Source organism: Cimex lectularius, unplaced genomic scaffold (genome assembly GCF_000648675.2).
Source record: "Cimex lectularius strain Harlan isolate CLEC.00 unplaced genomic scaffold, Clec_2.1 scaffold32, whole genome shotgun sequence".
NCBI classification, from domain to species: domain Eukaryota; kingdom Metazoa; phylum Arthropoda; class Insecta; order Hemiptera; family Cimicidae; genus Cimex; species Cimex lectularius.
Genome location: NW_019392689.1, coordinates 1,386,556 through 1,458,644, shown reverse-complemented (window position 1 = coordinate 1,458,644; position 72,089 = coordinate 1,386,556). Strand labels below are relative to the sequence as shown.

The following is a 72,089-nucleotide window of genomic DNA, read 5'->3' as shown; positions in this document are numbered from 1 at the left end:
CCGAAACGTTGGCACGATAAAGAAAATGTTTTTATAAAACTTACGTCATACCAGACCGCATCTCACGATCTCCAAATAATCATTAAATAAGAACTGTTTATGTTAGGTTTTATAAATATAAATTTGAAATTATTCTAGACAGACCTGTATTAACTTTTAATTTCTTACATTTCTTCAATTTATGTTGAATTGAATTTGTGTTATTAATTTGCACGTTTGCGTGGGGAGATCTTATATTATATTGCCACTTAAAAAAGCCATGCACCGGATAGGAGTACAGTCAGAAGAGGAGGAGACCGCATTTTATGTGTCTAAGATCTATGCAGGTTCAGTTTCTTGCAACTAGGATAAGAAAAACCGTATGCAAGTTCCTACACCAAGGAGCAGCTGGCAAAGCTATGGAGGCTAATTAACAACCTGAAGCTGCCAGTGAGTTATAAAAAACAGCGGAGCACAATAGATCTATTCAGGTCGAGGTGCATAAGGCCTTGTGGCCGCCTCTTTCATCCCTATCCCTATCCCTAGGGATATCTGATTTTTTGAGAAAGACCTGGAGATAAGCCTCGCCTGGGAGGATTGCACTTGATCGGGCACCTTTCCCTCAACCAGTGCCGACCTTGAGTGAAAGGCACCTAAAGTCTTGCTCAACGCTGTTTACTTTCGAAATGGTACAAATCGTATAACAACGTGAATTGAATAAACGAGGGGGCCAAGTTGGAAAAAGGAAATCAAGCTGCCAATGCTTAGCCAATTCAGCTATTTCACAATAAGACTTACTTGTGACAATAAGACATACTATAGTCATATTGAATTTATTGAGTGTGACATACTAACAATATAATATTTTTTCATATAATAAATTTTACTGTCGTTATAATGTTATCTGATTATTCTGAACATGTATTCAAACGTCAATACAATTTGTTTTATATATTGAAATAAATATTATTTTCGGTAAAATATTTCTATGATTATAGAAATTTTTAGATTATGTTTTTAATAATTTCTTTATGCTTTATAAAAAACATGTTGGTTTATTACAAGTTTTAACACAATGTTTACTAATTATATAATTAATATGATTTTCTTTATTATAATTATAATTTATTAATTATGTCTCTATTGAAATTGGCGTTGGCCATATTTCTTCTGTGGTTTTCAAGTATATCGTGAGATGGTTGTGTAAATAGTTATAGTGCAGAATTCCCTTGAATTTGTTTCAATGATCTCCTGGCCCTTGACTCTTCATCATGAAACAAACTGCAGGAAAAAAAATTGTTTGCACAAATCGGATTTCTTGATTGATTTCTATGATACTGGCAGGAATCAAACACAAGTTGGCTCATCAAAGATTTGTACGAAACCTTGTTAAAAGAAAACCGTTTAAAATCAAGATATTGTAACTATAGCATTTATTACTCACGGGTGATTAGAGAGCGGCTTTCTTCATGCCCCTACGTTTTGAGTTAAGTATAAAATTTGTCATTTGTATACCGAAATATCTGATCGCTCCAACTTAGTTCTGTTCTCTCTCTCTCTCTCTCTCTCTCTCTCTCTCTCTCTCTCTCTCTCTCTCTGGGTGCAAAGGAGGACATTTTGCCCATTTGGTTTAACTGTCCAGTTTATCAACCTCTCCGAATGGCTTTCTTAAACAATGATACTCATGTGGAGACTAATGAAATTCTGGTGAGTATGGAGTCGACCCAGGGTTAAAATATGTATGTTTATAACTAAAATTTTCACGCTATGCAAGTGAGATCTTTTATAATGGAGTGAGCAGCATTACATCGTTGAACTCCCTGCTAGTACATACTTATATTAATCATGCATGTAATAATAGATAAATAGTTTATTACTTTTTTATAAAAAAAATTGGTTCATTGTTTATGACATAACACAAGTTAGTTGACAAGTTAGTTTATTAACACAAATTAGTTGGTTAATGAACCATTACATATTTTATAAAAAAATATCTGTACATAGTTTATGATATTTCGTAAACACCAATTAGTTAATAGACCATTACATGTTTCATAAAAAATATCTGTTCATCGTTTATGACGTCACATAAAAATATCGGTTAATAGTATATTACATGTTTAATAACAACATGTCAGTTAATAGTTTAATACGTTTTTAATTTAAAAAAATATCTGTTCATAGTTTATGATATGTTTCATAAACTCACGTTAATTAAAGAACCTTCTAAATTTTATTTAAAAAACATTTATTACATGTTTTATAACACATATCGCGTAATAGTTTATTATATTTTATAAAAAACATGGGTTCATAAATTATGACATATTTCAGAAACGTATGTCCATTATTAGGCCATTACATATTTCATCAAAAATATCAGTTAATACATAGTTGGTTACATGTTTTATAAAAATCGTTAATAGTAAGTTTGTTCTTTTTTTTTATAAAACAAATTTCTCATAAGATATAATGATGAAAGATAAATAAGAAACATCATAATCGAAGAAGCCTTTTCTATCATTAGTGGTCCGCTTATTCTCGCTTTCATAGCGTACTTAAAAAAAAACTTTTTTAAATACTATTAAAAAAATGGTAGTTTAATTTCATGAGTGCGAAGCGTTTGAAGTAACATTGATTGTATTTTCGGTCTAGATTACTCAGCCTAAGGTCTTCGTCTGGCGCCGTGGTGTCCGAGTGGTTAAGACGTCAGACTCTCGGGTAATAGATCCCGCGGTCGTGAGTTCGATCCCCACCGTCGCCTTTGGACTTTTTCTGACTTTGATTGAAAGAAATTGACACGGCACTCATCAATGGAAGGAGCGGGATCAGATCTCAGCGACCCTGAATTTTGGTCCCAACCCCCTTCAAAAATGAGTTTCTTCGAGGGAAGCCACGGATAAAGTACAATAATCTGAACAGCTCCAGTGCTCAGGAGGGAAAGAAGAGAGAGAGAGAGAGAGAGAGAGAGAGAGAGAGAGAGAGAGAGAGAGAGAGAGAGAAAGAGAGAGAGAGAGAGTGAGAGAGAGAGTGCTCAATGTTTTAGATAGTTTTGTTTAAAGTATAACAATCTCATATTTGTTAAATGTTGCGTTTCATCATATAACATGCTGTTTCAAAAGAAAAATCCCCTATCTACTAATACGTTATTTAAATAGCAATCAAAGCCATAAAAATTTAATGGTTGGAAACTTAAAAAAACTTAAACTACCTCAATTACGACTCTACTACTGATGGATTTTAATTCTGACTAAAGTGTATGGTTGTTATATGTAATTTTAAGCTATTTAGATAAATTATAAACGACTCATAGAATTAAGCTTAGAGTTTCGATATTTTTCAAAGTCAGTAAAACACAAACATTTCACTATATTGCTATAAAGTCACTGCTGCTTTGGTTTTGATCTGAACTGCCCATTAGGATTCGCTTATGCTCGCATTTCTTCTTGTACAAGTTGTAAACGCAAATCATAATTTAAAATGTTCTGGAGGCATCAATGAATTAATGGCGCTATTTGAGAATTTTATAATAAAATAATGTGTTACAGCCAAGTAATTATTATTAGTTATTTAAATATTTTTATTAAATATAAAGAAATTTATGCATACTGAGAATCAAATGACAAATTATTATAAACTGATGTAGAAAGTTACATTGTATGTTAATTTATTTCAATTGTTTCACTTTAGTATTTCACTAAATACTTTCATATATGTATTTGTGTACATGCATTATTAATGTTAAATTACTTTTGTAAGGAAACATTTTTTTAATTTATGTGTATCTTGTATGGTTTGTAACGTATCACTATATTCCAATAAACGTGGACCGTGTGGTGTTGAAGCGAGCGGTTCTGGGTTCGAATCTCGTCATTCCCCATGGCTTTAATTGAGGATGAGTTTAATCAAAAATGTACATATTGTAAAGTGATTTGACCCTGTCCGCGACACCTAATGAACAGTTGGACGTTAAGCCCTCCTATACGAAAAGGCTTACTTGGTACTTTTACTTTTTTACGTATATGTTGTATTACTCATATACTTATATTTATGTACCATTTAAGAGTGTTAATTCTCAGGAAAAATGCGTTTTGGTAATTATTGTATGAACGAACTCTCGAAATTATTTTTAATACTTCATATCGCCCCCATTTATACCCACCAAAATTGCAAGCATGCCTTGTACATATTGACGAGCACTGGGATTTCGAATGACTCTCAATTCTGTTATGTAATATGTCAGACCGCTCCTATGAAATCCACGTTCAAGAATGTAAGCTTATAATTCTTATAAACGAAGAATAATTTCAATTCATTGCCCATACCGACTCCGTGAAGAAATAGCTCATTTTAAAGATGTTATATAAATATTACAATGCGTCGGAATTAGTCGATCTCTTTTCAGTCATTTTCGAAAAACTCGAGGGATATTTTTAAACCTTTTGTCTCGCCTCTTTCCCACAGGATATCTTGATACATTTTGACGGAGGCGGGAATGAAAAGAGTCTGTGTCGAAACGCGGTACGCCAGGGCTAAAAGGCTGCCGCAATTCTTATTCTCACACGTAAACACTTCGCAGGACATTCATACTTTTTACGCAACCCGGCTCGAGCCTCGGTTTAAACGTCGTTCCCCCGGTGGATGAGGGCCACTTTAAAAGTTGATTCCGTGACGAAAGGAAACCAGATTATATTACGGTCAACTAGCCGTGAAAATCCCTTACATGCGATCTCCACAATGATAAAAACCTTTCTTACAATGTGAATAGTGCACTATATTAAATTAACTATTCCATAACAGCATGACGGGGTAAGCAAGAGTGGTTTTTTTAGAACGTCTCTATTCTTAGAGATTTTCTATTATGTGTAATGTCTAGGAAGTTTTTACTAAAAGTATGTGATATGTTGATTCGGTTATCACAAACATTAACGGCCAAGATTTTTTTCCCAAAAGAGTTTTTATTATTGATTCTTTCATATATACACAAGAAAAACGGGATCACATTTGCTATTTTTTTTAAACTAAGCAAACAGAGATAGATTAAACTAATTGCAAAACGACAAGTTTCAACAGTTATATCAAAACATCACAACAAACTTGTTTAAAACGTCCAATATAAATTTAAATAATATAATTTTGCGGTTTTACCCACTTAAAAGAATTACATTCGCGCAATAAGGATTGTGAGATTTCTTCATGGGGTATTCAGGATAATGAACCTGGAGTTCAGTCGGTCTAAACGATGGGAAATTACGAAGCTTCATTTGCAAAACAACGAGAATAAACAAATCGAAATGATCTAGTACGGCATAATTAATATTGTCAACTATTGTCAAGAATTAAAAAATTAAGTAAAAAACCTAAAGAGACCACCGGAACTGTAGATTATTTTGATTGAAAGTTTAGATGAGGAATATGAAGATTTTAGCAGCTTTAAATTTAAAAATGTGGGGTTTAGTGACCGTTCGTCAATGATTATTTGGAGATGGTGAGATGCGGTCTGGTGTGACGTAGATTTTAGAAAAACATTTTCTTTATCGTGCCAACGTTTCGGTCTTTATTGAGATCAACTTCAGGGCTCAAAGTGTTTCTTTTCCATACGCACTCTCAACACGACACACAAGAATGACTCATCTACACGGAAAACAAAAACTTTGAGTTAATTACATATCAAGGATAAAAATGTATTTTGGATGCAATGCTCAGCAAAACGAAATCATAGATAAGTGTATCAATGTTCGTTTATTATCCTTTTTAGAAAAACATAAAATATTGTCAAATAGACAGTATGGTTTCTAGCATGGATTATCCACTTCGCATGCGCTCTTTGATCTCTCAAAACATATCTGTGAGACCCTTGGCAAAGGAAATTAGGTTATTGGTCTGTTCTTGGACATAAAAAAGGCTTCTGACTCTATAAGTCATAGAGTCATTAAAATCAATGACGTACTAAGTAAATCTATAAATGTTAATTGTGGTGTCCCTCAGGGTACGGCCCATTACTTTTTATCCTGTATATAAATAACATTTTTTTCGATGAAGTTTGATGGAACCCCTTACGGTTTTTATGATGATACGGTATTCCTTTTTCAATCTGAGTGTTTTGACAATCTTATGAATACTGTTTCAGAAAATCTCTTTCTAATTAAACAATGGCTAGATTGTAACTTCCTGTCAGTCAATATTAATAAATGTTCATTAGGATTCGTTACTAGAGTTAGTTAAAATTAGTTAAAAGAGAACATTCAACAAGTGTTAATATCTTTCAATTAATTACGGTTTTTAGTTGAGATAAAAAAGTCAGTGTTTTTCACAACATATAATGGATTTAATAAGCAAAACAAAGTATATCTCCACTAAAGCTCTCCGTGGCCATTTCATTTGTCGCCGAGAATCAAATAGATTACACGACATTTGAAAAATGAGGGAAAATTCAAAAAGGTGGGGATGAGATGAGAAATTAGTGTCCGAGTGGATCAAAGTCACGATAGCTCAAGTGGTAGAGCAATGGCCAATTTAGCCGAAGGTCGTGGGTTCGAATCCCGCTTGTGACATTGACTTTTTTATTTCAACTAAAAACCTTAATTTATTGAAAGGTATTTAATTGGTCAAGCGGACCACGAAAACTAGTGAATAAAACAATTACATATTTATATTATCTTCCTGTATTCATGTGTATAAATAAAATCTCTATAATTTTAATTACCATGAACATAATACTCGTTTTTCAAACAATACTAGTGCAATTTTACCCAAAATTAAAGCTGAATTATATGCAAGATATTCTTATATTGTTACTTTAAAATTTGTTATTACGCATCAAATTAACTTTAGTAATTTTTCTAATATCAATAAGTTTAAAAATTTGTATTAAATGTTATAAGTTAATTTGTTAACTTGTTAATACCTTACAGTTGCTTTTTGATAAATTCTTTAAATTAATGTACAGTAATAATAATAATTCTTGTTGTATTGTTTCTTTCATTTTTATTTGTGACCTTCTTTAGACTATATATATTTAATTCAATCTGACATTTAAATGAATGTATATTCAATTTTCTTATTTACATAGCGTTACATATAGCTCTCTAATAAATTGAATAAACTTCGCAACTCCAACTCTATTCAAGCTCTGCTTCCTGAGAGTTGGGGCTTCATAACTATAAGATAAGTAATAAATAATAATTATTTGCATTTTTATAAATTATTATTAACATTATACTAATTTTATTGTTATGTTTATTTATTATATGTAATATTTTGTATGAAGCATCTAATAAATAAATAAAATATAAAAGGAAAAAAAATTAGATTAATTTTTCATTAGAACAAAAACTATGAATTCTTTTAAACTTATTTTATTTGTAATCTATATAAATATATACATTTATATATTAGTACATATACAAACGTGATAACAAAACTGGTTTTACACGGTTATAATACTAACACTGATGCCAGCTCTACTCCTGGAGGATACATGCCATGAAAAACTGGCCAAAGCTGGCACTCACAAACAATTTAAGGGACAAGGAGGTTCTCGAGATCATCGTCGATCAAGCAACGTGGCGCGTTCTCGAGGTGGGAATGTGCTCAACCAGTAGGGTTCGGATGGATAGAGAGGGAGGTATGTAGCTTTTGGAAACCGGGAACAGATCAGTTCGTTGACAAAAGGAATGAGGATAGTGAAGCTAATGACGTAGTAAGGAGCTTTGACGGACTTTGAACGATTGGATGCACTAGACGTTGGATGGTTTAGCGGAAATCCAAAGTTCCATTCCGTATGCTAAAAGCGATTGAAGTAGTCTTGTTTTGGTCAAGTCGGTCTTCGGTCTTAGAAGTCTTCGCGGTTGTCTCTTAAGTCTTGTATGAGGATTCTACGTCATTCTGCTGTCTAGGTATAGCCCTAGGTATTTAACGACTGGAAATAGGTATCCCTTTGTTGTTGACCTACTCTGGAGTTGTAAGACATGCAACAAAATATATACACAGAACAATAAGATATAGAAAACATAGAAAGGACAATAACACTCCAAACGACTATAATTAAGCCTGAAATGTTGAAGAACATCTGGAACATTTCAACATATAAACATCATATAAAAATATCTTTTAGTTAATTAAATAACAAGGTTGTTAAAATTGCTTTTTGGCTAAATAGAAATTGAACTCTGGTTTGCAGAGGGTATCGCGGATTGCGTCAAGGACCAAGAGGGCGAGGCACATCCGATGTTGAGAAATATGGAGCTCAAGACCCTGCCTCGATCTATTGATTTAATATCATTAATCTTGTCCAATTGCGAATTTCCCCACCGTGACACGGCCTTGCACTTTACAAGTTGTTCTGCTGCAGATAGGGCGGCCTCTCTTTCATAGCTTCGTATCAAACGCTCCGTTAGCGAACAATGGATACAAGAGAGTAATTCATCCACTTTTCGTTACGCTTATTTTGTAATGAAAAACAGATGGGTGACCTTTCTCAAAAAACGGTCACAATCTAACTGATTCGTAATAAGATTTATCTAGAATAAAGGATCCACTCGATTAGGACTAAAACATGTGTATCTTAATTGTGAGTGAATATGAACTTCTTTTTTGGCTGTTTCTCTTCTGATAACTTAATACTATCAGGTTTGGTAAAATGTAGTGTTCTTACTATTTTTAAAGAAGTTAGTAACTGCCAAGTTCATAGAAATTCACAGAATATCTGAAACTACTAATTTCAATTAATCCTAATTATAAGTAAAATTTAAAAAAAAAATTCACATTGTACAGGGTGTTGGGCTACTCGTGTTACAAACTTTGCCCCTAGATTCTACATTTAAAATGGAACAAAAGTTCTCTATTAACTATGGTCCGAATCTCAGATGTTTCGGAGTTATTCCACTTTTCCTGATTTTTTAAAATTTCACGACCTTGCTTCAAATAAAAAAAGGTAACTCCAAAACGAAAAGTTTTGGTCAAATCCGTTGATACCAATGAAAACTACGTCAAATTTCCAATAAGATATGTTCAATATTAAACTTGTAAACCTTTAGTAGCGAACATTTTGCATTTTTTTTTTCAAAGTTGAAAAACATACTATGGAGATTCTAAACTACTATTTACAAACCTAGAGACCAGCAAATTTCAGAAAACGTACTCCATTTAATGTGCTTTTTAGTGGTGTAATTTCTTTTTTAATTACTTTTTTAAAGGTGAAGAAATTGATGGAGGAAAGGAAAAAAACCATGACTGACGGATTGGACTCAAAGAAATTTTGAATGAATTTTTTTTCAAAGTTGGGTTCGCAACCGAAATAGTGCAAGTGTTTACTTATTTACCAACACCACTGCAACTTTAATGAAATATTTCAATTAATTAATCTTTTCATGTGAGGTTTTGGTGAAATGAAAAAGTTAGTGACACGAGCGGAATTCGAACCCATGACCATGGGCTAAATACACCGCTGATCTACCACTTGAGCTATCATGGCAAGTGGTAGAGAAGCGGCGTATTTAGATGAAGTTCGTGGGTTCGAATCCCGCTCGTTGCACTAACTTTTTCATTTCAACCAAAATTTAACATAAAAAGATTAATTAATTGAATGAAGTAATTGGTCAATCGGACCACAAAATATAATGGATTTAATCAAAGAATTATTTTATTATTATTATTCTCCGGAATAAAAGAGTTTTAAGATTCAAAACGATTTTAGTTATGTATGTGATATCTTGTTAACACTATGGCTACCTTTTCTAATGGAGAATTCGCTGATATACATCTTATGCACATGTTTTGCGGGTTTAATGCAGACAGCAGCGCGTCGAAAATACATTGCGGAAGGTGAAGAGCATTTACGATCAAAATTCAAAAATGTTTAATAAATTGGTTCAAAAATTCCTTAAGTTTTTTATGTTTTTGTATTATTAATCTTTCCACTTTACTAATCCTTCAACCACGGTTTTTTCTTTTCCTCGTCAATTTCTTTTTCTTTGGAAAAAGTAATTGAAAAAGCAATTGCACCCCTAGAAAGGATATTAAATGGAGTACGTTTTCTAAAATTTGCTCGTCTCTAGGTATGGAAATAGTAGTTTAGAATGACCATAGTAAGTTTTTCAACTTTGAAAAAAAATATATTTTTCGATGTTCTCGCTACTAAAACGCTTATTTCGTGAAGGTTTGCAAGGTTTAGTATTGACTACAACTTATTGGAAATTTAATGTAGTTTGCAATTATGAACGGATTTGTTCAAAACCTTTGAGGTTTGGAGTTATCATTGTTTATTTGAAGGAAAGTCGTAAAATCATTAGAAGTCAGAAAAAGTGAAATAACTCCGAAACCGTTGAGATTCGGACCATGGTTTATTTGAAATTTTTAGTTCATTTTTAAATGTAGAATTTACTGATAAAGTTCGTAACAAGAGTAGCCGAACACCCTTTATTCCTAGAGAGAGTGTAAAGATACAGGTTTAAAGACTTCAATATTAGTTGAAAGACTAGCTATCAGTCTTTATAATTTTAGATGACTGACACTTTAGAAAACTGAAATTTTAGAAATTTGAGAGTACATATTTCTAAGAATATGTAAGACAAAGGATGGGAAGTGGATTTTTTTACAGTATTACAGTTCGCAAGCAGTTATAACGGGAAAGCATTAGTCTTCCTGGCTTGCTGGACCAGGTAGAGGAAGTATTATCAATTGGATTGCAACCTAATTGTTTCATAGTTACCTGTCATTTTGGTTATTCATTCTCGCACTTTTTTGTTGGTTCAGACACGCTTCGGCATTTCGCCATCTTCAGTGATTGGGTGATATCGTCGTGAATGGTGAGGGCTGTATAAAGTATCGCCTTCATGCTATATTAAGATTACAGCTGCAGATTCACAAATTGAATACCTGTCAAATAACGATGGGATAAGATATAAAACTATGTTTCCGTTGGTAGCACGTGAACGTTGGTTCAACAAAGAAATTAATATAACCGAGGCATTTTGCAAACTATCTCAACAGATTTAATATAATCCCGTCACCGAACTGTGAGGACTGCGGAACTTATGAGGATCTCGAACACAGCATCATGTACAGGAAGAAATATGCGCATCAACGCGGTTCGCTAGACTCTCAAATGCTAAAGCAATAAATCTTCAACCACCTAATGGATACAAAGCTGTAATATCGTCAACCGAATCTCCTGTGTACCGTGAATTGTATAGTTCTATTAGGAATATTAATGTAATTGTGTAAATAATGATGTATTAAGTATATATTAGAATTATAATATTTAGTTTTTAGGAAATAGTAATAAGTACGTAATAAGATGTAAAATGATGGTTGTGTAAATATTTTGGAGTTAAACAATTTTTTTTAAAATTTAAAAAAGTTATTAGTATGTGTGGTGTTTAGTGACAGTTAGCCAATGATTATTTGGAGATCGTGAGATGCGGTCTGTTGTGACGTAGGCTTTAGAAAAACATTTTCTTTATCGTGCCAACGTTTCGATCTTTATTGAGATCATCTTCAGGGCCTGGGATTTACAAACATTGTTTACATTTAACAAATACATGTAGAATGTGGAAAAAATGAATTTATATAATGCTAGAATTTTTAAATTCAAACAACGTATTTGTACTCACTCAAAGTGTTTGGTTTCTGTGTAGATGTGTCATTGTTGAGTGTCAAACACTTTGAGTGAGTACAAATCCTTTGATTGAATTTAAAAATTCTAGCATTGTATAAATTCATTTTTTCCACATGCTACATGCATTTTTAAACTTTAAACAATGTTTATAAATCCCAGGCCCTGAAGATGATCTCAGTAAAGACCGAAACGTTGGCGCGATAAAGAAAATATTTTTCTAAAGCCTACGTCATACCAGACCGCATCTCACCATCTTCAAATAATCCTTATTAGTATGGTTTGTGTGAACGATGGATTGGATGGGATCTTTTTGATTATTCTCGTCGGCCTTTCTGATCTTCGGTCCTTTTCTTTTTAACTTCTATAATGTTTTCAATGGTGTAAAGATGTTTGAGAGTTGTTAATTTGTGTATTTATGAGATTTTTTGTGTTTAACGTGTTAAGTCCTTATATTTCTAAACTTGGACTTTTGCCCATTTTTCAACATTTTTTATGTTGTGTAGTACTTTCATACTTGTTTGCATTGTCTATGTCCGTGGTTGTTTTTTTATTGGAAGTGTCCCGTAATGAGATTTTCCATCGCTGTCCCTAATGATTTGAAATGTTCTTTGTATGTGTTTTATTTGTGTCCTGTCGGTCTGATGTATTGTCCCCACATTCGCATCAGTGCGAATACTCTGTTTTTTTCCTTCTTGGTCCGCCTTGTCGATGTTTTGTCGTTGTAATTTTACTATTGTTTTGGAGGTTTTCAGTGCCGTTTTTATGGCTAATTTTTTTAATGAGTTAGTTCGTTTGGACATTACTTTTCCAATGTATGTGATAGTGATCTATTTTTGTAGTGATGTTTATTATTTTGTTGATTCTGTTTGTGTTATAACCGTTTTTCTGTGCTATGGTTTCTATTCGTGTTTAAGATGAGTTTTAGTCTTTCTGTGATGCATTTTAGTGCTGCTATTTTGTGTCTAAGTGGGTTATATGTCCAATTGTAGTTTGTCTTTTGTTTTTGTGATTGTTAAGTCTAGGATGTTTGTACTGATGTTTACTTATATTTCCGTGGCTAATTTTATGTTTTTGTGTAGTGAGTTCAGGTCAGTATTCTTGCTGTTATTGTTAATGGTTTCTAAGGCGAGTTTGACGTAGAGTTATATGCATGATATAATTTTGGGGAAGTATTTCTCTTCAAAATTTTGTAAAAATTCTTCTGCGATTGAATTTGGATTATTTATTCCTCGTCCATCTTTTAGTGTGTACTTCCCTGAGAACAATGATAATATTAAATATACCCACATCTTGGTAACTTCAGATATTCAGATTCGCAGACAGAATTTCGTCATCACCACAAATTTCATTGCTGACGGGGCAAACAATTGTTGCTTGGGCGGGTACGTCACTTACTACTATACAGGGTGTCCTTTTTTGATGGCCCGGCTGAATTTCTCTTGAACCAATGACGTTATCAACAAACAAAAAATTGTTTAATGTTTGTTAGTCTAGTTTCAAATTTTTACCTCTTTTTGGAAAAAAATTACACAGGGACCTCAGGCCTAGTTCAACTTGAAAATTTTAAATAGGACCCCCGATATCGTAACACATCATTTTAGAGGATTTTTTAAGCTGAAAACTATGGTGGAATCGGTTTCAGAATTGCTCAAAAAATGACAAAGTTATAACAAAAAGTTTGAATAAACGCATTTCGTTTATTTTGTTGTCAATTCCAAAAATTTGCTTCTTCTCTAAAGTAAACATTAATTGCCTTTATTGTCGACATTCTGTCATTGTTTGTCAAACTGGCATTACAACAGCAAATCGTAATGCTTAAGTAATATAACATTATGCTTTTTAGGTCAATGTAACAGGAAAAAATGAAACTGCATGGATTTAACCGTATAAATTCAAAAATCTTAGTACGCCAACAATAAAACATCATTTATTATTTATAGACCATTGTATACGAATAAATTATTATATAAACGGCATTGGTTCTTGACCGATAAAATCAAGGAATATATTGTTAATAAAATAACTGGTCGAGTGAATAAATATAAGTTTTATGAATCATTACTACTTTGTATTCTGTTGAGAAATCGGCTCGAAAATCTTACCTTTATTTTTTATAAAAGGCCAAGGACGGGGTGACGGAATGGATAAAAATCTGATTAAAATAAATATAAAAAAATATTCTTGACGAGTTTTCCAAAGAAATAAAAATAAATCGATTTGGTCTTTTAAAAAGATGCTTGTCATTATTTTTTCTAGTTCCACATTTTTTTAATTATAATTTTATATTTATTGTTCAAAATTTACTTTGCATTTTACTCACATATTTCGTTTATTTTAGTTTCTTTCTTAAATAAAACTAAATTCCATTTATTTGCATTATTGCCATATGCATAATAAATAAATAGTTTCAAAGCAAGAAACTATTTACATACATTATGATTTATTAAAACTTTATTTTATTAAACAACTTTCATTTAACAAAAAAAAATCTATTTGAATGTTAAAAACCAGTTCAGGGCAACGGGTGAAATATGCAATTTGTGATTGGAGCTCAAGGGTTTTTACAAAATTGTGACTGGTCAGCACATGAATACCGTTTGCGTTGTTTCCTTCTTATAAATTCAAGTTGGAATAATGACTGAAAAGAAGACATTTCTTCCCTTTAGCTGATTCTAGGACATGAGGGTAACAGGGCCAAAAACATAGCAAGCAAACCTTAAACTGTATCACCGCCGAAAATAAATTTTGTGAACCGACCATAATTTAATATTGATTCCAGACATGGAGTTCTGGTGGATAACGAAGGGTCGAGGCGTTGAGGTCCGAAAGACCAATTTTTTCTGGCGTTCCCCAAGGGGGTAATCTTTCTTCTCTCTTAGTTAATATTTTCATCGATGACCTTTCTTCTATTCTGAAATATTCAACTCCTCATCTCCCTGCTGATGACTTAAAATTTTTCGTGCCCATTACTAAAGAAAATCTAAAAAAAATTGCTGTCTGTCGTGTTGAGAGTGCGACACACAAGAATGACACATCTACTTTGAGCCCTGAAGATGATCTCAATAATGATCGAAACGTCGGCATGATAAAAACAATGTTTTTCTAAAACCTACGTCACACCAGACCACATATCACGATCTCCAAATAATCATTGGCTAAAGGTCAGTAAACACCACACATTTGTTTACTATTCATAAGAAAATCCGTTTTTGAGCAGTTTATGTTCATCAATATTAATATTTTAAAAAAACTCATAACGAAAAATAATGAATATTAACGTTAGACATTTCAGGGGGCAGGTAAATTTTAAAATACGGAGACAATTCTGCCACTTTTCTACTTTTCAAAACCGTCAACCGATTATATTCCTGACCTATTTAAAAGTCCCGGAACCATTTTTATTTAAGTAACAATTTATGAAGGCAAATAAACAAACAGTAATTCTAGCTATCAAAGTTTATATTTTAGAAATTCACATTTAAAGAATAAATGTACTGGCAGAAAAAATCGTAGGCAATAGGACAGTGAAAGTAATTTGAACGTGCGTGTGTCTGGGTGTTTGTGTTCAAATTAACAAGCTCCTTTGACGTCTACCTTGAAAATCATTTTATCTATTTCACCTACTGAATTTACACATAATACTTATTGTAACAATCCATTTTGCAGTTCATTAATAAACAGATACCCCGGACATTCTTCGCCCAATTGAACTGAGCGTGACTAGTAAAAATACTTCTCATGCTCTACAAGCTTGTTATCTCCGTGAACAATTAGATTCGGCAAAGTTTAGAACAAATGGCTTCTGTTTTTTAATTAAAATTGTGACTTGGCATTTCATTCTGATTTGAATGTACAATACAAAGGCGAATAAAAGGAAATCCGGATCGTGTTGATTCAAAGCTAAGCCCTTGTTCCAAATAACTTTCTTTTTTGGAGGCCTCGAACTCAGACAAACATTTCTCAGAAGCCGAAATTGCATATCGCTTGATTGGTTATCTGAATGTTAACTTATTGATTTTTTTTCATTCATTCAAAAAGTTGTGATTGTGGAATTGAATTGAATATTATTTTAGACAAAACCACAATTCGATAACAAAAATGTTTTTTTTTACAATGAATTTACTACGTTACTCGTTGGATTAATGAAATGTATTCAATGTGGTTCAGCAACATCAAAAAGACCACAAATAAAAAATGTGAGCTTAAAATGAATAATTATTATTTAACGGATGTCAAAATTCCTTTAGTTCTCAAATCACAGTCTAATTTTACTATACCACCTATTTTTTATTCTCTTTTTAACGAGGGTTCGCAACAGCAGAGGTCATATCAACCCTCAGGGTGCCAGTGTTTTCGAAAAAAAAAATGTGTAAGTATGTTGGGTTCGAATGCGGGGCCACTGGATTCGAACCCGGGACCATTACCTTACAGAGATGAGCGCCGTGTCAACGCCTAAAATTTACTATCTAAGCAGTTTTAGATCTAAAAAGTTTAACAGCCATCTTCATTTTTTTAAATGTAAAATTTCCACTAGGGCGGAATTAATTAAGTGGAACAATTATTTTCGATCCTCTAAGGTTGCTTCAACTGCAGGAGAACGGCCTATGATTAAGAAGTGGCTACATCTAAAGAAAAATACTGCTACTTCATCTCATTATGGATTTTAAAATAGGGCGCTCAAAAGCGATTACTTAGGAACTCAATACCACCTTATAATTTCGGTCTGATTATTATGCCACCGCCCAAGAAAAATGGAATTTATTCACTACCATTCTTCAGGAGCAATTTCCGCTGAGAACGCTGATACAATCTTTTCACAAAAAGTCTATGAGGTACTTTATGAACATCTTCGGCTAATTCTATTCAACTTCTTCTCTCCTGGACAACTATGGAACGCCGTTCTCGGCTCGCCAATAAAAAAGCTCCTCGTCAGGATCAAATTGTCCAACCTCTTCTGAAGTCGTCCCAAAAGAAGCAACCTCTGACTTACTCAGGTATATAAAGCCAACCTTCGTACAACTCATTGCTCATACCAAGCCAAGGAAACACATACCACCATGGTGAAAAAACCACGCAAACTAACTTTGGATCCAGCCAGATAGCTACAGACCCATATGTTTGCTTCCAACTTTTATTTTTTTTAAATGTATGCAAGGCATTGATTGAAATGAAAAAGTTAGTGTCACGAGCAGGATACGAACCCACGACCTTCGGCTCAATACGCCGCTGCTCTAACCACTTGAACTATCTTGACTTCGATCCACTAGGAATGAATGAGTTCGAATCCATCCCGTGACACTAACTTTTTCATTTCAACCAATGCCTTACATACAAAGATTAATTAATTGAAAGAAGTTATTGTTCAATCAGACCACGAAATATAATAGATTTTATTAAAATATTTGGACATTTATGATTACCGAAGCTGCCGACATTCCTATCACGTCTGCTCCCAGATTCCCAATTAGGTTTCCGACAATAGCACTCTTTTCCTCAATAGCTACACCATCGTAAACGAAATATTAAACGCCTTTTACAATCGAGAGATCTCTGAATGGGGTCTTCTTAGACAATAAGAAGGCTTTCGATAGCTGTGGCATTGTGGCGTACTCTACAAGACGCCTGAAGGCCTTGTACACGAACGTTTACAGTGAGATGTGTCCATTCTATATGATCAGGAGTACACCAGGGCAGTGTTCTCGTCCTTTCCTATATTTGTTCTATGCAAGCGATTTTCCAACGCCTGATTAACAGTGGTGCAATTTGTGGATGACGTTTCAGCTCTTAGTGTAGAGTAAAATTCAGAATCGGCAACAGACAATCTTCAACGCTTGCTCAATGAAGTGAGTACATGGAAAAAGTAATAAATGGAGCGTAACTATGAATTCCAACAAGTCAACCGTAATGTCCTTCACGTACAGAAAAAACATACCAGAGCCAATTGTATTCCTACATGATACCCAACACATATAGAGTGAGGTATCAAGGGCTGATTCTAATTTAAAAAATCATTTGGGCGTCCCATGTACAAACTCTCCATGTCGTGAGAATCAGGAGAATTAAACAAATTAAATTTCTCTTTGACCGTCGGTCATCTTTATCCTGTTAACAAAGAGATTGCTATATCTAGCTGGGATCAGCAGCCAAAAGTCATCTCTCAAGAATACAAATAACGCAAAACTGGGTCCTGGGAAAGATACCCGACATAATGACTTGACATCTTGAAAGTTGTCACCAAGGTCTCATACAAACGACCACACGCTATAGCATGGATTGCCACATTAACCTTCTATTACGACAGATTGAATGAAATCCTCCTCCCCTTTGTCGTAGAAACTGAGATTAATAAAGAAGCGACTCAAGACTCACTTGTTGATAATGACAGTCGAAGTGCAATTTGAGTTTTACCAACTACAGTTTACTATAGCACGATTAATCAAATATTTAATTGCTATTGTTGCTTATTATTATTTAATTATTGTTAGGTCAAATTATTAAGTTTGAAGTACAACAATATTTTGTTTTCAGGTTCAGGACAATGTACGCAACATCAGAGGTCATATAAACCCTTAGGGTGCTGTGTTTTTGAAAAAAAGCCCAATTGTAAGTATGTCGGGTTCGAATGCAGGGCCGCTGGATTCGAACCCGGGACCTTTACCTTACAGCGATGAGCGCCGTGTCATCGCCTAGACCGTTGCGGTCACCGACGCCCCTATATATTCGTTATTCAGTATAATTGTAATATTTCATTTAGAATAATAAAGTTTAAAAAGGAAAAAAAGATAGGGCGCTAGAAAGAAAATGTTTGTTACTGAGATAAATTGAAAATTCCTACTTCTTAAACATCAAACGATATTATCTTGGCTAAAGAAGCTGGATAGAAAGATGTGGGAACTGGCAATTTGTAAATGAAAGGACGATTGAGCAACGTACATTTGCACAAAAAAAGGATGGAAATTTTACCAAAGAATTAATGGCTGGGCAATTTAGAAGGGGAAAAAGAGGAAGGCGTACAAACCTTCAATGGGACAAAGAAATTTGGAAACTAGGAGTGCATAAAGATGAAGTGGGGAAAAATAGAAAAGAAAGACCTTCTATTTTGGGTTTAATTATAAAAACAACCTACCATAAAAGTTAATACATAAAACGCTTAAATTGGTAAAAGGAAAGATTGTTTTAATTTAAATTAATTTAGTTTATTTGAAGCTGTATACACGAGAGTGTTCAAAATTAATTTTGTGAAAAATACTTTCATAAAAAGGCTGAATTGATTTAAACAGCAGCATTTGTCTTTGGCCCAACATTAAAGATGGACAGGCAGACGAAATGATAGGTAAAGAACAAACTACAGAAACTTATGTAACTTACTTGAAATTTATTCAATTATTCTGCACTCTCACCCTCTCCATCTTCCTATAGTCTGTGAGTTTTTGTCCTTCTTCTACACGTTCTTGTGTGAATCTTGTTTTGCTCTCCCTCTAAATATTTGATTTTTCTCGCTCTGTCTCACTCTGTGTGTGTGTGTGTCTCTCTGTCTCTCTCTCTGTCTGTATCTCTCTCTCTCTCTCTCTCTCTCTCACTCTCTCTCGGTCTTTCTCTTGTTATCTACCCATATATTTCGTTCTCTCAATCCCTTCTTCCTTCTCTCTCTCTTCCTCTTTTTATCCCTCTCTATTTTATCTTACTCTCTCTCTCTCTTTCTCTCTCTCGATCTTTCTCTTGTTATCTACCCATATATTTCGTTTTCTCAATGTCTCCTTCCCTCTCTCTCTCTCTCTCTCTCTCTCTCTCTCTCTCTCTCTCTCTCTCTCTCTCTCTAAAACGTAGAACCATAATATTTAATAATTAATATGCAATTATGTGTAATTTTTCAATGTGCAATGTTTTCAATATTACCTGTTTAGATTCAGCATTGTAACAATATAAGTATGTTTAGAAAGAAAACGAATAAAATATTTTATATGAAAATAAGTATGAAAAATACTAACTTTTAATTATTTTTATCAGTTTTTGCTTAATTATATAATTACTCAATTAATTATACACAATTTTTTCGAAATGAAAAATTTATGTCACAGGCGGGATTCGAACCCACGACCTTCGGCTAAATACGCCGCTTCTCTACCACTTGACCTATCGTGACTTCGATCGCCCATGTCACAAACTTCTCATATCGACTCGTTTATACCAATTGTAAGTCCTGGGTTCGAATCCCGCCTGTGACACAAATTGTTCATTTCGAAAAAAATGTGTATAATTAATTGAGAATGTATAAAAATATTAAACTGTAAAATTATATTTTTTCCTCAATTAAGTACAAAGAGTTTCATGTTAAGATGTTGATAATGTATCTTTACAACTGCCCCTTTCGTTTATAATGCTAAACCCTTACAATTGTATTGTTGTACAATTCTATTGTTAGTTTTTCCCCTGATAGTAGAAGTTACGTTTGATTTTTAGTTTAAAGATATTTTTTATTTTGAATCTGTTAATTACTGTAATAGTAATACATAGTTTGTAAGAGATAATGTAATTTGCTCAAATTTTTTGTGTATAGTAGATTGAGTAGAGTTTAAAAAATTATTTTGCTGTAATTTCACTTTAGGTGTAAGAGTGGTCCTAGAGACCAAAACCTTGAGTGATTGTTAAATAAAGCGATAATCAATCAATCTCTCCCCTGTTTCTCTTACAATTCTCTCTCTCTCTCTCTCTCTCTCTCTCTCTCCCTATCTCTCCCTCTCTCTCTGTCCCTCATATGTCTTTTCGTTTGTAGATTTGTCCGTATAACTTCGAATGTAATCGGCCACAAGACAACAACCTAATAGAAGATGTGGAAAGTATTTATTAATCATGCTGCTCATATTTCTGCGGGTATCTGTGTGTTAATTAATTGCGAAGGCAGTTATTAGTTCAAATGAAATTAATTTGATTTAAAGATTATTCCGAGTTCCGAATTGATTAAGTAGCTTTTTTAATTAGCACATCTGTTACACCCTAAGGCGAGTTTGTGTAATTGAGTGAAAAGAAGTAATTTTCGAAAAATGATCGCTCTGCCCTTGTTGCGGTCTTGGGTTAGCTAACGCAGAGAAAATAAGGCCTAGATATTTTTCGACTTCCGAATTCCAACCTAGATCACTCATGATTACACAACATGGCAAATCGATCACTCGACCATCTCAGACATACGTCCACAAATTATTTTTTAGTATTTTGATTGTCGAAATTTATGCTGGCATTTTTGAATAAAAAGGCGAACATTGTTACGTGGCGGTTATGAAAAAAACAACATTAGCATAACATTTGATTAACGATGCTATCGTGATACAAATAACATTAACGTAGGACTGCACTCTCTCCATTGTCTGTTGGGGACGAAATGCAAACAGAAATTGCGCATGGATCCGGGCATAGTGGGTGACAATCTCATTACGCAATGGAGTTTTGCATAAAATCCTTCCAAATGCTAATTTCGAAAAAAATGAGGTATAAGAATTAAAGTTGTAAACCTTGGTTGAATTGCATTTCAAATATTACAGAGATTCGGTGGGCAAGAAACGAGGGACACAATATAGAAAGTGTTTTCTTTTAAATTTTCACATTCTCGTGTGGGTTGAACTTGGCAATAGGAGACGACAAGGTCGTACGAGACAATGATATTTCCACGGAACATTAAATTGTTTTTAAGTCGAGTTCTTTCCCTTTCCAAATCAAAATTGAAAACGGGGCAAGGGTTTTCTTTCCCTTGTCTTCGAAAATCGTCCTCTCCGGGCAAATTTCAAACATTCGGAATTGCTTAACCAACAGAGTTCAAAGTCCCGTTTGTGTTTGTAAATATTGAAGAATAAGTTCCATAGATTTTTTATTCTATTCTTTTTCATTAATATAACAGAATATAAATAAATGTAGCTGTACAAATTGTGCTTAAACGTTTAGATATTGCATAGCATAAAATAAAAGAAGATTACAAGAATTGCGGTCACCGACGCCCCTATATATTCGTTATTCAGTATAATTGTAATATTTCATTTAGAATAATAAAGTTTAAAAAGGAAAAAAAAAATAGGGCGCTAGAAAGAAAATGCTTGTTACTGAGATAAATTGAAAATTCCTACTTCTTAAACATCAAACGATATTATCTTGGCTAAAGAAGCTGGATAGAAAGATGTGGGAACTGGCAATTTGTAAATGAAAGGACGATTGAGCAACGTACATTTGCACAAAAAAAGGATGGAAATTTTACCAAAGAATTAATGGCTGGGCAATTTAGAAGGGGAAAAAGAGGAAGGCGTACAAACCTTCAATGGGACAAAGAAATTTGGAAACTAGGAGTGCATAAAGATGAAGTGGGGAAAAATAGAAAAGAAAGACCTTCTATTTTGGGTTTAATTATAAAAACAACCTACCATAAAAGTTAATACATAAAACGCTTAAATTGGTAAAAGGAAAGATTGTTTTAATTTAAATTAATTTAGTTTATTTGAAGCTGTATACACGAGAGTGTTCAAAATTAATTTTGTGAAAAATACTTTCATAAAAAGGCTGAATTGACTTAAACAGCAGCATTTGTCTTTGGCCCAACATTAAAGATGGACAGGCAGACGAAATGATAGGTAAAGAACAAACTACAGAAACTTATGTAACTTACTTGAAATTTTTTCAATTATTCTGCACTCTCACCCTCTCCATCTTCCTCTAGTCTGTGAGTTTTTGTGTGAATCTTGTTTTGCTCTCCCTCTAAATATTTGATTTTTCTCGCTCTGTCTCACTCTCTGTGCGTGTGTCTCTCTGTCACTCGCTTTCTCTCTCTCTCTCTCTCTCTCTCCCTCTCCCTCTCCTCTCTCTCTCTCTCTCTCTCTCTCTCTCTCTCTCTCTCTCTCTCTCTCTCTTTCTCTGAGGAAGTGAGTGTGATATTTTTGGTAGATACAGGTTTTGTAATATGCGTGCGCGCCAACCTTTGGTCGGTTAAAGGGGAAGCTAGCCAAACAGGCAATGAAATAACCCCAGACCTCGTTTTAGTAAATACAAGTATACCAGAAACACATTGCAGTCTTTTGTTTCAGGGCAATGCTGGAGATTAAGTGTATTAAAAGGTGGGAATCTAAGGTTCTAAATAATCTAAAAGGTTGGACGCTAACAGCATTTGTTGACACAAGCCCAAGCAGTACTTCCGCTGAACCGACGCATTATGGGCAATCAGTCAAATTGGGCATATTTGTCAGGGCGAAAATTTTACTCGAATAAGGGTATGTCCAATTTTGTATTATTTAATTTCCCTAGCATTTTTATTTTATTTTTATAATAAATTGTATTAGAATTTATTAGAAATTTTCATATTTTTTACTGAAGGAAAACTAATCAATCTGTAATTAACCTAACAGATTAAAGGTGCAACCTCTGCACACTTGTTAGGCATATTGTTAGTAAGTGTTTCGCTAATTTCATATAGAATTTCACTCCATTGATGTTGCAACGCTACATTCAGTTTTTGTAGGTCAACTGGCTGCGGATGGTGATCGATAAGCCTTTTCTGCAACGCATCCCACATGTGCTCAATGGGGTTGACATCTGGAGACAATAAAGCATGGAGCAAATAGGAAATTCCTATCATTTCTAACATTGATGAGAAACTATGGCATTATCATCCAGAAATCGAAAATCTCTGCCAATGAGAGCCTGGCTTGAGGGGTGTATTCCTCGATAATTTCTTGGACATAATGGACTGTGGTGATGTTTCCTTCAACAATACGGAGTCCAGTTCGTCCTACAGTGTAAATCCCAGCTCAGACCATTACACCGCTTCCTCCAAACTGCACTGAAGGGAGCATGAACTGGGATGTTGTACGCATCCCCTGTTCTCGGTCAACTCTTCCGCAACTGCTAACACTATACAGACAGAAACGCGACTCATCAGTAAAGATAACAGCATTCCAATTGGTGTTCTCTTCTAGGCGCTCGCTGCACTATATTCTTCTGAGTTACTGGTGGCGGGCTGTTGGTACAGGTCACAAAGGTTCATACGACGTGAGGCCAACTTCCACAAACGATTACGAATCGTTTGTGTTGATAAAGACCTTGCCAGCACATCTTGTACTTCGTTTAGGATCTTGGGGACACTATTGAAAGGGCTCCGTCTTGCAGCAGTGACAATATTTGTGTCCTCCCTTTGCGTCGTAATGTCGTACCAGGCCTTTTATTGGCACTTCCAATCTCTCGGAATCGCAGAAACGAGATACGCCAACTGCCTCTGCGATATCCCCTTCCGGTGACCTCGATGACTCATTCTGACAATAATATTGCAAACTTTTAGTGCAAGATGGTGTCTTTCCATGATTAATGAAAATGCGACTGGATTAAAATGGAGAAAATACGAGAAAAGGTTTACAAACATGAATTCCACAGATACATGAATTCCCAGTCGATAGGATTACATCGTCAGGGAAAAACACACACTTTGTTAGTAATAAGTAAATGATAAATATAATTACTAAAAGCGTAAATATTAATACATAATAGCTTATCTGAAAAATTTTAGAATTGTTTTTTAGAAAAGTTTTTTACATCAATTTTAAAAATTACTGTAAAAAATTACTTTTAGTGTGTGTCGAAATTATACGTGATCTCTTTTCAATTGGTTGCTTTGCACTTTGGCGAATTTTCGATTTCGAGGTATCCACATGGTGGTAATGGTTAGCGGTTTTGTAGTCTCGTAACTATTGCGTTTCAGCTGTGCATTCTGTACTGTACTACCGATTTTATTGCTGCTATGGACAGTTCATTTGTATAAAAAAACGCAATAACCGAACGAAAAAACGCATTATATATCTGTTGAAAAACATCGGAAAAAATATCGACCGTCCTTTACATTTCCAATTTTTCTCGGGAGGCGCAAATAGACATGGAAAATGACGTTAAGTGGATTTCGAAAGGATGTGTAATATGCTCTCAGTAGGTTTCCATGCACTTTCGCCAATTTTCCACTCCATTTTTTTTAATGTGTTGAATCCACTTTTTTTGTTCAAGCCATTGAAATGAAAAACAGGACAAAATTATTTCAAAACAAGGTTGTCCTCGGTTGTCCTAGATTTTCTATAAAATTTGTTTGATTACTCTTTCATTGAGCCACGATAAATTATAAAATATAATAAATTTTACTTGGCAGAAAAATATGTAAATTACCTAGTTTTTATATCGACATGAATTTTGTGTTGCCATATTTTCAAAAATGAGAAGCTTATCTCAAAGCTAATCCCCAACCGCAGGCTCGGGAGTGCGAGCTGAGCCACCAAAGGACGAGGAAGGACTCTCCCTCAATTTTTCTTGAAGGCACCTGCTCTTTTTTATGTAAATGGCAAGTAGAGTGCGTATGTCATAGATCACATATTTTTATTTTTTTTCAAATCTGAATACATTTATTGTTTTTGAAGGTTTTGTTATAATTTATTTGGATCAGGTCCCGATTTTTGTCTTTTCCATTTAATTTAATTGAGTTTGTGGCACAAATATTTTTTCTTATTTTTATTTTACCCTCGCAAGGAGTTTGCATCGTGTGAAGGGGATTCAAGATAACACGTTATAACCACAAGCAGAACATTTAATCATTTTTATTTTTAACTTCCTTCCAGAGTTTCTCGTTCGCTGTTGCCCTGCTCAACCATATCCACCGATGGCCTTAGTAAGAAATTCCATACCCGCGTATCGTTTTTTCCACCTCGTAATTTGACCTAAACCGGTTTTGATTACGAGCAAAAACAATTAATTTCGGGTGCGGCATTAAACAATTGACTCTCCTTGTAAGTATACGCTTTGCTAACAATCGAAGCGTGGGCTCTATTATTAATTTTTCCAGAATAAAAATATCCTTATTATCCTTGTTTACATGATTTTTGCTCCATCTGTTGATTATCACTTTGGTCCCCATTCCTGGTCAAATCTTTCCGTTCCTTAAACGCCTTCATTCAATATTAGAATCTTAGTCTATAATATAAAATGTCGCCATTAATAACAGGCAGTTTGGTTTTGGTATTCGACAAGCCAAGCTGAAGCAGTCAACAGATTGTCCTTTTCTAAGTAACTTCTATGTAAAGATTGCTATGCTAGTATATTTCTGGATGTAAAGATTTTAGGAAGTTTTGGTAATGTGATATTAAGAACAAGAGACTCCAGCCTTCCACTTTCTACCTAATCAATAATTAAGGTTTTTAGTTGAGATAAAAAGTCACACGAGCGGGATTCGAACCCACGACTTTCGGCTAAATACGCCGTTACTCTACCACTTGAGCTATCGTGATTTCGATCCACTCGGACACTAACTTCCCATCTCAACCCCACCTTTTTTAATTTTCTCTCCTTTTTGCCATTTTTCAATCTCAACAAAAAACCTTAATTAATTGGTCAAGCGGACCACGAAAACTACTGAATTTAATAAGTTAAATGAAGTATATCTTCACTAAAGCTCTCCGTGGCCGTTTCATTTGTCGCCGAGAATCAAATAGATTACATTTGAAAAATGGCAAAAAGGAGGGAAAATTAAAAAAAGGTGGGGTTGAGATGGGAAGTTGGTGTCCGATTGGATTGAAGTCACGATAGCTCAAGTGGTAGAGCAGCGGCGTATTTAGCGGAACGTCGTGGGTTCGAATCCCGCTCTAGACAATGACCTTTTTATCTCAACTAAGATTCTTAATTAATTGAAAGATATTAATTATTCAAGCGGACCACAAAAACTAGTGAATTTCTACCTAATGTTGCAAGTCTACCCTTCCGAAATTTCCATGCTTCTGACGGTCATGTACTATCTTCTATTTTCCCCATCAATGCTCATGTCTTCCAAGGGCGTATCCTAAGTCCTTTTCGTATAGTTCTTGTGAGAAGAATATATCTATTTAGAACGAGATGCAACATGCACTGTGGAACACTGTTCTATTTTCTATAATTAGGGATGGCAACAATTACTACGTAGATTTGTCTTCGCTTGTTTTTAGGAAGATAAAATGTACTGAACATATTATAAATTTAAAATTAATTCGAAGGGGCCCAAGACCTAAGCCGAAACTATTTAGCAATTAAAAAGACTATCTTCAACTCCTCTACCTTTTTTTACTTCATCCTCGGTCGTTAGGTGTTCATCGATAAAGAAAATAAGGAAGAAAGAAAAAGCCATTATGTTTTAAGTATGTGAGGTTTGAACGCGGAGCCGCTGGATTCGAACCCGGGACCTCTACCTTACAGTGATGAGCATCGTGTCAACGTCTTTATCGTTCCGGCTACCGACGGCCCTATAGAAATGATGAGTCAATGGAGAGATTTTTTAAAATACAATTCAAGTGTGGCTGTTCATTAACCTCAATATCCTAAAGAACGCAAATTATATATGTTTGTTTTCTTTCTTTATTTTTTTATGGCGTCCATCCTGATTTTGTGGAACTCCATAATAAGATGGTGGGTAGGAAATAAATTGTCTTTTCCACAATAGGCATTTATTAAATCAGAGACGTTTCGGTCTAATATAAACCATATTCAGGTACTTTATTATATGGTTTGATGGTTTTTAACATTCTTATATAAGTTCAAGCGTGGATGTCTGGTCGACTAAGGACTTGGCAAATAGTCTGTCAAGTACTACTCGCCAAGTCCATAGCCGATCAGACATCCTCTCTTGAACTTATAAGAATGTAAAAAAACTGACAAGCCATATAAAAAAGTCGCTTATGATGGCCTATATTAGACCGAAACGATTTTAACTTAATAAATGCTTGTTGAGGAAACGACAATTTATTTCCTACCCATCATCTTGTTTATATTTTTTGAGTAATTTACTTGCGTTCAAATTTAATGCTTTTTAATAGAATTGTTTTTAAGAGAAAAAACGGTCGCGGGTGTCGACATTGACGTAACGAGCGTTTAAGCCCCTGCGTGAAAAACAGCCAAGATTCTCAGCAATTATTGCTTTTAATTAATAAAATAACAATAAGACGAAAACGGCCAAAGAGATGTGACGTGGGAAAGAGGTGCGTACGTTCGCCTATTCCCAAAGTTATACGCCGATCTGCAATAATTATCGATGTGAGATAGTTTCGAAATGTTCGCTGTTCTCATATGTATCTGGTTGGGGTGTTTTAAGCGTTGCGCTTTTAGGGCAAAGCCTGGTTCAGATTATCTGGGAAACGTGTATGAGTCGATTGGTTGCACAGATAAGGAAAGGATAATTTACTTTCGTATGCCAAGTGTAAAGAAAGGTGATTGCTCAAAAATCCAATATTTCCAAGAATGTCAAGGTTCAATCGACATGCAATCTCGATCTGATCTTTGGGTTTTCAAGAATTGATTGAGGTGTGCGTTTATTTATAATTTATTACTCCATAAACATTACATCTGGGTCAGATGTATACTTATCTTCAAAGGACAACGCGTTTCCATATTGCTACGTATTTAATGTGACAACAAACAATATATTTGACCAATCAGAACACGAGTCATTTCATATAAATATTTTTGGCAACCGGGCAAAAATCATTACACTTATACCGGTATTTATCTTAATCCTATCAAATTATCAGGCCCAAAACAGTTATGCTAATTATGAAACTGGACATAATATTATCTCAAAAACAAAACAACCACAATTGGAAAAATGAAGAATCTGAATGATGGGAATAAAATTTCTCCCCCTTCACAGCCAAAAGCCCGATGGTTCTAAAAACAAAAATGAAAAATTCGATTTATTGTAAATGGCAGGCTCGCTAGAACGAAAGTAATGAAAAACTAAAAATACATAAAAGTACGGTGAGGCCATGGCCCGTGGAGAATTTGGAAAAACGTAACAAAATAATATTAAGAAGGTTGCGAATAGGTCACACCCGTCTCACGCACGGTCACCTCTTAGTGGGTAGAAGTCAAAAACGCTGCCCACTCTGTGGAAACCCGGTAACGGTGAGACACCTATTGGAGGAATGTAATGAGTTAAGAGAGTACCGAGAACGGTGTGACCTACCATCTAATCTGGAAATAGTTCTTAAGCATAACAGTGTCTTCAAAGATAATGTTATTAGGTACTTAAAATTAATAAATGCGTATGGATACCTACCAACGTGGTATATCTCCATTTTGCAATGTGAATGTATTTATTACCGTGGGTTATGAGGATGTCTGGGTATGGCTGTGACTGAATATCGAGTATCTCACAGGCCTGCCAAATTAGTTTAGGTAATTATATATTTGTTGTGTGATGTGAGGGACAGGTCACCGCTATGAAGGTTGTAGTAATACTACCGAGATGCGTCGACCTCTCAAATATGGATGTATTTATTAGCGTGAATGTTTTGTATAAATGGACGTGGATGTCGAGGAATATCGAGTACTCCACAAGCCCGTCAAAAGGCAATTAGTTTAATGGATGAATGAAATTCTGTACATACTGTATGAATGTATGTATCAGCACGAGTGGAAGGAAGTCGGTAGGATTATGGCTATCCTACCGACTTTTTATTTAGTTGTAGGGGCAGGACCTCAGTCGTGCACCTGTACTCTGAGCCCTGCCAACTGTAGATTAAGTAATCATTTTCTTAGCGTGAGTGGGTATTGTTAGTGAGTCTGTAAATATGAAGTATTTTTAACAAACATGTGTGGGATGGTAGGAACGAGCAACAAGACACTCCTCTGTTTGGTCGGTAGGAAACAAAATTAAGAGAAGAGACATAGTGAATGAGATAGAGTTAAAGTTGAAATGAAACAAAGAAAATTGCGGGAAGCTTATATGCGTGAGGTGCCGGCAATGAGCCTAGTAGTTAGCCGGTCGAAAAAAAAGATGTAATTGTTTTACAGCCTATTAAAAAAAATAACTGAGACGGAAAGCTGCTAAATTTCAACTAAAAACTTTGTAATTAAGACGTACGCCAGTTGTTTACTAAATCTGAAAGTAACATAAAATAGAAATCATGCCATTGCTGTGTGCAAATTTATACAGCAAACAGACCAGTACCAAATTCTTTTAGTAAAGAACAGTAACTACGTCCATTATATTTTGTGATCCGATTGACCAAATAACTTCTTTCAATTAATTAATCTTTATGTAAGGTATTTGTTCAAATGAAAAAGCTAGTGCCACGAGCGGGATTCGAACCTACGACCTTCGGCTAAACCCGCTACTCTACCACTTGAGATATCGTGACTTCGATCCACTCGGACACCAACTTCCCATCTCAACCCAACCTTTCAATTTTCCCTCTTTTTGCCATTTTTCAAATAACTATAAGTTAGTTTTGTAGTGAGTCCAAAGAATTACGAGATTTACATGTTGTGCACAAATATTTTCAAGTATGAGTTACATAAGTTACATAATGTTACTGGTATGTGTCTGTACTACGGAGAGAGAGAGAGTGGAGAGAGAGAGAGTGAGAAGTGACAGAATGAGAGAGCAAAAAAGTGATAGAGAATGGGAGAGGTAAAAAGAGAGAGAGAGATAGAGAGAGTGAATGAAAGAGGGATTAAGAAAGAAAGCAAGAGGGATAGAGATAGAGATAGAGATAGATAGATAGATAGATAGAGAGAGAGAGAGAGAGCGATAGATAGAAAGAGAACGCGAGGGAGAGAGAGAGAGAAAGAGAGAGAGAGAGAGAGAGAGAGAGAGAGGAGAGAGAGAGAGAGAGTGAGAAGTGACAGAATGAGGGAGCAAAAAAGTGATAGAGAATGGGAGAGGTAAAAAGAGAGAGATAGAGAGAGTGAATGAAAGAGGGATTAAGAAAGAAAGCAAGAGAGATGGAGATAGAGATAGATAGATAGATAGATAGATAGATAGATAGAGAGAGAGAGAGAGAGAGAGAGAGAGAGAGAGAGAGAGAGAAAGAGAGAGAGAACGATAGAAAGAGAGAGAACGCGAGGGAGAGAGAGAGATGGAGAGAGAGAGAGAGAGAGAAAGTTATTGATCAATGTAAATTTCGTGTTTATCAAGATTTTGTTTTGATCTTTGTCCTTACATCTACTCTTCTACCCAGTTGGAGTCTTCTGTCGTTCCTCTCTTAGACTAAAAGAAAGTGGCGGCAGTCGGTAAGCTATTGACAGAGAAGCTCTCTTATCAAAAGCTCAGATGATAGCCGTTGTAGAGCTTGAATAGAAGAAGAGGAATTATACTCTCCCAACTAAGAATAGGTCAAGCGAGGTCGACACGTAATAGAAGGGGATGCTTTGGCTCCATACAGAGAGCATGTATTTAATGCCATCATGTATAAGAATTGTGATGAGCACGGCGAATATTTTGTGCCATGTTCCTATTTTTGAGGATCCTAGTTTTACTGTATATAGTGTTTTATAGATGTCTCGTCTATTGACAATAAATGTATTTATTTATTACTGTAAACGTGCTGTGTGAGAGGGTAGACGGTGAAATATTGAGTACTCCATAGACCTTCTATTAAATTAGTTAGAAATATATAGTAGGGGTATTCACGATCTTTGTTTAACCCTGTTAGGTCGTGTTAGATCGAGAAAAATGATTAAGTAGAATTGTAACAATCGGCTAGTTAGCATTGCTCGGACTAACAGGCCAGGGCCAATGTTAGAGGTTAAGTCGAAAATGTAGTCACATAGCTATCCGTTAGAGCGTAGGTAACCAACATGGCAGCCATGAATTTAACAGCTGTTTTTTGTTTCCACGTATTTTTGTATTCTTAAATTCGCATTAATTAAATCAGACCAATACATTTCTTTTGTTAATTTCTGACCTGTCCTTATGCCCTCAATTATAAAAGATACATCCCCTGTCCTTTAAAATTGTAGGCTGTTAGACGTTAGGTACGTGGGCACGAATTGATGCGTGTCATTTGTTAGTTCTTTTCGAGTGCACATATAGCATTTTGAATGAAAGAGTTGATTAATTTTCCCTTTTTTACTAATTCTGGCTTCTTACAATTTAATACAAAACAAAACCATAACAACAACAACAACAACAAGCCTTCGAGGACTGTTATAGCTTTAATTTTGGTTCTACCAGTCGCCAAACGCAGCATTGCGGAAAAATTAACATTTAACATGCTAAGAACAAAGAAGGCGTTCAGAATCTTACTCGGCATTTCTCCATTCGAGTTAACACGAATTAAAATCTAACAAACATCGTGAATACCCCTAGTATATATAAAGGGCGAATGTCGCGAACTCTATCACTCTAAATGAGTGAAAGTTATGTACTTAGGAAAGTGTATTTAAAATTCAGTGTGTATAAGATTTGGGGCTGCAATAGCGTTGGACCCCTGGGCGTAACTTAGGAGAAGGGTCATAAGACTAAAACTACCCGGACTACTAAAACCCAAGGTTCAATTTTGAAAACGGGTGCAGAATTATTTTTTTATAAATATAACTAACTTCTAATTAGTGAAAACAAAATTTAACATATTGAATTTACATGGAAAATATATTATTTAAAAATCTGTTGTTTGTAGTTATAATGTAGATTTAGGTGAAATAGTTTAAATTATAGATTTATCAAATCCACAATGACAATAAATACATTTGAGAAGTTTACATACATTTTATTTATAATCGTTATCTATTCTGTCAAGTCGCTACAAGTGAATAAAGTCATCAGCGGTCAGAAAGCTGGTGAAAATCAGTTTCCGTACGCAGTCAGCATTCAGTCGTACACCAGGCAGCGATGCGGCGGCTCGATTCTCAGCAAATGGTACGTGTTGACGGCTTGCCATTGCATCGTTCATTACAACATGTCCCACGGAAGACTTGGAACTTATGACATTCGAAAACTGCGTTTGGTCGCAGGGAGCAGTTTTCGGTTTCCGAGTAAACGTTCCCAGGTGAGAAACGTTGACTATGCCTTCGTCCATCCCAAATGCCGCGCTACGAGAAACCGGTTTTTGGTCTTTGACGTCGCCTTGTTGAAAACTGTTACTCCTTTTAGAATGCACAAATTCGTCCAACCGTTGCCGATTCTTTCTTTCGAGAAAAGCGCTTACCTCGAACATAGGGAATATTTGACCGAGTACGAAGTGCTCTGTCAGACCATCGGCTGGGGCAACACCGCGGTCGTCGAACCTCTAAAGAAGTACTCGTTGCCTTCTGACGATCTGTTGATCCTCGATGTCAAACTGATAGGAAACTCGGCTTGCTTTCGTATCCTTTGCGAATTCCATACCGGCTTCTGCTCAATGAACGAAAATTCTTTCGAAATGCTTTGCGCCGTCGGCCCTGACGGGAAAGACGTCTGCACCGGTGATTCGGGTGGATCTCTTGTCTGCAATGGCTACGGGTTCGGCATCGTCTCCTGGGGGCCAGCCTGTGGAGAGGTCCTCGCTCCGACGATCTACCAACCTATTTACGAAGTTCTTGACTTTTTCAAAGAGGTGATGACCAAGCCTGCCACATCGACAAAGCGTTTCAATTTGGATATCAAGACGGAATAAGCTGAATTGTTAAGTTCTTTCGTCTCGAAACATTCATTAACATATTAAACATATTTTGTGTATAGATAGTGCGTTGTTAATTTTTCATTTGTTCTGCCCAGCCTGACATATGTTCAACTGTTATGACATCAGAAATACTTTTTAATCCATCCTTTTTAGATGAGGTGATTTACAAGCAATATCTTTATCTTTAACCAGGTCGCATATTTGCTTCTAAGTACAGCCCCAATACATCTTAAGTATCAATGAGCTTAATCACTTGTTAGAAAAGATTCCCTGCTCACTTGTTCTAAGAGTTTTTTTTACACCGAATTTGGTGTCTAACGTATACCGGATCACGTTGCTTCGTTGAGGTGGGTTTGAATTTGGTCTTGATGTTCCGGTCCCAGATCGATTTCCAAGGTCTCCTTGAACCCTCACAGGTATAGATTAAAGAAAGTTGCTTTCGACAGGCAATGATGAACCCCGCCCATTAGCCAATTCATTTTGCTCGAACGTGATGCTCTTCCCTTCTCACTTTTTGGTGACGGGTCTACCTAAGGTCTGCATCTATCGTCACACCAAAGAGATTTGCTTCTTCGATACAGGCATTTTTCTCCCAATGAAGCTCCCATGTACAGATACGGTCATTTTAATATTTGAAGTTTTTCAGCGGGGATTCGTCGTACAGCTACGAACCGAATCTTACTCTAAACTTTCTGACTTCAGTTTTCTAAATAGTAAATAACATATAAAATCTTTATGTAAGCTACATCAAGCTTAACGCAATACAAAATTCAACTTAGTGTATTAACGCACAAATAATAACTTTGCCAAGAGAGGCTACTTGGAGATATCACTAGTTGGAGAAAAGAGGTTTTCCATTAAAAAATACTTTCTAAGCCTAAAAATATTCAAAGGCGAAATTGATATATTTACCTTTCTTTTATCGATGCCAATATAATGAATATCTACTTAGGACTAGAAATGTGAAAGAAGCTTTGCCGAGTAACCGTTCTTTTGATTCATAAATATTATTTTTTAAGTTGATCAAACAAAAGTCATATTCTAGGTGTATTATTTACGGGTAAACCTAGGGTGGGTGGAAGACTGGAAGCAATAGTGGTTGCAACAGACATACTTCACATACGACATAATACACATATGACTTGCGACATAAAGGAGAACATACCTCACATGGATAGCTAATTCCACCACAAAAAAGCTTCGTGCTCCAAAGAAAACAAAAAAGAGACATTTATCAATTATTTTCAAAACATAATTATTATTAAATGTTTGTGATACATATTAATTATATATTATTTTAATAATATTGATATCAATAAATAGTAATAAATATAAAATATTATTTTTTCTTTGCGTTTAAAATGTGTAAATCGTACAATTCCTTATTTGTTTGTAATATTACCATCTCTTTAGCATGCTTTTCTTTCATTTGTCTTAATTTTAATTCGTGTTCTTCTAACATTAATTTTTTTCGAATTTGATAATATTCTTCTTGCAGAGCCTTTGACGTTTCAGCTGCTGATATCTTCGCATCAATCAACTGGGTTACTTTATCGGACATCAGACGCTTCAGTAAGCCTAAACACATAAGAAAAACTAAGTAAAAGAATACTAAATACTAAATGTAATAATTAATGATTTTACTTACGTGTTCGAAGTGTTGTAGCAGTACGCTTCCTCAGTTTGGCTACACTGACTGTAGAGTCGTCAGTCGGCATTGAACCGCCTGCTTCAACTAAAAGTGGCACAATCATAGGCTCTTTATTTTCGGCCAAAAACACATACACGATACACAAATGCTATTATGACAAATAAAATAACAATACGAACCAGTTGTAGACATGACATGTTCAACTTCTGAAGCTAAACCTGGTTCAATTTTCGTAGTAACTATAACATGTTACAGATAATAACCATTTTTTCAAAATAATAATGAAAACCGCGTTAAGTAACTTACCTAGTATGTTCTTGACATCGGCATCGTCGTCCAACTGGTGGCATATCCCTTTCAATTTCGCTTCTAAAGTCTCTTCCATTGCTTTGTCCTTATCTTCTAGCAGCTCCTTTTTATGAGGTTGTCCTCTTTCTTTTCTCACCCTGTATATTTTCTTCTTCCCTATTCCTTTGTTCATTTTTAAAATTTCTTGTTGCTCGTATCAAATCAGAATAACAACTGTTACTGAGTCATGAAAGTCGATGTAGGGTACAAGTAAAAGCTGGTAGATTTGGGGAGAAGGTAGGTAGGTTAGGGCAAAACGCAGAAACTTTTGTTCATATTTATGTCGTCTGTTATTTTGTCGTTTTACGTCGTAATACTTGTTGCACGAATCAAAGCAAAGTAAAAACTGTGAGCAACAATAACACCTGAGCTAAATATTCGTTAATATATTGTAATTATTTTCGAAACATAATTATTGTTGAATGTTTGTGATATTATTAATTATTTATTATTTTAATAATATTGATAACAATAAATATAAACTATTATTTTTTCTTTGCGTTTAAAATGTGCAAATTGTACAATTCCTCATTTGTCTGTATTATTATCATATCTTTAGCATGCTTTTCTTTCATTTGCTTTAATTTTAAGTGGGAGAGTAAAGAATTTTTCTTAAAATTTTTTACACATACTTTGCAAAATCGCGTCACTGGATCACGACTAGCTATATTATGGCTATTGCGTATAGTAAAATACAAATTTGACAATTTGTAAAAATATTTTCTTAGGCGGAAACAAAGTCAATATTGTTTCTTTTTGCACTCAAAAACTTCTTGAACACAAATTTTTAGGATAATAGTAAAAAATTTCAAATTTTTCGCCTTCCAAATGACACCGATTTTCCTCCGAAAATTACGAAAATGATGATACCTTCTCACTCAACAGCCACAAGAAACTTACCAGAGATTCAGGGCCCGATAACCGACGCGGTTTACATTTCGCCTCCATAAATAAAATTTAACTCGATATAAAATAAAACGTTTGTGGAGTTTTTGATGATCTCATCCTAATTTTTTCATATATAGGTCGTTAATGAAAAATCTCATAAACATAGCCCAAAGAAGAGAAATTAAGCTTTCTAACGGTTGTAATAATATTGCTATTGGTAAAAATTCAGAGGTGTTACGAATTTTTAAGTGACACAACAGACATGATAGAAAAAATTACCCTTAGTCAAACAACACCAAAATTGTCTATTTGTTTGCTATAAAAATTCGTTTTAGTAGTTTTTTATGGTGTATTAACACATCATAAATCAAAAAGCAACAATCGTCCTACTGTATTGGAATGTCTTTTACATTTTGTTACTTCTTATTTTCTAATCACATTTAATACGATTAAATTTACATATTATTTTCTTCAAAAGAAAAATCTACTGATGTAAATATAATAACGTCGAAATCCATCTGCAAAAGAAAAAAATCCCCAATTTTTAATTTTTCCCATTGGCAAGAACACTCGGACACGTGCCTATTGTTTTTCAACGGAGTTCTTATCACCAAAAAAGTTTAATTAAATCCCACGTCCCAAACCTCTCATTGTAAGTGGATTCAGGCCGAACTGGACGAAAACGGTTTATTGCCTTCTTTCTTACCGACAATACAAATGAAACGTTGTATAAGTGGCTAAAATGTTTTTGCCAGAATTAATCCTGAGGGAAAAGCAAAAAGGGAAGTAAATTGATGACTGATGTTAATTAGGTTGAAAAGGAAGGGAAATTTCAAAAACCTCTTTAATGACTTTCAAAGTAAATATAAAAAGACTACGGGTAAGTAGATTTCAAAAGAAATTTATTGGTCCAAAATTTACATAGTCGTAATAGTTATAGGTACAACGTTTTCGGTTTTATCCATCATATTTAGTGGTCTGATTGACCAAATTACTTCGTTCAATTAATTATTCTTTGTATGTAAGGTCTTGGTTGAAATGAAAAAGTTAGTCACGAGATGGAGTCGAACCCATCCATTCTGTGGATCGAAGTCAAGATAGCTCAAGTGGTTAGCGCAACGGCGTATTCAGCCGAAGGTCGTGGGTTCGAATCCCGCTCGTGTCATTAGCTTTTTTTCATCTCAAATAAAAACCTTAATTAATTGTAATGTATTAATTGGTCAAGCGGACCACGAAATTAGTGAATTTAATGATTAAAATGAAGTATACTTCACTAAAGCTCTCCGTGACCATTTCATTTGTCGTCGAGTATCCAATCCGATTACACATTTGAAAAATGGCAAAAAGGAGGCAAAACTCATAAGGTGGGGTTGAGATAGGAAGTTGTGTCCGAGTGGATGGAGGTCACGATAGCTCAAGTGGTAGAGCAGCGGCGTATCTAGCCGAAGATCATGGGTTCGAATCCCGCTCGTGTCATTAGCTTTTTTTCATCTCAACTAAAAACCTTATTTAATTGTAATTAGTTCAGCTTTATACAGGGAAATGCGGCATAGGTGGAGCAGTAGAATTTCTTTTAAAATTGTGCTACCAAGAAATGGAACACGTCCTCTCTGACCTTTGGGTTACATAGAGAACATAGGGCAGAAGGCCCTTCATAGTGGGGTGTAATTTAGCCAATTTAGTCTAAACCTCATTGTAAAAACCCACCGCAAACCAGACAGAATCAGATGGTGATTAGAGTCAGGCAAAAATGGAAGTAGGTGAAGTGTATTATCAAGATCCCTTTAAAGCAAAAAACAAGTTGATTGCAAGAAGCGAAGCGAGATTAGCTTCCATCCGGAGATATTATTAATATATACAAGTTGGATGGAATAATTGGAAAATGTAGTACACCGGTGGAGAACCAGAACGTGTTTTTTGGCATACGGAAATCAGGGAGATTAAGAATTTTTAAGACATACATTTCCGTGTAGATATTAATAGGTCCGAGGAATACTAAATACCATATAGATAGGAATTCAGGCCAAAAAGTCTTTTTAAAACCAGAAATTTCTCAACAACTAATATTGTAGATATCTACAAACTTGCATAGAATAGCACGTACCTTCGACATTTAATATGTTGAGTTTATCTTTCAGTAGGATTTTGTAATAAGTCAGCCCAAATGCTGTTAAATCCCATCCAAAATAACCCCAAATACCTACAGTAATAGTGTGTGCAAAGATTTATTGCAGCACAATTTTTATATAGGATAGCATTTTTTTCGCTCCCTTTATGAAGTCAAGGGGTGACATTTCCAATTATGTAGGACACATTGAGAAACACTCTCTGCATTCCGGGGGCACATATTCAGCCCTATGTGTCCAGGTACCCAGACAACTATTACAGATTGTCCGAGAAAAATAATTAATTATTATTAAAATTATTAAGAGGAATTAAACACCAGTATATTAATCTAATGTGTTATTCTAATTGTGTCATCACATACTTATTACAAATTGGATTCAAAATATCCTTAATGTTAGCCCTTTTTTCATAAAGGGAATTTTTCATACTTGGATCGTGGATTGCAGTTGTAATAAATAAATCTTTGTACACTTTTATTTTCAAATAAAAATAAAGATACATATTCGAAATTTAGAGGCAACATAAAAATAACATAAAAAAATAACAATGTGAACCAATGTATATAAAAAATGCATATTTAAAAAAAAATCTTTTAATAATATTATGTATATTTACAATTTCACTTTGGAATTAAAAAGTGAAAAGAAATTGATCGATCTCGGAAGATAAAATATGACTTAGTAAGAGCCGAAAGTAATATCGTGCGTGGCCCTGCCGCTGCCCTGAGGAAGGGCGTAGTCTTTGGCGAGCTGGTCGAGTACGCTTCCCGACCTGCCGGCCCTCGCTTCCTGCTGTGGCCTATAAGCGGGCCTCTGGGGCGGTGGGGGCGGCAGCCTGGCGGGGGCGGGTCTCGGCTGTTCGTAGACGGGCGCAGGAGCGAAAACGGGGGCGGCGCCAGGGACGGAAAGCCTTGGAGGAATTGGGCTTCCGGACGACTGGAAGCTCTGGACCGGCCTTGGCTGAGGAGCAGGACGAGGGGCGGGCCTACGCATAAAAAAAAATGATTTAACTTATGTAATTGTTAATGTACTCACGATTGTTTTAAAAGTTAAGTTTTGTACAATTGTTCTTGAAATTTTTTTTGTTGGAATACCCTACCATTGAGGTTTTATTAAATCATGTATGATACATCAGTTAACTTTAAACTTTTTTATTACATTTCAAATGATGCAAAGAGATTGCAAATTATAATTATTCATCGTAGCGAACAGCGGAGAGTCATGCTATGATAATTATCGAAACCAGTGTGAAAGAAAATGTAACAAACCGGGTAAGAAGACATCAAAGCATAGCAAGTCTATCAAATGGGATCCAGGGTGGTAAAACCCTTCTTCTATTCTTATCAGTCAGTTGTTACTATCCAAAAGAACAGGCAGTCCTTTAACAAGACTTATAGATATTCGAAGGTAGGAATAAATGAAACCAACTGTAACAAACTGGGTAAAACGATAAAAAAAAAGCTTAGAAAATCCCAACAAATAGAATCTATGGTGATAGGTAAAATTTTCCTTCCATTATTATCACTCAATAGTAACTATTAAAAACGACAGGCAGTCCTTAAACACGAAATCTTCTATATATACAGATGTAAAAATAAATTGCACAACCTGGGTAAGAAGAAATCATAAGCATAGAAGGGATTCATGGTGGTAAGCAAAATTTTTCTTCAATTGCTATCAGTCAGTAGTAAATATTTAAAACAACAGGCAGTCTTTTTGCAAGAAATCATCTATATATACAAATGCAAGAATAACTAAAACAAACTGAGTAAGATGATATCAAAAGCATAGAAATTCCCATCAAATAGGATCCAAGTACGTAAACAACTTCTTCCATCAGACTGCAGTAACTACTTAAAAGAACAGACGGTTCTTGAAAAAGACATCATAAAGATATTCAAGGGCAGTAATAAATGAAATAAACCGTAACAAACTGGGTAAGAACACATCAAAAGCATAGAAAGTCCCATCAAATGGAATCCAGGGTGATAGGTAAAATCATTCTTTCATTGTTACCAGTCAGTTGTTTCTATTTAAAAGAACAGGCAGCCTTTTAACAAGACATAATACAACTGTAACAACAACTATAACGAACTGGGTATTAAGACAACATAAGTACAGAAAATCCCATGAAATAGAATCCATGTGGATAAGTAAAATCCTTCTTCCACTGTTATCAACTAGTTGTAATTGTTTAAAGCAACAAGTAGTCTTTTAACAAGAAATCATAAAGATATACAAAGGCAGGAATAAATGAAACCAACTGTAACAAACTGGGTAAGAAGGTAAAAAGCATAGAAAATCTCATCTAATAGAATCTATGGGGATAGGTAAAATCTTTCCTCCATTATTATCAGTCAGTGGTAACTATTCAAAAGAACAAGCAGTATTTTAACAACAAACCAACTATATACAAACAAAGTGGGTACCAAGGCATCTAAAGCGTAGAAACTCCAGTCAAATAGAATCCAGGGTGGTAAGTAAAATCCTTCTTCCACTGTTATCAGCCAGTTGTAATTATTTAAAACAACATGCAGTCTTTTAACAATAAATCATAAAGACATTCGAAAATAGAAATAAATTAAATAAACCGTAACAAATTGGGTAAGAAGACATCAAAAGCATAGCAAATCCCATCAAATAGAATCCAGAGTGATAGGTAGAATCCTTCTTCCATTGTTAGCAGTCAGTAGTAACTATTTAAAACAACATGGCACCCTCAACATGACACACAAGAATGACACATCTACCAGAAAACACTTTGAGCCCTGAAGATGATCTCAATAAAGATCGAAACGTTGGCACGATAAAAAAAATGTTTTTCTAAAAACCTACATCACACCAGACCGCATCTCGCGATCTCCAAATATTCATTTAAAACAACAGACAGTCTTTTAGCAAAAAATCATAAATATATTCAAATTCAGATATTCAGTAGTAACTATTTAAAACAACACAGGAATAAATGAAACAAACTAACCTGCACATTCTGCGGAGAAGAATAATAAACTCCACATATTATGTTGAAACGGCACTGTGACATTTACTCGGTCCGTCTATACTCGCGGGTTTCGATGCTAGTCAAACGCGTTTCAGCCTTGCGTCATCTTCAATAAGGAACGTTTTTTTGAGTAACATCAAAATCGGCGTTTATACACTGGCCGAATGCCCATTCGACATATGTTCTCCAACTCACAGATGAACACCCACCATTAACTCTGATATTCTATTAGATTCCTAATCCTCGAAATGGTTAATAAATATAATCAAAATAGAAATTCTGTGATATTAACAATGAAGTAACTTTACGAATTAAATGAAAATCTTAAATTCAGAAGAGACAGTTTGCACACAGGGAATATATCGCAGGTACAATAAAGTTGCTATGGAGGTCTCAAAATAATCCAAAATATATAAACCCCTTTTTTTAATTTTGTAAAAAAAATATTTATTTGGTTGAAATTAGCCTTTAGTAGAACTGTACAAGTCTTTTAGTGTTTTCCGTCTCAGGGTCTGTTTTTAGCTATTATTATAGTCAATTGAGCAATTTGGGATTTGCGTCAGATTTCTAGTCTGCGTCTAGACAAAATATTAACTGAGAGCATTCTAAAATATCTGCCATTCTTGTAATAACTCCGTATTGACCAACTTATGTTATTTTTTGTATTGTAACCATGATTAAAGTCAGAATGAAATAGAAAAACTTTGAACATCACAAGACTTGTATGAGAGTAAAAGAAAGTTATTTCTTGCATTTTCTCCTGAAGAAGAGGAGGTGCAGGTTGCTAGGTTCACTAGCATCAGAGGAAACATCTATACAACAACCGCCTATTCATCGATAACCCTACTTTTAGGTTCTTTAATGAGAAAGAAGATACAGCCAACCACATCATATTCCAATTTGAAGGAAATACTCAACGGAAACATAACCTGGGAAAGAAATTATAGCAACGACAGTCACTCATTTATTCGTATCAAGTCGATTGCATTGAACTTTAGTTAGTACGTTAGGAAAGTACAATAACCCGGATACTTTCTAGTATCAATCAACCACCTGAGCTCAGAATGTCTTGTGTTGTTTCTGATTTTTTTTTTTTTTTTTTGGGCAGAATAGACACATGTATTCCTCAATTTTGCTTGGTGATACTCAAATGGGCAGTATCCACTAAGAACGCCTGAGGACCCGTAAGATATAAATTGTGTTAAAAAATACTGTCATTATTGAAATTTTCTACTAGCACTACTAGAAAAATCAAATTAAATATCACTCACTGTGGTGCGAATACTTGTGACCTCTGAGGTACAGGAGCGAAATTCTGAACGGGCTGCGGCTGTTCGTACCTTTGTTCTTCTTCGTAGTCTTGGAATTGGGGTTGAGGGCGAGGTTGAGGACGAGGCTGTGGCTGAGGACGAGCTTTAGGTGCGGGCCTGTATTTAGGAGCAGGTCTCACTTCAGGTTCGTCATAATCTTCGACCATCCTGCCTGTAACAAATTTTCAGAATTATTATGTCTAACGTCAAATAAAAAATAAAAAATACCGTCTTTGTCGGTGGTTTCGTCGACGAGGGTTGGAGGAGCGACGGTGATGCCTTCGCCCGCTGGCATGAACCCGTACTTGTTCGCTCCGTATTCGACGACGCGAAGTTTACCGACGTCGTCGACGTAGCCGTACTTGCCCATCACCTCGCCGGTGGTGAGTTTAGTCTCGATCTTGAAACTTCCGTCAGCACCTTCATATCCGTAGGTGTAGGAGCCGTCGTCGTTGTGCCTAAAAAATCAAAGACAACAGGTAAAGTCGGCATAATGCGTGAGGCGTCGTCTCGAGAGTGAAAGCAGGGCGCACCCGAATTCCTGATCTGCTAATTACACGCAGAACGCAAGTTATATCATCAAAGAATAACACACAAAATTCTCTTAATTTCGACATTTCACCACAATCTTCCCTCTATAATTTTCAATAGCTTAATAAATGTTATTATATCATTAACATACAGTGACAGGTAAAAAATTCCACCCACTTATAATGTAACATGTTTTGTATATATTTTTATATATTAATCAAAGTTTCGCGTTTTTTAATGTTTAATGAGTCTTTATCTAAAACAGTATAAAAAAATATAAATTGGTAAGGAAAATGAAAAATAAAAAAAGACGGACAGATAAAATTTGTTTTAGATTTTTAATTAACATTTCAATATCGCGTATTTTCTCCTCTTGCCTTAATTACATCTCAAAGACGCCTCGGCATACTTTCTACCAGTCTGGAAATGTATCTTTGCTGGAGGTTAACCCATTTTTCTCGAAAAGGCTTTTCAAGATCGTGGAGTACCAAAAAATGATGGACGTCCTCTTATTCATCTTTTGAGGTTATCCCATAAATGTTCGATGGGGGTCATGTCTGGAGAACGGGCTGGCTAGGCCGAGACCCTGATGTTATGCTGTTGAAGGTCCGTTTGTACTATGAGAGCGACATGTAGACGGGCATTATCGTATAGGATAGGCAACGCACGATTTTCCAAAATTTCATTCACATAGCGAGTGGCCGTCAAAGACCCTCCACGAACAACAACAAACTCTGTGCGACTCTCCATTGAAATTCCCGCCCACAACAGCTCTGAGCTACGTTGAAAAGGTCGGCTCTGGGCAAAATTACAGGTTTCGCAGCTTTCATCTCGCCATCTCCACACGCCCATCTGGAGGTCGTAGAGCAAATCTACACTCATCTGTAAAAAGATCCCAATCGTCTCAACACCAATGGCTGGGTCCTCGAGCAAATGGAAGCGTGCATCTCCGTGTGTTCTGGACAATTCTGGTCCTCTTACGAGGCGAAAAGCAAAAGTCCATACTGATTTAATCTTCTTCCAACAGTGCTTTCAGAAAGACACCTCGAACTTCCTGATTAACCCTTTGAACAACAGTAAGGTGCCGGTATCGCAAAATTCTCAAGGTCAAAAAACGGCCATCCTGAGGTTCTGTTACCCTAGGGCGTCCAGAACCGGGCCTTGCTGAACGTCCATCTTCTTTGAGAAAACAAAGATGAAAACTAAATAGTTTATTGCTTTAGAATTCAAATGAGGCTGAATAAACATTTTAAAGTCCGTAAAAAGTAAACATTGAAAAATCTTTAATCCTTGTTTTGGATTAAGGATTAAGTGTGTTTACCTCTAATTGATATTCACAATTTAAAACAGCATAAACAAATATTTATTGATAACAAACAAGAGATAAATTAAGGACAGAATTTTCTTTTATTGAGAAAAAAAATCCGTTGGGTGGAAATTTTTGCATGTCAGTGCATATTTATATCGTGCCACTCCATTATTAGCCAGTTTTTCCCAAAAACTCCCATTCATGTTAACTAAACTGTTTGTCAATTGTGCTACCACTTTTCACTTTTGCATAAATTATAGTACAAAACATTGTTAAGCTTTCAAAACAATGGGATTACACCATTTGTTCAAAAGTAGAATGTTTTGGTTCCATGGGATAGTTTTTATTCAAATAAGTAGAACTAGCGTTTTCAGTGGTCATAAGAAGATTTCGTGAGTTGTCCAATTTGGAGTGCAAATAATAAGGCCGTGGAGAATCAATGTTTTTAGAGTTATCTCCACAAAGTTTTCTCATTGCTATTAAGAAGTACCGTAAGTGAAATTCTGTCTACAAGTGTTAACTAGACAAAATTGGTTTGAAAATAGTCATAAAATGCACGATAAATGTAATGATAGACCTTGACGAGAAATTTTAAAAGTTAGCTAAAGTGAAACTTAAATTATTAAAGATTCACCATGACTAAAACAACTTTCTTCCACAATAAATGTTTTTTAAATCGAAATCTATCTTTGCAGAATATTACTAGGTCGGTGCGTAAGTATATTTAAATTTGCCCTTTCCGGATTCCGCTAGTACTTCCTTGTTCATAGGTACTTGTTATTTTTGGACATCTATTTTCTGACTAGTTTTCACAACCGTTAACGTTGCTGTTATTCCAAATTAAGTTTATCAATGATTTTTAATGAGGTTAAAATTATATAAATACGACAATCTGTCAAACAGGTTTCTAGGTATTGGGTCATTAAAGCCAAAGGCTGCTTCCGTCCAACACGTAATTGAAGCAAACCAACAAGTTCTCTTCTATGACACAAATTTTGCCGCTGGCTTCCTGCAGCGGTCAGTTGAGCAACTGCCAGTTTGCAAATGCGCGCCAGCAATAATTAATTATCACAGTTTGATTTGAAAAAAGCATGAAGCCCGTGATGGACTCGGTCTTAATGCTGTCGTCTTTCTTTTCGGCTGACAAAGGTTGCTGTCATTACTCTTTGCCAACTCTCGTCCCTCGGGCATTGCTCACTCCGTTGCCGAGCGGTACGTCTTAGTTATGATGGATAATTAGCTAATGTCAATGCAATTTCTTCACCTGTTTTTATACGCCCCATTAAATAGGCAAATAACGAAAAATAAGTAATTTCACAGTAAAAATTAGATCTAAAAAAAACAGTTAAGATTGCACTATCTGCCACGAAAGCCGGATGAGTGGACTAGAAAAAAAATTAGAACATGAACATCCATGAATATACATAGAAACTAAAAATAAAGTGGTTTAAGTTCATTCTAAAAACACAAGTAACATAAAGAATTTAAGAACCAAAGAAGAGAAAAAAGAATCGTGGAATGTAGGTTCAAAACCGATAGATAGATTTATCGATTAACAGATAGAGAAGGACAGAGAGTCTAAGTTATGATGTTTGTTGATCGACCTGCAGATAATCTATGTAGGGTGCCAATCTTCGTAGAGGTCATTAGACAGGTGAAAAAAAGAAGACTAAATGCTGGGTTCACCGAGCTTTCGGCACGTTATAGTGCCAACATCAAGGCCTATTTTATTACAAATTCAAAAAAATACACATAAATAAATGAAAGCTCGATAAACCCAGCATTTAGTCTTATTTTTTCACTTGTCTTATGACCTCTTCGAAGATTGGAACCCTACAGCGACTCTAAGTGAGTGTTAATACGATATACAGAAGAAGTGTCACTTCGTATCTATTTAAAATAAAGATAGATTTGTAAATGCTTATAATTACCTATAATTAGCATTACTACTAAAGAAGAAAAGAAAGATTAAAAAAAGGTAGGTAAGTAAGACAGACAATTAGGAAGCAGTGTATGGTAGTTCAGTAAATACGAGTGCTAGATTTATGGAATAGAAAATTAGGAAAGTATTTACTTCGATTCCTAGGTAAGTAGGTAGGTGTGTAAGAAAATAAGATTGAAAGTAAGGTAAGTAAGACTGAAAATTAAAAAGGTACGTATTCAGAAAAGTATGTACGTGAGAGGTTACTTAAAACGATAGTAGGTAAGTGAAATAGAAAATTAAAAACCCATGTATTCAGATTGTTTGGTAAGCAGGTAGTTAAATATGAGGTAGATATGTTTTCTTGGTAAGTAGGAAGTTAAGTAGAAAGATAATACGTAATTAAGATAGAAAATTAGGAAGATACCTATGGTTGCAGATCTTTAGGTAAGTAGGTAATTAACTAGTAAGTAGATATGTAAGTACTAGGTAGATAGGAGGTTCAGTAGAAAGATTGGAAGGTAAATAGGCAGGTCAGTAAAACGTGGAGGTATGGAGAATAGCACATTAGGAAGGTATTTGTGTTGATTGATAATTATTATGTAGAAAGTTGGAGGTAAGTAAGACAGAAATTTAAGTTAAGGTTAAGTATGCAGATATGTAGGTATGTAGGAGGTTAAGCAAAAAGGAGTTGAATAGGAAGGTAAAAGATAAGTTTAACTAAAATAAGTAGAAGATAAGTTGGGTAAGTAGGTAAGTGTGATAAAGAAATACTGGCAGAAACAGAAATGGAGAAAATGGAAAGATAGAGAAGAATGAAAGAGAGAGAAAGTGAAAGAAAGATTAAAGAACGAGAGAAAGATAGTGAGTAAAGAATTATGTAATGATTTGTATATCATTTTGTGAATTATTTATATAAATTTATAGGCATAATCACTAAATTTATAAATTTATAGACTCAATTCTTTCTGGTGATTAGTGGAGTTATGTCTCTTTTCTTTGTAATTGTATATTTTTCTTGATTTGACTGGTTACCTTACATTTAATTAAATTAATTATAAATAGATAGAAATTTTGTCATTCAGTATTTTGGAATAGAGATCGAGAGACNATAATATTATAATGAATATATTATATTATATATTATAAAAAATAATAAATTAAATAATACAATTTATAGAAATGTGTGGTGTTTAGAGACCGTTAGCCAACGATTATTTTGAGATGGTGAGATGCGTTCTGGTGTGACCTAGGTTTTAGAAAAACTTTTCACACCCTACATGCATTTGTAAAATTTAAACAATGTTTATAAATCCAGGCACTGATGATGATCTCAATAAAGGTCGAAACTTTGGCACGATAAAGAAAATGTTGCACTAAACCTACGTCACATCAGACCGCATCTCACGATCTCCGAAAAATTAGATTTATAGACTCAATTCTTTCTGATGATTATGGGAGTACATTTAATTAAATTTATTAGAAATTGATAGAAAATTTGTCATTAAATGTTTTGGAATAGAGATCGAGAGACATAATCACTAAATAATAATGCAATATTTACTAAATAATGCAATTCATAAATATTGCAATAATTTAAAGCTTGGAATTTTTCATTCCATAAGACGGAGGTTGAGCTGACAATATCATAATTATTACTTTTGAGTTATTTTTATTTGGACTGTTAGGAATAAAGATAGACAATTAGATAGTGTAAAATGCATAAAGCGATAATTACAAAGGTTGAGAAACGGAGAGAGCGTGTGAGAGAGAAAGAGGGCGAAACTTCTTGAATACCACCTAATTAACTTGTGCAGTTATACAAATATGTGGAGAAAAAATACGCATAAACGTTTCCAAGTGGCGACCAGTTAAGCCTTTCGAAGGAATGAAATCTCTTACCTAGGAAAATCATCTATGACGAAAAGTGCGGGTTGGGCGACTCAACCACTAAAATGCTGTTTTAATTGAATACAAACAGGCAACTAAAATAAGTTTATATTTTATTAATGTTGAAGAGTTGAATCGCAATTGAGATTAAAATCCACTAGAATCAAGACTAAAAATCTTGATGAAATAGGGTCATAATATATTGACAAATTTCCTATATTATTTTATCAATTTAATTTTTCTTTATCTTTTTTGTTCAATTTTAAGGTCCACAAGTTCTTCAACCTTTCACAAATTTTCATATAGTGCGCCGTACCTCATAAAATGTTAACCAGTAAGCTGTTGTAAGCATCAGTGTTAACAGTACAAGGGAAATCTTATTGAAGCTTTAGACAAAAATTACAGAAGTCGGAACGGTTAATATTGTATGCAATTTCGTTTTATTTTTTGCTTAAGGTTACAGTTTAAAAAAAATTTTTAAATCAATGCTCTTTTCATTGGTGTAATCATATTAACATAGAATTAACATTTTATGAGATTCGGTGAATTTACTTTATGTGATAAACCTGTGAAAGGTTGAAATAACCAGAATGAATATCTGGAATATAATTGAGAATCAGACTTTGAATGAAGGAACTTGTTGGCCCATTTTACATGCAGGATAACCTTTTAAAGTACTGATGTTTATTCACGATACCCTGTATATTCAATGCTTAGAGTATACGCTTTCAACAGCTTTATGTTGCATCGAGTTTAATATTTTGGTCTATCATTCACGGGACATGCTACATCCAACCTAGAAGCATCCATGGCCATAATCTTGAAAAACATTAGCTAACGACTATCAAGTAATAATAGACAATGGATATTACTGATGTTCAAAAGAAAACGACATCCACTTCATTCGGGTTGAAACACATCATGAATAGGTACATAAATGAATTCTCAAAAGAAGCGGCTCAGAATGGAGTTAAATTAAACATTCGACAGATGACGCATAATGCCAGAGGGATTTGGCCAAACCTGTTATACAGGATACACCCCCGTATTATAAAGTTAATAGACCGAGGAAATCCCTTACGGTAATATGTTCGTTACGTTTTAACCACAACCAGCTGCCATAACACTTGGCCAAGATTGGTATCGCGGAGTGTGAATGTGACAGAAGAATGAGCGGCGATGCAAATCATATTATCCTGGGACGTCTCAAAAAGGGGAATGTTACATAAGGAGTTTCAAAACGGCAGTGTGAACTTTCCTACAAAACTAGAAACCATACTTACGGACACAAAAATATCCAGGTCTTTGCATTTATAAATGAAAACTGTATAAAAGTTAACACAGTATAATTAGTTATTTAATGGCTGATACTGCAACGCCAATGCCAAAAACAAACACAAAATAAATTCCTATTAAATTTAATCAAATAGTGTGGGGGTAGTAAATAGATAGATAAAGATAAATAACTTTCAAATTAGTTTCGTCTGCGTTTTGATATAGCGAAGAAAATTATAAAATGTCGTACCCAACAACTAATTTCTTTGTGCAAACAAATCTAAAAAAACATAAGAACAAATATCTATGATTACATTTGCGTACACACATAGACAAACAAATAAATATATAGGCATGTACAGTTTTTTATTTTTTCTCAGCATTGAGAAATATTGGGGAGATAGACAAATTATAGTTTTCTTTTTTTGTATTGAGAGATAGTTAGATAGCAAGAGAAAATGGAGAGATTGAAAAAGGGAAGAAAGAGAGAGAGAGAGAGAGAGAGAGAGAGAGAAGAATGGCAGAATGAGAAAGCGAAAGAAGTGAGAGAGAATGGGAGAAGTAAAGAGAGAGAGGGAGTGAAAGAGGGAGAGAGGGAGATAGCAAGAGAGATAGAGGTAGAATGAGAGACAGAAATAAAGAGAGAGAGTAAGAGCGAGAGCAGGACCGATAGAGATAGAGAAAGAATGAGAGAGGTTAAGAAATAAAGATAAATAGATAGAAAGAGAAAGAAAGAATGAGAGAGGTATAGAAAGAAAGATAAATAGATAAGAGAGAGAGAGAGAGAGAGAGAGAGAGAGAGAGAGAAGTGACAGAATGATAGCAAAAAAAGTGATAGAGAATGGGAGAGATAAAAAGAGAGAGATGGATAGAGAGAGAGTGAATGAAAGAGGGATTAACAAAGAAAGCAAGAGAGATGGAGATAGAGATAGATAGATAGAGAGAGAGAGAGAGTGTAGAGAGAGAACGCGAGGGGAGAGAGAGAGAGAGAGAGGAAATGAAAGAGAGAGGTAAAGCTCAGCGAAAAACAATGTAACAGAAAAAATAGGATAGAATTGTATAAATATGTAAAACCGAAGCAAAGAAAATTAAATAGTGACAGTAAAACATCTTGGATACTATTTTACTATGCGCTTACAAAATAGTAAAAAAACACAACAAATATACAGCGTATAATTTCATATATAAATAGATCGATAAATAGACAGATAAATAGTAAGACAGAAAAGTAAATAAATAAAAATATTTCATTGTTTTTGTTTTTAAATGGAATAAATGCTATAGAAGTTTTTATTATTGTATGACGACCGTAAAAGAAAAGAGAAATTATTTTTGCCTTTCTTTAGTTTTTTATTATTCAGCATATTTTTTTTATAAGAGACAGTCACATAAAATTTCTGGACCGGATAAATATCTACCTATTTATCTGCTTGAGAATCGGTACTGGTGTCGGCTTCGGAGCCGCTTGGGCGTGTGAAGAAGGCCTGGAGAAACCGGGGCTCGCTCTGTGCTGCGGGCGGGCAAACTGTTGAGGCTCCTCCTCTTCAACATAATTGTACTGCTGGGCGAACGAGGCCGCCACAAAACAGCACAACGCCACGATCTGAAAACAATACATTTATTTAATCAAATATATTTTCAAGTTGTAAACATTTTTGTAATATCAGGAATTATTTTCATATATAAATCATTATTTTATTTTTCGAACGACCATATAGTTTGAATATATTGCTCTTAATGAAATAGTCAAACACAAATGAAAAGTCTTTTCTTACCAAAATATGATTATTTCAATTAGGTATGAACTATCGGTACTAAAAGCATTATCAAATTTATCAATGTTTTGCAGTTTTTTTCCGTTTTTTTAATTTTTAGTTTTAGTTTTTGTTACGAATGGATTTCAACTCGGGGGGTTGTTGGAATATATATATAGGGTTATATGAACCCTCCGGCGCCGGTGTTTTTGAAAGAATCCTATTTGTAAATATGTTAGGTTTGAAGGCTGGGCCGCTGGATTCGAACCCGGGACCTTTACCTTACAGAGATGAGCACCGTGTAAACGCCTAAACCGTTGCCCGACGCTCCTGCTATTGGTTAGAAAAAAAAAAGATTTATGTAAGTACCATCATTTTCTTAATATTTAATCAAACATCCATGCTTATGGTGCAATCGTTGGCTTTGATCAATCGCCTAAAATATTAATGATTCCATTGATTTTTCTCCATAAACATATGCATTAATTTTTTTCTCAATATTGAAAAAACTCAATATTGATTGTTGTACTACACAATTTAAACATATGCTTTTTGTAAGTTCACAAACATATAATTTCTTATACATGTCTCTCGAATTTCTGCTGAACATTTAAACATATTAAAAAGTAAAAAGGTAATAACAATACTCAGAATATTACACATTAAAATACTAACATTTTAATATAACATTAATCCCAACATGTTTAGGCCGTAATTGACCAAATTAAATATTTCAATTAATTATTCTTTTTATTCCTCTCGTGTTACTAACTTTTTTTAGTCAACCAAGACCTTAGATAAAAAGAATAGATAATAGATATATCTATTTATAGATAATAAGAATTGAAATTTTAGCATATGTTTAACCAGATTTTCTAAATATTTGAGCATGTTTTTGAATGGGGAAAGTGGTAAAGTTAAAAACAATTGTTTATTTTATCATGGATGAAACTTTTCTTGCGAAAAATGGCATAGGATTGAGTGGGTATCAATTAATAAATCTCCATGAAATTTTATAATAAAAAAATTGTTTATAGTTTATAGATTTACACGGTTAGTTTCAGTTTTATCTTAAGATCTAATTTCCCACATCGATTTCAGTGTTGCTGATGCCATTGAAATATAAATCAGTTCATGTTACATTTTTTTATGGAGTTTTTTAAACCAAAGCTTTTTCATATCATTTAAAGTGAAAAACTCCATAAAATAGAAAAACATGTGATTATTTAATAACTATATGTTTATTTATATAGATGGAAAAAAGCATTACTACGATAAATTACAAATTAACATGATATATAATAATAATAAAAATGTAAACTAGATTGGAACAATGAGAACTATAGAGGAAGATTGTAATTGAATACGACTGATATGGGATTTATTTTAAATTGTTCTTCAATTCACCTCTAACGACAGATAGCTTGTTGAACAGATTCGTAATTTTATTTATGGAAAAGTGAGAAATATAGTTTGTACAGACGAAATACTGATGCAATTAGATTTTACTGTTGGCGTGGGCCTATGGACATGGAAATTAAGACATGAGAGCAGTTCTGAAAAATCATTCTAACCGTTTGGTACACTACAGTTACATACATTTACTTAATTTGCTTTATTACCGAAAGAAATTAAATTAAAAAATTTGTTTTTTTCTGTTCTAGCATTTTAATGTTAGTTTTGCTTTGTGGTGACCAAACAGAACAGCATAGTCAAGCACTAGACTGACAATAGACCTAAAAATAAACAGATCTATTAAGTTTTATCTGTGAAATCACAAGATCCTAATAATTTGGAGGCTCTTTTGCAGATAGTTTCTTTCTGAAGGTTTTGTTGTATTTGGTACATAAATACATTTGTTCAATGCAACCGTCAATATTATGCTCTACAAAGCTCAAGATTTCTTTAGACCTTTTTGATAAGGCTGACTGTAAGGCGTTGACACGACGCTCATCACTCTTTTCTGATCTGAAAGTGGCAGAATTTTTAAGTCAGTACACTGCATCGTAAAAAAACCCCTTTCTTCATAAAAGCGGTATAGAATTCTGTGAGTAGCTTTTAACAAATTTCCATGGCACTTGCACAGGATTTGAACGTTGGACTTCTTTAATAAAACAAGCTAAAATTTAATACTTTCATTATTTTTTAGTAGAGTTTTAATTTAGTTATAAATTATTTTTGATTAATTGAATTTGGTGAATAATTGGAGGTTATACATTCACGCGCAGCTTTTCCACATTGCGGGTTTAGCATTCTCACATGCGGTTATATAAATAACAAGGTCACCCCTTGAGAAAAAAAAACCATCGTCGCTGCCTATGTGGCCTTAAGCAAAAAGTAATTTAATCGATTGCGCTTGAGTTTCTTTGTTTGAAAGATAATCGTTTAAACCAAGACAATAGATTTTCAGAACCTACAATTAAAACAACAGTCAAAATCTATCCGCTGTTTGTTTAATATAGTATTTCTGCCTATGACATTTTAATACCAGTTCAATAAAAAAAAAATTTAAAACCTTGGACTTCATTAAAAGGCAGATTTTAAAAATGTACGACTGAAAGTGGCCAACTGGACTGTGCAATATTATTTGATCGCCCGGATCAAACAGCAGATCGCTCAAGTTTGAGAGGGTGCAAAGAAGGTTATCTAAATATTTGTCGTACAAATTACATGACAGTAGTGAACTCCCTTAAACGGGAAGATTGAATTTGGACCGTTTAGAAGGCAGAACAATTTTGGCTTGTTCTTACGGAAGATACTTAATAATAGACTTGATTCCCCGGAGATCTTCTCCGGCATTGGTATTGTGTCCTGTCTCCGCTCCCGTGATGTTGTGTTCCCCAACATAGTTGTTGAGTTCGACCAATTTTGGGTTGAAAAACTTGTCTTTTTCGGATAGTTCGGCACATAAATCGAAATAGATATGTCGCGGACCTTTTCTATGATTCCTTGTCGATTAAAAAAAAAAAAACATTACTAGCAGTGAAAACGTGATTAAATGGGCTTTTTTCCTTTTCCACACATGTGGTCCCAGCCAAAGTCCGACCACCAACCCTGGTGCCTGGGGGTAACCAATGATAAAGGCAAAATTCCCATTATCTTCCCTATCCTTCCTTGCCCCTTTCCTTTCCCCCCCTCCCACCACTGCTTTTGCAGAGGCTTCCTGGGTTTCTGAACCCGCACCCCTCAGGCAACGAGTGCATCAGTAGGGAGTTGGTATAAACTCCAAGGTGGGATCAGTCCCACTTAAAAATAATACTGAACCACGGGATTAGAGTATCCAAGCGGCTCTACTAATAGAGGTTGAACTATTGGTGGTCGTGGTTTGTAAACAAATCGTACCTTAACTGGAGGGTACCGGCCAACCGGAGCCGGAGATAGATTGTCTTTTCTATCTCTTCTGGGGTGGTGAAAGACACGGCTGAAAGACCGTGCCGGAAACCAGAAAACTGCCTTTTTCAAGGCACATGTATGGATGTGCCCTTTTTAGGGCTCTTCTGAACTTGGTTAGCAATGCACTACCTCGCTAGCCAAGGGATGTGACAAGTCCATGTAAAATCTTCCTGGTGTTCTCTTTGAGAACACTGGGCGTCTGTAGTCGGATCGGGGATAAGTCAGGGAGTTAAAGAACCTCATGGTCTCAACACCCATGAATAAAGATGGGAACATCTGTCCACACATTTTATTGTACTCTATTGCAGTAATTATCTAGTTGTTATCTATTTTTAAGTTGAGTTTTTATATTCTGAATTATTATGCATGTTTTATTTACTCTTGACTGTTCCGTTTTGAAATAAAATACCCTCAACTAATGTGGCTAATTGACGAAAAACAGCGTGATAAAATGAATACTGTCGACTGATAAAATTTTGTCATTTATTGTGTAGAAAGTGAAGAGAACTCTTATTCCTTTCTCCTGTTGCATTTACATCAATGTCGTCTCCATTAAAAAACGAGAGATTTGACATCTTGCGATTTGCCATCTTATGATTTTTCAAGGATATAAACGATCCCATGATCCCCAATTCAACCGGACGACTAAAATGTCGTACAGGCAGGTAAAAAGGAATATAATAGTTTATAAGAATGTAAAGAGAATAAAACCTTCGTTATCCACGTCTTCAAATCCGGTTCTCCGAAAGGACAGTCTGTATGACCAGTTCGCCATGAAAGTGCAAGGTCGGTGATGGAAAAAAACCGTTTAACGGTAATGGACAGCGCCAGTTCGGTTCACTCCCACTTTATGCTTAAATCTAACTGTTCCGGTTATTTCTATACAAGGTAGTTTGATATTAATAAATTATTCATTGGTTCTTTAAAATAAGTTAACACGTACAGAACATGATTCCATCACCTTAGCGATGCAAATCGAAACCGTAAATGTTTTTGTGTTGTTGTTACACAAAATACCACAATGTGTTTTTAAAATATAGTGTTGACCATTTGTGTAACTGTATCATTTCAGTAACGCAACGATCATAAAGCACAGATTTTTTAAAATCATATTCACTATCATTTCAACTGGCCAAACTATATTTATTTTTATTTAATACAAAAAGAAGTCGCCTTGACAATTTCTGCAAACTAACTTGCTCAAGAAAGACCTAAAGTTCCATAAATAAATCTCCTAAAAAACCTAAAGTTTATCAAACGGAAAGATAAGAGTAAAATAAATTGTGCAATGTTTTTTACTGAGTGATTTTTAATTATACAACATACATATTGCATGAATATGTTAATATTAATATTTAATTATGTCGAAAAATTATCATTTGTAGAATTGTGATTGTTTTTTTCCCGCACACTGTTTTTTAATCAACAATCAGCTACCAACCACAAATCGATTCGATAAAAAAACAAAAAACAACTGCGATGGTTGAAACGTGATTCAAAACGATAATGGCTTGATGTTAGTGTATTCATTTATAAACAATCGCTAACTAATCATGGTGTGACCATGTACCAAATCAACACCATTTTGGCATATTTAGTTTGAAAATACATTTGAGCTTTAATTATTTTAAAAAACCCAGCGAGGATAAGCGGACCAGAGGACACATTTTGGCATATAATTGAAAGATTCCAACCAGCCATTGATCAAATAAAGCAGTTTTTAAACCATTTTTTTTTAAATCAAATCTATTTTGCATACTTGAAAATGGTAATATACTTTACTCCATTATGTGGAGATCGTGAGGTTTACTGCATTATGAACAGACTTAACTGAAGCGAGAAAACAACTGATTTTTATTTCCTACGCCTTGAGCTGGAAAGTGATCTAATAAAGAGATTTTATTTTTTGAGCAAACAGCAGCGTGCAGCCATTCAAAAAAAAGAAAGTAAGTGGGAGAATGGTGGTCCCTTAGCAGCTAATTGTTAGCGCCAAGCTGGAAATTGGGCCGAAGCTTTTGTTCTCGGAAGATTTCGAAACCGGCCACTCTCGGCCAACCTGGCGTTAAATGTCACGAATCCAGGGACAATTAAAAACTAGTAGGTGAACAAGATCAATAAAAAGAAGACAAACGAAAAAGAAATTTAACTTCATAAAGAGCGTAAAGACATAATATCCGATTTGAGAAGGAATTTCCGCCTGCCCGGTTTCTCGTGAAATAAGTGAGAGGGCATGGACACATGTTCGCTCCCTTGTTCACGTAATTCCACCCGTTCACTTTTTTCTCGAATTCTGTACTACTGGCAACGACAACCTTCCCCGATCCGACGGAAAACACAGTTCTGTAATAGATCTGGTGCTCCAGTTAATCCAAAATTGGACTTTCACTTGTTTGACGGCCTATATTCTATAACTTAACAGGTTAATTTTGTCCATTGAAAACCAGAATTCCCGTCATATTTCCTTGGAGATTGAATTTTTCTTATCGTAAAATTTCCTCCTGTGGCCTCAAGAATGAACCTGTAATTTGATCGTTACCGATCGTTTTGGCATGCCTATCTTCGCGGGTTGGTCTATGAGACGCGTTTTACATTTAGCCATCCTCAGTGTTGGAATTTCTTTGAAGTCAAGTCTCTTTTCTACGGCCTTGAAGGGTTGGATGCGTGTACCAGTCTTGTCTTTGTTCATAATTCTTATTTAATTAGCAACTAACAATAGACCCATCAATCATAACTAGAATGGAAAAAATTATAACACCAATAATTTTTTTTAAATATAACTTAAATTTTACGAATATACAATATAAAAGAAGCACTAATTATTGACACATACTTTAAATTTGGTGATTTGTTCGTTAATTAATAAAATATAAGATTAACTAGCTTTCTATTGGGTAAATTTATAACAAACTTTTTTTTTTATAATAATATATGATATAAATAGTGTTCAGCTATTTTCTAACCAAAATATTTACTATGAATGAAGCTTTTAATTCCAACTTTTTATGAAGGACTGCCGCCATAAAAGTAAACGAACCTCAAAAAAATCGGCAACCAAAAGATAAAATCGATCATAACAAAACGTAAAAAAATTACAAACCTATCAGTAATTAGATTTAAAATTAAATTTAGATGATGATTTAAATTTGATCTGTATTTTCCGCTTATAGTAAATTTTAACTTGTCAGTAGTTTGTACTAACCAAAATATTTTTTTTTAAATGTAGTAACAAAATAAACAAAATCAAAATTAAATTAGCTCACTTTATAGATGTGATTAGAATAGATTATACTTAAAAATTAATTAAAACGCCGATCTATCGCTAAGCAAATTTTAAAAAATCTATGAATCCAACGGTGTTTTTATTTGACTTATACATTTCAAAAGTACTGGTAATTAAAAAAAAAACACACTACATTTCGTTCGAACGTTTTAAGTTTACAGATATTTTAGTTGAATTTTATAAACAGTAACACTTCATCCTCATGATTACTTTTCAAATTGAAAATAGTTTGGCTATCTTCAGAGTGACTTTTTTTGTAATTAGTTATGTATTTCCTATATCTATCAAAACGTGAACACGCGGTAGTGAAACGCATAAATAAATCATAATGAACTATTGCCTCATTACTCCGTAAATTATTCAAATTTAATTGATTTTAATAACAAGTTTGATCTTATGTGCCAAATTGGTTTTTAAATTTTTACCCGGTGTTTTGTAAAGTACAAAACCGGTCCGGACCTAAAAGTCATAAGCACTTCCACTTTTCTGGAGCCCTTTCCGCCTTTCCACTGCAACCACTCGAAATGCACTAATTTTTTTTTTAATATTTATTTTCCTTGCCCGAACACTTTTCACACTTTGTTTTTTCAAATTGTTTATTATATACTTACGTAAAAGTTTCTCGAGGCCATGATCACAGACAGACTGGGCAGAGAAGGTTGATACTCTCGATTTTATACCCAAGATTCCCACCACCGCCTTTTTACATTTACGCCGGTCATTTGGCCATGTTTTCTGGTTTTGAGCTATGTAAGATTTAAGCGAAATAAATAAATTTGTAGAAAAATTAATCAATTAATTTTTTAAACGTTGTTTTAAAAACAATATTAATTATGTACGCTCGTAGAAACGTGACGAGCTTTTGAAACAAATAGGCCAATCAAATTTGGAACAATTTAATTTAGATACTAATACTAATACTTTTTTATCTCAACTAGAAACCTTAATTAATTGTAATATATTAATTGGTCAAGCGGACCACGAAATTAGTGAATTTAATTTAGATATTTCGATTTTCGTAGTTTTGTTTTTCTACCTTCTAACGTAATCCTTTATATTAAATAATATAAAAGAAATAAAGAGTTGTCTATTATTTGATTTTAGACTATTCATTTAAAAATAATCCTTATTTAACCCAGGTAAAAATCAACAGATTATTTTTAGATCTCTAGTTTGAAAATACATTTTATGAAAACAACGAGAATATGCGGGCCAGAAAATGCATTTTGAAATTGTAATCAAACAAGTTAACTGATTAATTTTCGAACAATACAAATATATTTTTCACTTAAGAAACTAAAAGATGCTGAGAAACAAAACAGGTGAAAACCAAAAATGTCGTTTCTTAGAAAAAATTATGAACACGATTTCCGGTACAGTTGAGACAAAAGTACAATGAAATTCCGAACAACTTCATGTACATAGTTTAATTTATTCGTCATATTTTTCTAGTACCTAACTTCTAGAACTACTTATAAATTATACAACTCTCTTATTCTAACCGAGCTTTTTCAGTAAAGACAGAAAAACATACAGTTTAGATAATTTGGAAACATTCAGTTTTTGATTAAACGCACAGTAATGCTAATCTGTTTTATTAGCTATATTTAGATATACATTCTAAATAATTATTTTACTTAAATTTCTCAAAGTAAACGATTTAATCAAAACAGTTGAAATCGCTTTTAATTTGTTGTGGCAAACAATAATTTATAATAGAAAATATCTATTTATATACTATCTATTTCTTTTTATCTCTTTCCTAATCTCTTTCTCTCTCCCTCTCTCTCTCTCTCTCTCTCTCTCTCTCTCTCTCTCTCTCTCTCTCTCTCTCTCTCTCTCTCTCTCTCTATTCCTCTATTTCAACCCTTTCTTACAAGTGTATCAATTATTTAAATTTCTGGTTATGAAACTTTACTACAACTTTTTAAATAGTACATTATTCCTACCTCAATATTTAATACATGATCTTAGGCGCTTGTTTGTATATCTAGCTCGGAAGAAGCTCCTAGTTCTCTCTCTATTCTCTATTATCTCTCTTTATCTCGATATATCTATTTATAGTTCTCTTTATCTCTATATCGCGCTCTATGTGTGTGCGTGTTTGTCTTTATTCAATTCATTGAGTGGTGTGTGATGATGTGATAGTCATCGCTCAATCTCATAATCATCGTATGTACAAAATCTCTGTATCATAAATAATCATTATTGACTATTTCACCAGTTATCAATTATACATTTCAGGTTTTCTTAAATTGATTTATCACAATTTTCATAGAAAGGTAATTGAAACGATGTTTCATATATTCTGACAAAGCCTTTATCTCTGATATCAATTATATATCATAAATTAATTATTATCATATATTCATATAATTATATAAGTTAATTTTTGTTATTATTATTTAACAATAAATACATATAAGAGAAGCATGTCCAACCAGATTTAAAAATCTATCGGCTGGCTCCTTTATATTTTAAATTTTTACTGTAGTTTTGTCTATAATTTATGAAGAATATATACCTTACTAGATAACACAACAGTAATTCGAAAAAAAATAAAAATCTCTGTTTGTCCCAGGTTCTTGTTTGAGGCAGAGCTTTTCTAACTTTATAATTAAGGTAATAAACCTTCGTGATGAGAATGTTGTCATAATTTATTTTAAATTTTTAAAATTATTTTTAACAGAGTCATTATGTTCAGAAATTATTAATCTTCTCAGTTAGTAGCATGTTAGTTAGATTTACATTCTTTTACTTTGCATTCATTCATCTTTACAGATTTTGTTAAATAATAAGATACGCTATAATTTAAGCATCTCCCATCCTATTCGTAACGTGAAGTATATAAGTAAAATAATTCTCGTCGATTTAATTTTTTTCTTGCATTTCTTATAATCTAGGTTCCCCTTGAACATTATAATAATTTTGAAGATATGAAATGCATGGGAGTAAGAGTTTATTACATTTTTTGAGGTTATTTATATTGTTATTGTCGTTCGCATCATTTACATTTTTTTTCCTTATGATCTTTGCATATTAGCCATGACGAATTCTTATATATGTTGTTCAAATTTGGGGTTATCGGGAAAAAAGGGCCAGAGGCGACGTTGGGAATCGAACCCACGACTCGGCTACCGCGGTTCCCTTATATTAACATTTTCACACCTATTTTAACAAACTGTTTTTGTAAAAAAATAAAAAATAAAATTCGCTTCTGCAGGGTTCAAAATATCCTGTTGGTTAATAGTACTTGAGAGTACTTAGTAAAAGAAGCGATGATAAATAGGTTTTGTAAATGAATCGATGTTAAAAAAAGTCGACGGATATCAAAAAATTTACAATTTGGCACATTCGACGACATACACATAAGTCGGTACCACTTGATTTTTGTCCGTCTTTTATCAATTAACAGCGGTTTAATCATCATTCGGACTGTCACGACGAACAAGCAATCTTCGTGCCGAAATAAAATCCATTTTTCGTTCATCGCGGACAGTATGAAAACAAAGATTTACGAAACATTCTTGTCCGACATTCAGGAGATCGTATTTTTCCTAGGACGATTGCCTTGATGGCGCCTATAAAAATAAATTAGAAAAAATAAGTATTTTATCTTAATACCGAGGTTGACCGCTTCCTTGACACTTTCATTTCATAACTTTTACCCGTTTGGAAATACGGCAGAAGATCCAAGATGAGTGGTGTTTCATTGCTGCTCGTATGTTAAGTTAAAATATTGAATCTTGTCGGAATTTTTTAAACATATCTCATGTTTAATCATTTAAATTTTTTTACATATTTTTTTAAACGTTTTAAAATAATTTTTTAAACATAGTTATACGTTATATATTAGTGACTATGAGCTAAACGTCTTACTAAAAGTTGCTACCTATCTTTATTAAAAATAGTAAAAAATATTCAACATTATATGATATTACATATGTCATAGTAGTTTGTAAAGGAAACCAAAGTTGCTTCTTGCGTTGAAGCCTTTTATTTGCAAGAATGCATTATTCACCATGCCTCCCCGACCCAGTTCGTCCTTGGCCATACTAATAAGTTCTGTACCCCATAATATCCCGCTTTAATTTTAAATACCCCAAAAAGGTTTGAAAAACCTAAATAAAAATTTAACAGATTGAAACTTCATTGCGGTCTACCCCGAGTTAATGCTTCCAACCTTCGTATACACCGGAAGGGTCACGCCCAGTTAGGAACACGGTCACCGAGGTCGAAAATGGGTAATTGACTTAATTGTAATGTACACACTTGAAATAACATTGCACTCCTCAAAACGGACTCCATGAACCTATCCTATTTTATTCATTAGTCATTTTATTGCAGTTTAAACGGTTCAAATGACCCAAAACTGAACCGTCAAGAGTACAAGAACGTAGATAATAATCCACTATATTTCGTGATCTGATTGACCAAATAACTTATTTCAATTAATGAATTTTATGTAAGGTATCGAACCCACAACCTTCTGCTAATATACGTAGATTACAAATAGAAAATAACTGCAAATTAATAAAAACTTGTGGCTAAGGAAAATAAATACAAAAATAAATACAAAATACAAAAAATTATATATAAACAAGGCTCCATGAACCACACAAAGCTCGTAAAATCTTATTTTTGGAAACCAACAAGGAGTCTGAAAAAGCGTCTGCGACATCTCCATATCGATTAATATGCCGAACTATCTGATTAGATAACATTAAGAATCATATTCGTCCTATGTTGGGAAACACACATCATGGGAGCGGAGTTGGCGCTGGAGACTAATACCGACGCTGGACAAAATCTCTAGGGTTTCAATCCTATCGTTAAATATTGTTGTTTGAAACCTTTGCCCTTTAGAATTTTGCATTGCAAAAGGCAAGACTTGAAATAGGTAGGTAATTGATCTATGACGACTTCTGAGCAAATTAATTTCGCTATTTGTTTACCTCGAGTTTCATGGGATGACCTCATGGAACCTTCATATCTCAATTGAACATTTCTTTTCTCTACTACCTTAAACAAATCAAAATAAACAAAGCATTCAGACATCACAATTAACAAATATTAAAAATAAATTTTAGATACTTGTGCTAGCATGAATTAAGTTATAAAAATCTTTTAATTATCATAGATCATGCAGATTTTACCTTAGCTGTATGTGATTATAAATTCAATTGCTTTAAATCAACAGTTTAAATTCCATTTCTAAACCGATGTACGCCTATTTTATTATTTAGCTATCACTTATTGGAGTTATTGAGCTTGTTATTAAAAAAATATTAAAAAACTCTTTTCAAGCATCTGATGATTTAAGTCGACGTTTTTTATTGTGCGAAGATCTAAAATAAAAAATTATTATATTTTGAAATGATTATACAATTAGATTTTTATGTTATTGCCCAATACCAAGTCATAATGTTCGTTTTGTTTATGTTCGTCTTGTAGGAACTTTAAATCTATGTTACCATTTTCTCCTACTGGTGAAAAAAATCTTCGATAGAAAATTTCACTTCTACATAAAAGTTTTTTTATTAATTAATTTTACCCTGGCCGCGTCAAGTCTGAAGGCTGTGGCCGAAAAATGGAGGGTGAGGTCGTGTGCAGCAATTTTTACCTGGTTGACACAAATTGTTAAGAAAGGATGAACAAAATCAAGAATAAATCATGAAAAAAAATTGCCCGTAAGTAACAAGTAAGTGGCAAAGAAACACTGGCGGTGAAGTTTTCGGCGAATGCTTAACTATAATCGACCTTAAAAAAAACATTAAATTAAATGTGTTATTATCATTTTATTACCGATGATTAGAAAATTTCTGAATGTGAACTTTTTTAATTTTTTTTGTTTCTGTTTTTTTAATCATTTTTCACTGATCGACTGAATATGAAGGTTGTGTCCGTGAATAGAGCGGCCAAGTGCAACACTGAACTTGTGACCCGTTTGCATGTAAAAAAAAGAAAATAAATAAATAAAGTAAAAAAAAGGACAACTGGAACGTCCTTTTTTTACTTTATTTTATTTTCCTTTTTTTAATGCAAACGTCATAGATGTAAATGCTATTAGTAATCCTAGTTCCAAATTTTTTGTAAAAGCAAAGCTATACTCTCTCTCTCTCTCTCTCTCTCTCTCTCTCTCTCTCTCTCTTTTTCTCTCTCTCTCTCTCTCTCTCTCTCTCAACTGTATCAACATATTTAACTTTCTGGTCATGAAACTGCATTATAATTTTTTTTAAATTGTGCATTGTTCGTAATACAGTATTTAATATATGACCTTAGATGTTTGTTTATGTATCTTGTTCGGAGAAAAAAGTTCTATCTATCTCTACCTATATAGTTAAATTTACAGCTCTCTTTATCTGTATTTTGCCAATATTTATGTAGATCACATGAAAATATACAAAGTAAAACTATATTTGACCTTTTAATAAAAACAGCTTGCTTATTATTGATTTGGTATGTTTGTGGTAGGTTTTAGTTCACCCAAGTGTTAGGATTTAGATAATTAGTTTCAGATAATACTACATTGGCTGGGAAGAATCTGAAGGTTATTTCAGGTGAATATGGAAGCAGATGGACAAATTTTGGTCGCGTCACGAACAAGATCAGACATCGTCGGTGGTCGTGATTCTAATTCTATTGATGTGAAATTGGTTATTTTTATTATTGGTTAAATCCGATTGAAGATGTTTGTAGATCGCTTACGTGCATGGAAACGAAGTATCGAAACTCAAAATTTGTACAATGAAAACTATACATGACCTTCGCAAAACAAACATTTTTCTGGCAATTTTGAGGCAATTTAAAATTGTTAGTGTGAAAAGATTCCGAACATGGGATAATTCTCGATAACAAAGATTCTTTGGATTCATGCAATTCCACGATGTGAAAATCTGAAAGTTATACCAAGAGCAATACTATTTTGCCGCGTTAGCACCGAAACATGAATTCAGACGTCATCATGGTAGACAAGCACTACTATTTAATCGACATATCTTTTTCTTAATCTAAAGTTTAGCTTGGCAGCTATCATGACATTTATCGTCATTGCTATCTCACAAATTAATAGATAATGAAACAACTCAAGTAGATGTATTCATCATATTTCCTGAACCTCTTAGCCCTCCAGTGGGTTCTGACTTCATAGGGTTTCTATGGCTATGATACTACAACAAAACCAAAATAATTTCTAAACATCAAATATATTAACACACTAAAACTTTTATCGGGCGTAAACTGTGAAGAGAAATTTTAAACGAACAATTTTTTCAGTGATTTTTTAACACTTAATATAAATATTTAAAATAAATAAATATGTAATTACTTTATGGGAATCTGTAGTAGATGACATGTGTGAAAGCAATTGTTTGAGGTGTAGTGAATATGTTTTTTTTTTTTTTTTTTGTCGGGTTGCTGCAATACAGGGCCGCTGGATTCGAACCCGGGACTTTTACCTTACAGAGATTAGCGCCGTGTCAACGCCTAAAATTTACTATGTTTGTAAGCAGTTTCAAATCTAAAAAGTTTAAACAGCCATCTTCATTTATTTTTAATGTAAAATTTACTCTAGGGCGTAAAGAAATAATTAATTGGAACAATTCTTTTCGATCGTCTAAGGTTTCCGATCAAGTACATAAAATATCGTCTCATAGCGTTTACGAAAAGAAGACAGATTTAATTAATTTGTTATTTGATTTGAGTAGAATTTTTTCAAAGTGATCCAAGAATATTTCGGCACAAATTGGGGATAATGGCGAGCCCATTGGTAACCCTTTCATTTCATATATTTATTATTAAATTTACAATAATTCGACAGTGGGCACGCTTCTGTGAGTAGAACTATCTTTCCAAAAAGTAAACTGCCATACTCATCCCAGCTCCATTTCTGTGCGACGGTGACGTGATCTTGAATTTCTCGTTCATTCGTAGAGTTAAGAGGAACAAAGTAAAATAAACCGAATGTCATGAGTTCGAATCCCGCTATTGACACCAACTTCTTCATCTCAACCAAGACATTACAAAAAAAGAATAATTAATTTCTATGTAGATTTTTTTTTGACAGCAAAACGTCGATAGATACTTCGACAAGACATGGAAGTAGTTCTGGTTGGTATCGTGAGATGGAGGCACCACGTGGATTTGCGGTCGAGCGATTTTTGAGATGTCGTAGAACGTATTATAATCTACGGAAAGAGTGTTTTCCTTGAGCAGCATTCTTGCTTTTAATTATCGATTTTATAACACCATGTGTGCACGTTCTGATTAACATCTAAACCTACGGATAACGTACATTTTCTATCATCATCCTTGTTTAAAAATTCCTTAAATTCTCAGGAGATTTGTATTTTCTGAAACGTTATTTGCAAAAATTCTAAAAGCAAGAAAAATATTTTGAGATTATTTTAATTTATAGTCATTTAATTCATAATTATTTGTTTTTTAAATTGCAAGAAACAAAGTGCTTTCTTAATAGTTCATTGTTATGCAAGATGCTTTCTTCCAGCCCCATAGAATGTGGCTAAACGTCGTCAGATGGATCCTTTCTTTTTTCCATCTTGCTCCCAGGTGGATTTTACTTCCGGAAAATTGGTTACGAATGCACAACGTGTCCAAGCCAAGAGAGTGAGCGAGAGAGGGTGAGGGAGAGAGAGAGAGAGAGAGAGTGAGAGAGGGAGTGTGGGAGAGGCAGAAAAATTAGGATTTTTACGAAAGTGACAATGACTAGTATGGGTGAAAGTAGAAATAGGTTATTCTGTCCGAGCGGACGCTATGCGTACCGAATAATGAGGGGTCCATCTTCACGGTGTGCCAACAGGAAAACACTGGAAGGGTATTATGCAATTATTACCGATGTAGAAGGAAGTAGTAGTAAGTCGAACAAAAGAGAAACAAAAACATGGCAAATCATTGGAAAATTTCTTCTCTATACTAGGTCCTTAAACGCTTAAAATAAACTGCTGAAAAATGAATAGGGATATTTGTAATTTATTCTTATTCTATTAATTTTAATTAAATTAACCGATATATTCTTGTTCGTTGGAAAAAACAAAACAGAAAATACGAACGAAAAACCATGAAATTTTAATTCCACATTTTAATAACAGATGGACTTAAGAGTAGTAAACATGAAGATTACTCGTTTTGTAAACAAACACCTTTTCTCGTCTTATCTCTTTACCCATGGAAAGACATAATCTTGAACCACAAATTCGCAATATTATTATGAGAATGAATCATAGAGGTACGGCAATGGTTGTCGCAGAGTCAGTTCGAGAGACTGGAAGTGCCAGAGGAGGTCTGGTAGTGGATCTCAGCGCATTACGACGCTAAGGGAGGACAGAAATATTGTCATTGCTGTAAGACGGATCACTTTCTTCAGGTCTTTGGTTTCTTTCGATTCTTAACATAATTAAAACTACTCGATTTAAATAATATTAGCAAGTTTCAAATTTCATATTACTATAGGAATTTGTTTTCTGTAATTGACCAAGATTTCTAATAATGTCCGGCTGTCGGTAAAAATAGACATTCTACAGATTTCTTCTCTTCAAAAAACTCGGGGAGCCATTTAAAAGATTGCTTGTACATTGGCTAATTTTAAATTCCTCCTTAATTATTTATTACAATTAATTAAGGTTTCTAGTTGAGATAAAAAAGTCAATGGCACGAGCGGGATTCGAACCCACGACCTTCTGCTAGATACGCCGCTGCTCTACCACCTGAGCTATCGTGACATCGATCCACTCGGACACCAACTTCCCATCTCAACCCCAACTTTTGAATTTTCCATCCTTTTTGCCATTTTTCAATCCAATTCGATCACACGTCATTTGAAAACTAGTGAAAAGGAGGGATAATTCAAAAGGTGGGGTTGAGATGGGAAGTTGGTGTCCGAGTAGATCGATGTCACGATAGCTCAGGTGGTAGAGCAGCGGCGTATGTAGGCGAAGGTCGTGGGTTCGAATCCCGCTCGTGACATTGACTTTTTTTATCCCAATCAATCTCAAAGATTAATTAATTGAAATAAGTTATTCTTTCAATCGGACCACGAACTCTCATAGATTTAATAAAATGAAGTATATCTTCATTAATGCTCTCCGTGGTCATTTTATTTGTCGCCCAGAATCGAACCTGATTACACGACATTTGAAAAATGGCAGAAAGGAGGGAAAATTCGAAAGGTGGATTGAGATGGGAAGTTGGTGTCCGAGTGGATCGAAGTCACGATAGCTCAAGTGGTAGAGCAGCAGCGTATTTAGACGAAGGTCGTGGGTTCGAACCCCGCTCATGACACTTGCTTTTTCATTTCCACCAATACCTTACATAAAAAGATTAATGAATTGAAAGAAGTTATTTTGTCAATCGGACCACGAAATATAATGGATTATTATTTTTTCTTTTTCCCCAATTAAATACAGAGATTGTCATGTTAAGATGTTGATAATGTATCTTTACAACTGTTATGTTTATGATGTTAAATCCTTAATATTGTTGGTTACAACTACTATCTATTGTTAGTTTTTTCTCTTGATAGAAGTTATGCTTGCTCCTATTTAAAGATTACTTTTTATTTTTAATGTGTTAATTCACTGTAAACAAGTAAGTTTGTAAGAGATAATTATTTTGTTCAACTTTTTGTGTATAGTAGATTGAGTAGAGATTAAAAAATAATTTTGTTGTAATTTCACTTTAGGTGTAAGAGTGGTCCTAGAGACGAAACCTTGAGTGATTGTTAAATAAAGCGATAATCAATCAATCTTCCTCCTTCCCTCTGACGTTTTATATATCTTTTGTTAAATTTTTTGTCAGTATGATTTTTGTACGAATATGCATCGGTGCGTGTGTGTGCCTCTAGTGTTATTATTTCGCAGAACTTAGCCGTTCGTTATTATTACGCCGATTTGTTTTGCTTAGCTTTTGCTCCTAGGAATGAAATCAATTTCCCGCGGCCGGAACGCCACTTGTCTTCTTACAAGGCACTTCGGATGTGAAATTTATCGCGACCGCGACCGCAATGGACTGAAGAGAGTTGTTGCTCCTCTCAACGTTCCGAACTCTGTGCCCAGTTCCTTTGATTCACCTGCTCCTTTTGTAAACGCGGGGACGATCAAGGATTTTGTCTAAGCATAACTGATTAAAGACAAAACTTTAAAGAGTGGATCATGGCGAATAAATAAACTATAAAAATGTAAGTTAGAATATTCGGGGTGTGAAGATTCCTTTTCATTGTTATTAGAAACTCACAATTTTTCGTGGTCCGCTTGACCAATTAATATCATCCAATTAATTAGGGTTTTAAGTTGAGATAAAAAAGGAAAAATGGCAAAAAGGAGGGAAAATTCAAAAGGTGGAGTTGAGATGGGAAGTTAGTGCTCGAGGGGATGGAGGTCACGATAGCTCAAGTGGTAGAGCAGCGGCGTATCTAGCCGAAGATTGTGGGTTCGAATCCCGCTCGTGCCATTGCCTTTTTTATCTCAACTAAAAACCTTAATTAATTGTAATATATTAATTGGTCAAGCGGACCACGAAATTAGTGCACTTAATTATTTAGTTGTTCCATCAGTGGAAGTGCAATAGTTTACGGAATCCCTCGGCACATTTGATTCTCCAATGTCCGGGTGAGGGCAGCATGGAAAAGATATGTGTGATTCCAGCTGGTCAATATCAAATCTTTGCCCTGCCGCGAACCATGAATGTTAAAAGGAATTTCGTTTGCTAATAAGCAGGCAGTTCGATGCAATATCTACCTGCAATCCCTGGTTAATGTGATGTCATGAGTTGCTGGATTTTGTTAACCTTGCCTCGATTGTATTTCTCATTGAAGATCTCGAACCACACAGTCACTCCAACAAGCACAAGCAGAAAGGCGCCTTTCGTGCCGCCAACCCCCATTGAACCTTCGTGTGCGTGCGCGCGCGCGCGCGCGTGTGTGTGTGTGTGTTTTCAACAACATTTTTAACAGTCAATATTATTTTGAAAGTCTTGATTTCACATGATAAAATAATGCTTTAACCCCTTAAAACAATTCATTACAAATTATTAATTAAATTATTTAATAAATTTAACACTTTGTAATCAATAAACAATAATATAAATTCGAACATTTACCGGACGTATTTTTTATTAAACAAATTGTGCACAATTTATAAGTTTTAACTTCTCATTTATTACTTAGTGTTGCAATTGCAAAGAAATAAGCAAAATTAGTACCTTATATACAATCTAACTGGCAGTTTGAATAAACTTTCAGCTTTTAAAATTCCATTGGGTGTGTCAATGTGGTTACTCTAGCTTTTCAAACCAGTTCTTTTCTAAAAAAAACCAAGGTATTTTTAAGTATTTGGACATCGTACTTTATCAAAAAGCTCAACATTTTTCGTTACCCATGTAAATAATAATCTGAAGAGGCTTGAAATTGTTTTGAGCTGAGTAAGTTTTAGGCTTGTTATAACATTATGTAAATGAAGAAAACCCCTTTTTTATGGAATAAACAACGGGCATGGTCTAATTTCTTCATTCATTGGGCAACACCGAACACCGCCCAAGCCGACTGCCCACCTGAGAAAATCAGCTTTGAAACATTTTCGAAAATAATAATTCAATGTTTTCCAAAAATAATCACTAACTGTTTTGTTTCAAGACAATTAAACGGTTTCACGCCTTCTACTTGATGTCCTTGATCTTGCAACTCGACAACTAGACAGATTCTATTTTGAATATGCATTTTTTTGTGCTTTAGCTATGTGCTGCTATATATGTTTGCGTGTGGATTTAATTTAAGTCAATTTAGACAAAATAGTGGTTTTTTTTTTCAATTGTACAGCCTTTTATATAGGAATCCAGTGTACAACTAACTTAAAATGCACATTAAAAATAATGAATCATTAAAAGGAGCAGCTTTTTTGATCCGTGTATAGGTAATTTTTTTATTTATTTTAGAACATACAGATGTTGGTTCATACAACAAAATATGTAAATAACGCAAAAAAAATAATAGTAACATAACATTGAAATTATATTAAATGTGTATGTATATAATAAACTAGCAAAAACATATAATCTATAATTAAAATAAATAAATCAAATAACATTTAATTTGTGAAGAGACTATTTACTTTGATACTTTCTATATAGAACATAAAAATGTCATTTATGTTGTTTTTCAACTCACCGGAATTTAAGTCCAATAATAATATTACGTTTAGAATATTAGTATGTTTTAAGTTCGAATGCAAGAAATATTTCGATAAATATTTTTTCTGAAAGAAGTCAAGACATTTAATTAAAAAGTGTATTAGGACATTAGGAGCCTGAAAGGTACATAAAGTTCACATTTTGTCCAAATTTAAGTAAAATTTCTTTCTTTTAAAATAAATACTGCAAATGTAATGATCTGCAGTAATTTTCTCCTAATTCCAAAATTATATTTTGTACCATATTTTAGTGTGGTTGACACTATCAAACGCTCTTTTTAAATCGATAAAGACTGCATAAGATTTTCTATTTTTTTAATCTTCAAATAACCATTTGCAATTCTTAATATTATGAAAAAATTATCTCAACATCCTCTTCCTTTCCTGAAGCCAATTTCTATGTCTGGTAGGACAAATTTTAATTTTAAATTTTGATCCTATTGAAAACGGCAATGCTACGATATTTACATGGGTCGCAAAGGTCTCCTATTTTGTGAATAAGTTTTAATTTATTACATGACCAAAATTTCGTCTGCAGGCAAACGTGTGAATGTTTGCTAAAAATCCCACACCTCTACGCCATTTATCCAATTGACCTTTAATAATAGCTCAGTAATCAATATACATTTTAAATATTTCCATATACAATTGATATCTTAGCCTTTCTATCGTCCTTCTATAATAAATTTGACGTCTTCATAGATGAAAGTTCGGCATTTTTCAAATTTCAATTTTTGATAAAAGATTTTGAGAAAAATCGAGATTGTTAATTAATGATGATTAATTACATTAATACAAAGTGATTATTTTTGTGGTCATAGAATTGTTGTTGCTGAAGCAATAATAAATGTCTTTACTATTGTTGTCTAAGTGCAAATAATATTTTCTTTCGACCTCACTGAGGTAATGACCTTAATGCCAAAAAAGCTAGTCGATAATTCAGAAGAGTGTCTAAAGTGGAAGCAATCCTCTCATCCTTCTTCAGTGATATCCTTTTAAAAAAGGACATTTCTTTTATTTGAAGATGTGCAGAATAATGGAAATCTCGCATTTGACCGTTCCTCCACTTGAAATATACTCATGGAAATACCGGGGGGAAAGTTGTTTTTAGATTTTTGAAAGGATGGAATAAATTAAGCCTTCGGAACAATTATTGACCTGTAGTAGTCGTATTCGGACCTGTCCTTGCTTTCCTAGCCTTTCCTTGTTC

The 72,089-nt window shown here is 34.2% G+C and overlaps 3 protein-coding genes and 1 non-coding gene across 4 annotated transcripts; 2 read left to right on the top strand and 2 right to left on the bottom strand.

Annotated features, from left to right (window-relative positions):
- The first annotated feature begins 32,023 nt into the window (after positions 1-32,023).
- On the top strand, positions 32,024-33,064 carry LOC106671997 (kallikrein-12-like). The gene has a single exon (XM_014403039.1). The coding sequence runs from the start codon at positions 32,080-32,082 to the stop codon at positions 32,998-33,000; it is 921 nt and encodes a 306-aa protein (XP_014258525.1). The 5' UTR covers positions 32,024-32,079; the 3' UTR covers positions 33,001-33,064.
- A 271-nt stretch (positions 33,065-33,335) lies between these two features.
- LOC106671968 lies at positions 33,336-35,370 on the bottom strand. Its single transcript, XM_014402995.1, has 5 exons — positions 34,964-35,370; positions 34,837-34,896; positions 34,655-34,741; positions 34,409-34,584; positions 33,336-33,407 (listed from the first exon to the last, which is right to left on the bottom strand). The coding sequence occupies exons 1-5, from the start codon at positions 35,136-35,138 to the stop codon at positions 33,336-33,338; spliced, it is 570 nt and encodes a 189-aa protein (XP_014258481.1). The 5' UTR covers positions 35,139-35,370.
- A 3,226-nt stretch (positions 35,371-38,596) lies between these two features.
- LOC106671989 (tyrosine-protein phosphatase non-receptor type 23) lies at positions 38,597-58,335 on the bottom strand. Its single transcript, XM_014403028.2, has 5 exons — positions 58,295-58,335; positions 50,675-50,859; positions 42,559-42,788; positions 42,292-42,502; positions 38,597-39,004 (listed from the first exon to the last, which is right to left on the bottom strand). The coding sequence occupies exons 1-5, from the start codon at positions 58,313-58,315 to the stop codon at positions 38,698-38,700; spliced, it is 954 nt and encodes a 317-aa protein (XP_014258514.1). The 5' UTR covers positions 58,316-58,335; the 3' UTR covers positions 38,597-38,697.
- A 9,256-nt stretch (positions 58,336-67,591) lies between these two features.
- On the top strand, positions 67,592-67,664 carry Trnah-aug. Its single transcript has one exon. It is a non-coding gene; the product is annotated as a tRNA-His (tRNA).
- Positions 67,665-72,089: the final 4,425 nt, after the last annotated feature.

Bases quoted from the DNA above. Each gene is read 5' to 3' on its own strand.
- LOC106671968 (XM_014402995.1), bottom strand. From the start codon at position 35,138: ATGAACAAAGGAATAGGGAAGAAGAAAATATACAGGGTGAGAAAAGAA. The intron at 34,897-34,963 runs GTAAGTTACTTA...AACATGTTATAG, and splicing joins CGATGTCAAGAACATACTAG to TTACTACGAAAATTGAACCA. The intron at 33,408-34,408 runs GTAATATTACAA...TGAGGGTTCAAG, and splicing joins AAAAGCATGCTAAAGAGATG to GAGACCTTGGAAATCGATCT.
- LOC106671997 (XM_014403039.1), top strand. From the start codon at position 32,080: ATGACAATAAATACATTTGAGAAGTTTACATACATTTTATTTATAATC.
- LOC106671989 (XM_014403028.2), bottom strand. From the start codon at position 58,315: ATGGCCTCGAGAAACTTTTAC. The intron at 50,860-58,294 runs GTAAGTATATAA...TATTGTTTTCAG, and splicing joins TGGCCTCGAGAAACTTTTAC to ATCGTGGCGTTGTGCTGTTT. The intron at 42,789-50,674 runs GTAGATATTTAT...TTGATTTTTTAG, and splicing joins ATTCTCAAGCAGATAAATAG to GCACAACGACGACGGCTCCT.